Source organism: Loxodonta africana, chromosome 11 (assembly GCF_030014295.1).
Source record: "Loxodonta africana isolate mLoxAfr1 chromosome 11, mLoxAfr1.hap2, whole genome shotgun sequence".
Classification (NCBI taxonomy): Eukaryota; Metazoa; Chordata; class Mammalia; order Proboscidea; family Elephantidae; genus Loxodonta; species Loxodonta africana.
The window spans coordinates 19,279,101-19,345,684 of NC_087352.1; the positions used below are offsets into that span (position 1 = coordinate 19,279,101).

The following is a 66,584-nucleotide window of genomic DNA, read 5'->3' on the forward strand; positions in this document are numbered from 1 at the left end:
AAGAATGAAGAGCAATTGAAATGATTAACATGTAGATAAATACAAAAAGGCTTATTTTATTTAAAAAAAATTATTGTTTAAAATAAAAATATGGAGTTCATAACAATATGTTATGGAGTTGAATTATGGGCTTATCAAACCCACATTAATGTCAGCACACAGGCAAAATACTACATGGAATATAATTCAAATTAATAATAAAAATATAAATTTATATTCCCACTTCCCTTCCCAATCATTCATTTAGAACCATAGTAAAGAGTCCTGGACCAGATGTGAAAGACGAAGAGAGGTTATTTCTGGGTAGGGAGCAGGACCACATCATAGAGTGCCCCCTTTCTCCACAGAGCTATGCAGCGGGGGAAGTGAGTCCAAGGAGATGGTGATCTGAGGGTCCCTCATCCACCTGTCAGGGCTCTGGTGCCCAGATTTCAGCACTGCTGTGAGGAGGAGGCTGAGCCAGACTTTGTATCCCCGTCCCCTTGGGAGCCTCTGAACCTGGTAAAGAAACACAGTTCTAAAATCAGAAACCAATCCTGTGGAGGGTTCTTTCTGAAGAGGAAAAGGTGTGCGAAGCCATCAGAAATTTTAGGTGCTCAAAATGTAGGAATCTTGAGGAGAGTTTCTCACCTCGTACAGTAGACCCAGGTGAGAACATAGGAGAAAAGGAAGCCAGCCCCTGACCACATTCCCTTCCCAGCCCCTGAGGAAGAGGTCCTCTTCCTCCCATGCTGGTTCCCTGGAAAGCACAGATAGTCAAGTTCTCTGGAGCACCTGGAACAAAAGTGAATAATGGACCACCTGCAGTATGGCGGGGTGGTAATAGGCAAGATGGGGTGGAGGGTCTTGGTGTTCTCTTCATCTTGACCCAGCCAAGCCCCAACAACTGTCCCCAAGCATCCTGGATTCTGCACTCCTTCACCCCAGAGTAAGAACTAGAGGCCAGGAGCCTCTCTGTTCCCCAGAGACACAGGGGTAGCAAAAGGAGACAGCTGCTGGAAGAGGAAGGGAGGTGTGAGTTTCTTAAGGCCACAACTCAGCCCTGCTTACAGCCCCATCTCAAACTGCAGGTGTCCTGCCCGTATCACCCTGCACAGCGAGGCTTAGTGTTAGGAGCCAAGCAAGTGATGAGCCTGGCAGGTGAATTTTCCTCCATCCCTGGAAACCACCTGGGGAAGTTCCAGGACCCCTGGATTCAAAGGCTGGGAGGGACTTAGTGTTAGGTTCCCCTGGGACCAGCTCAGCTTGGCAGGAGTGTTGTTGTTAGCATCACAGACCAGGCTTAGGGACTGACCCTCCAGGACTTGAAATGAGATGGCAGTGCCCAAAACCTCTGGGAGTGGGGAAACAGACAGAACCAGAGGGACAGGGCTGAGAGGCCATTCTGTCCCTCTGTCCTCCCACAGACCATTGTTGTAAATTGAATTTTGTTCCTCCAAAAAAATACGTTTAAGTCCTAACTCCCAGTACCTGTGAGTGTGACCTTGTTTGAAAATAGGGTCTTTGTAGATGTAATCAAATTAAGATGATGTCATACTAGAGTTGGGTGCACCCTAAATCCAATGTGTCTTTGTAAGAAGGGAAAAGACACAGATAAACCCAGAGGGAAGAGAGCATTTACAGAGGAAAGCAGAGATTGGAGTGATATATCTACAAGCCAAGAAACACCATGGTTTGACAGCAACCACCAGAAGCTGGAAGAAACCAGAAAGTATCTTCACTTAGAGCCTTCAGAGAAAGCACAGCTCTGTCAACACCTTGATTTCAGACTTCTGGCCTCCAGAACTGTGAAAGAATAAATTTTTGTTGTTTTAAGCCATCTGGTTTGTGGCACTTTATTACAGCAGCCCTAGGAAACTAATACACTCATGAATGGAAAACTGTGTCTCTGAGACAAGTATGGGCAAGTGTGGGTGAATATTCTTGGGGAGATGAAGCTCGCTGATCCTGGGACATGGCAGGCTTCCTGGAAGGACCGCCCTGAGAAGTGGATGGAAATAGGAGGAAGAGTTACGTACATCCAGATGTGGGAGAGAACATTTGAGCAGGATTGAGCTTGATGTGCAAAACCATAGAGAGGTATTAACACAGGTAGGTCTGACCACTTGTAGGGAAAGACATAGAGGGGCCAGGACAGGTGATACTTTTGGGCTTTCTCCTGGGGCCACAGGGAGCCATAGGAGGGTTCTGAATAGAGGAGGAACAGGGTCAGGTCATGGGCCTGTAAGAGAAGGTCGTCCTCCACTTTCTCCTGGATTGGGGTCCCTTTGAGCTATGGGCAACAGAAGGGGGTGAGACTGGAGGCTGGTAGGCCAGGGAGGAGGTTGGAGTGATGGTCCAGGTGAGAAAGGATTGAAGACCAATCTGGACCTGAGGCCATCTGCAGATGGAGGAAGAAGGTGACTTGAGACATTTTCGGGAAGTCAAGTTTGCAAGACTCACTGACTCATGGGGAGGGTTGGGTGAGAGATAGAGATGTCTAAAGTGACATCCAGGATGTTGGCACAAGTGACTCAGGTGGGAGGAGCTCCCCTAAGGAGGAATTGGTTGTGCTTAGGACAATCTGGACTGGACAGAGATTTGTGAGGGTCTTCAAGGCCGAGGTAGGGTTGGCACCACCAGGGCAGATGAGCTGACCCATTGGGTTATGCAGAGAGAGGCCAGAGGCCCAGTGTGGGCTGTAGGCACCCATGTACTTACTGCTGCCTGTGGGAAGTTGAAATGACAGTCAGAGAGGGAGTGAGGAAGCAGGAAAGAGGGCATCATGAGAGAGTGAGAAGACAAAGGTCGAGAAAGAACACAACCAATAGTGACAGTGGGTTGTCAATCAGCAATTCACAGTGACCCCAGAGATAGTCCTGCCTGGCAGGGGGAGGCGGGGTGGGTGGTGGCAGAAGCAAACAAGAGAGGGTCTGAAGAGTGATGGGGCTTTGTTATGTCAGACCTTATCAACAACCTGCTTATATGATCTCTGAGTCCCCAGCTCTGCCCTGGGCTGGCAAAGACCACATTCCCTTCCCAGCCCCTGAGGAAGAGGTCCTCTTCCTCCCATGCTGGTTCCCTGGAAAGCACAGATAGTCAAGTTCTCTGGAGCACCTGGAACAAAAGTGAATAATGGACCACCTGCAGTATGGCGGGGTGGTAATAGGCAAGATGGGGTGGAGGGTCTTGGTGTTCTCTTCATCTTGACCCAGCCAAGCCCCATCAACTGTCCCCAAGCATCCTGGACTCTGCACTCCTTCACCCCAACACCCGCTGCCCTCAGGGACCCGGGCATCTCTGCCCAGCACTCACAGGATACATTGAGCTTGACAGTGCTCTCCACAGTCACACCTGCTCCAGACAGGGTCACTCGACAAGTGAGGTCAGTGCCATGGTGGTGTGGCTCTGGAGTGAGAGTGAGCACCGAGGAATGGGGAGCTTTGAAGTCCAGTGAGGTGAGGGAAACCTCAATCCAAGAGAAGGAGGAGACTTCCCCCTCTTACAAGCACATGACACGGTAAAAGTTATGTTCCTGGGGCAGCCAAGTTTTAGGGTCCCCTGAATGTGCATATTGTATGGCTATGTCAGGACAGGAGAGACTCAGGCCCCAGAGTTGAGGACCCCTGAGTGTGCCTCTAAGAGCAGCCTCTGCCTCAGGAAAGCCAATTCCTCCCCATACAACCCCAGTGTCCTGTTCCCCTTGATCCCTCCCTGGATGAGGAGCAAGGGGTTCCATTCAGCCTTTGTCCTGGGGCCCATGACCTTCCCCTGTGGCCTCTCCTTGACCCAATTCTTTATCTGCCACATGCATAGAGAGCTGGTTACCTATGTAATTACATCTGGCAAAACACCCTCTCTACCCTAAAGAAGTATGTGCCCACACTTCCCTTCTGTGCCTCTCCAATTACCAGGAAGCAGTCATAGATCTGGGATATCCAAGGAGGTGGAATAGGCCCTGAGTCTTTTTCTGCACTTTTCCATCTGGGCTGTTTGTGGCCACCGGGACATCCTGGCTTGCATCAGCCCCGTCCCAGTACCAGTGGCCTTAAGCTGGAATAGTTCCAGCTGTAGTGGGGGTAGAAGACAGCGCAGGGCACTTGGACACACAGACCCTCCTCCACTGTCACTGGCTCTTGCACTTGCAGCCAGAATATGGCATCTTGAGCTAGAGACCCTGTAGAAGGCTAAGGTCAGCCACAGCTCCATCCCCAATCGCCACTGGATCCTCCCCCTTGGCCACTCACTGCTCACAGCAGGAGCAACAGCAGCAGCAGCAGCAGCAGCAGCAGCAGCAATCCCAAGATAAAGGGTTCCTGGGCTTCCTCTGACTGAGGAGAGAAGAGAAAACATAGAGATAAGGGGAAAGAACTGTGGGGACCCACAGAAAGCTGGGGAGGAGCCTGAGACTGCGGTCATTCACGGAACAGGAAATTCAAACTCACATGCGGTCACAACTCATCCCCCCACTGCTCAGAGGAGACAGGAACCTCATGGCCCAGAGAACCCAGAGACCTGGCCAAGGAGGACAGAGGAGAAATGCCAGGTCCCCACATCCTACCTCCCAGTATTGGTCACTTTCTTGGGCATCAGAGTCTGAAGAAGGACCTCTGAGGACACTGGATCCCTGAGAGGTGGGTTAGTGAGTATTCTAAGTGTCCCCAGACTGAGGTGCTTTTCTGGGACCTGTTGTTCACATCAGGGACCTTGTCCACTCTTGGCCTGGTCCCACAGAGTCAGCCTCACTTAGACCCATGGACAGTCAGTCCTGCCAGGTGTCAGATTTTTTAGGGTCTGTGTGAGCATCGGGGCATAAGAAATGAAGAGGAGTACTAGGTGAAGGAAGTGTTCATTCGTTCATCAGACACATAGTGGGCATCCACGTATTTGTGGGGCTGGAGACAAGAGGAGACCTGACTGCCCCTGAGATGTTCCCCATCCTCTAGTGTCACCTCCCTGCCTAACACACAGGAATGTCAGCCTTTAGAACTGTAACCATTCCGGTGATTTTTTTCATGTGCCATTGTAACACACTGGGTATTTTCTAAAAATATGGATGTGCAAATTTTTCCAGCATGCTGATTTGCAAAGTTTCAGAGACGTCTGCAAAATAAGAACCAAGTGACATCTTTTCAGGTAAAGTCAAAGGAGAACACGTGTGTTCTGTGAACCAGTGGAGGAGAAGCATCTTTTCCGTAAGTGCAGTGTGAACTGGCACAACTTTCCTTAGGTCCTCAATTAACATTTCCGTTTATGCAAAAAAAAAAAAAAAAAAAATCTGCTTTTCAGAGTTAAATGTGGCTCAAATTGTATCACATTCCCAGAAAATATGAATGGGATAAAACAAAACAAAACCCACTGCTGTCGACACTGCTGTCGAGTCGATTCCTACTCGTAGTGACCCTATAGGACAGAGCAGAGCTGCTGCCCCATAGGCTTTCCAAGGAGCAGCTGGTGGATTCAAACTGCTGACCTTTTGGTTAGTAACCAAGTTCTTAACCACTGTGCCACCAGGGCTCCTTGAATGGGATATACAGATAAAATTAAAATTTCAGTTTCATCTCCTGTGGTTTCCCACCTTCCTCTGTGTAGTATGCCACTGGCAAGTCCTTGACACATAGGGCATAAAAGTATATGTTAGCATATTTTTGAAAAACCTTCCAATACAGTCTCTACCTAAGTATTCACTCAACCTTACTAATACAGTTTTGTATCCTTGTTTGATATATGAGGAAATTGAACCTCTGATTATTAAGATAATACTTTGTTCTAGATTGTTAATAAAAAAAAGGAAGAATGCCTTTAGTGGCACATAATAGAAAATACATTATAACTGGTTTCAACTATAAAGAAGTTATACCATGTTCACAGACTGGAAGATTAAATATATAAATATATACATTCTCATTGAGTTTTATAAATGAACTTTTTAAGCTGTAATTTACATTAAAATGCACCCACTTGAAGTGCACATTTCTGAGTTTTGGCAAAAGTATTCATTCCTGCTATCACCTTCACAAAGAAGATATAGAACATTTCCACTATCCCAATGTAGTTCCCATCTCTTTGTAGCTAATAAATTCCATCTCGAGCTCCAGTCCCATTGACCTGCTTGCTTTCATGGAGAATTAGTTTTACCTATTTGAGAATATCCTATAAATGTACGCTTTCTCAGAACAAGATTCTTGAAATCAATTCAAGTTATTGTATGTATCTGTAGTTCATAATGTATTATTACTAAGCACTATTTCATTCTATGAGTATATCACCATCTTTTGTCTAATGACTTGCTGGTGTACCTTTGAGGTTTTCCAGTTTGGGGCTGCAATATATAAAGCTGCTCTGAGTATTCAGGTACAAGTCTTTCTATGAACAGGTTTTCATTCCCATGAGTATACCACAAGAAGTGAAACTGTTAGCTCAAAGAGTGACTGTATGTTCAACTTTAGCAGGAGTTTCCAAATCGTTGTCCAAAGTGGTTTTAATCATTACCACTCTCATCATCAATGTGTCAGAATTCCAGTTGTTCCACACCCTCACCAACAATTAGTATTGCCAACCTGTTAAATTTGAACAATTCTAGTGGGAGTTTAGTGGTATTTCATTATGTGCTTTTATTTTTTAATTTCTATTTAAATTTACATACAGTAAAGTTTATTTTTTATGGCATACAGTTCTGGGAGATGGACAAGTGTATAGAATTGTATAACCACAGCCACCATTGAGATATTGAAGAGTTCCATTACCCAAAACATTTCCTCTTTGTGGCCCTTGAGAGTCAAACTCTTTCCCCATCCCTAACACCGGAGAATCACTGATTTTTTTCTCCATCCTTTTTGTATTGCCTTTGAGAGAATGTCATATAAGTGAAATTATACAAAATGAACCCTTTAAAGTCTGGCTTCATTCACTTAGCGTAATGCATTTGGGATTCATCCATGTTATTGTGTGTATCAATAGTTTGCTTCTTCTGACTGCTGACTGGTAATCCATTGTGTGGATATGAAATACCACCATTTTGTATACTTTTTTTTTTTTTTGTATACGTTTACAAGTAGAAGAACATTTGAGTTGTTCCCAGGTTTTGATGACTATGAATAAAGTTGCTATGAATATTTTCACATGTAGTTTTCATGGGAAAATAAGTTTTTATTTCTTTTGGGTAAATACCTAGGAGGCAGATTCCTGAGACTTGTGAGTGTAAGTTTAACTTTACGTGGAATTGGCAAACTCTTCTCCGAAGTGGTTGTGCTATTTTGCATTTCCACCCGAGTAGACGAACGTGCTGTTGCTCAACATCCTCTCTCAGTATCACTGGGGTTTGCTGTTTTGTTTGTTCAGTTTTTGAGCCATTCTAATTAATGTCCAGTGGTTTCTCATTCTGATTTAATTAGCAATTCCTTAAGGAAAAGTGACATCAAGCATGTTTTCATGTACTTATTCGCCGCCTATTTGTCTGCTTTGGTGAAGTGTATGATCAAATCTTTGGCTTATTTGTTTAACTGGGTTTTTTGTTTACTTATTTTTTTTTTTTTTTTGAGAGTCTTTTAATATATTCTGGGTACAAGTCATTCATGGGATATATACTTTGTTTATATTTTCTCTCCATCTGTAACTTTTCTTTTTACATTCTAAAGAATGTCTTTTACAGAACACCAGGTTCTATCCCCCAAAACCTGTGGCACACATGACATTACCTTCTAGTGTATCAGAACATGGGAGAATAGAGCAAGGAAGATAAAGAGGGAGAAAGGCTTGGAGGCCGGATGGGGACATTCTGGGGTTACAAAGCTCACATGGGCAGGAGCTCACTGAGCGCCTTTGGAAAATGCAGAGATGGAACTGAGAAGAATTCTCCATTTTCTGTTCCTCCACCACAGGCCACTGCTTCTTCACTGACCCTGGGAACCCCGGGACAGCTACCCACTCAAAACCGGATGCTGTGGCTTGGAATTTCTTCCTTCTTCACCCCTGAAAGTCCAGGTCATGCCCAGTCTTCTCACCCATCCCAAACCAGCCAGCATAATGAGCAGCCAGCCCAGCCATCTCAGCCTGTGATCCCACCATCATAGCCTCCATCTGTTGTCTGTCTCTCCCTTGGAGCTGCATTCAATACAGGAGCAGGTCAATGTCTGCCCACCTGTCTGGAACTCCTGCTAGTGACCCTGAGTGGAAGGAAGAAAGGGGTCGTACCAGGGCAGTGGATGTACAGTAGGTTCAAGAGGGAACTGAGGTCCAAGGGCGAGCTGGACCCTTATTTCTTTCTACCTTTTCGGGACCCCGTTTATTCCTTCTTTGCTTACTTATGTCCATAAACATTTAACAATGATAATGCTTTGCCCTTATGGGAAAATATAGTAGGCAGAATGCAGACCCCTCAAGATGCCCACATCCTAATTCCCAGAACCTGTGAATATGTTATCTTACATGGCCAAAGGGACTTTACATATGTGGTTAAATTATGTATCTTGCTATGGGGAGATTATCTTGGTGGGCCCAATGTAATCACAAGAGCCTTATAAATGAGAGAAGTGGGTCAAAAGAGTTACTGTCAGAGTCACAGAGAGATTTGATGATGCTACACTCCTGGCTTTGAAGATGGAGAAAGGAGCCCTGAGCCAAGAAATGCAGGCGGCTGCTAGAAGCTGGAAGAGACAAGGAAACAGATTCTCGCCTGAAGCTTTCAGAAGAAGCGCAGCCCTGCCCACAACTTGATTTTAACATAGTAAGATCCGCATCAGACTTCTGGCCTCCAGAACTGTAAGATAACAACTCTGTGTTGTTTTAAGCCACTAAATTTGTGATATTTGTTACAGCAGCAACTGGAAACCAACATAAAAGGAAATAGCTGATGCCAAAATCTTGTTGCCTCCTTCCAATAATCCTGTGATAAAGATGCCATCATCTCAATTTTACAGTAAAGGAAATTAAGGCTGAGACATATAGGTGATTCGTCCATGTAGTAATTATGGATTTAGGACCCAAATAAGGAGAAATAGTATGATGTCTTACTGAGGGTATCCTAAGGGCCAGGCCCTGGGATAGGTGCTGGATACAGAGTGATGCACAAAGCAGACGTGAAGCTTGACCTTGTCCAGCTTATCTCGTGGTACAGGAAGCAGACAGTGAACATTAACAATAAGCAAATAAATATCTAACTCTGAATTATTATATAATGGACAGAAGGGGGAGCTGTGTGAGAGAATAACAAAAGCCCAATCAGAACTACCTCTGTACTCCAGGAGAACTGGGTGATTTGGGGAAATCACTGACCCCCACAGTACAGGAACATCCATGGGATTAAGAGGAGAGAGCTACATTGCCTGGGAGGGAGGTGGCAAAGGTTCTACTGAACTCCTCCAGCGACTGCCCTTGTCTCTATTCCCTTTTAGAGCACAAATACTCAAAGGGTTGCTTGTACTCACTCCCCACTTTCCCCTCTTCAGTTCTCTTCTGAATATGTCCAGTCATGTCTTCACCCCTTTCCCACCACTCCAGGGAAACCACAGTTGTCAAGATCACCAATGACAAAGTGTTTCTGGATTGAAACGGCCATTTCTCAGTCCTCACCGTACTACACCCATCAGCCACACCTGACAAAGTGCTCATTCACTCCTGAAGTGTCTGCCTCACTGGCACCCAGGACAGGACACTTTGCTAATTCTTCCTTATGGGACTGTTCCAGGCTCTGTCCTTGGGCCCTTCCCTTCTCCACCTGTCATCAACACCTTTTTACCTCACCGATCGCCATCACATCACACTAGGTACACATTTTAACACCGCCAGCCTGGATCCCTCTCCTGACCTTCGGACATTTATATACAATGTCTACCTGATGCCCCACTTCGAGGTCATATAGCCCCTCAGAATTAACATCCCCATCAAAATCGTGCCCTTGGAGTCCTTTTTATAAGACACCTCCACCCTTCCAGTTATCCAGGGACAACTTCTTGATGTCATCCTTGCTCTTCTCTTTCCTTCAATCCCCACATCCAATAGAAAATCTTGTTAGCTTGATCTTCAAAACGTATTTGAAACACATATCCTCATGACCAACAGTACCTCATGGTCCAAGCCTCCACCACCTCCTCCCTGGAGCATCCGTTAGCACCTTCCTAATCTCTCTGTTGTTGTCCTGGTCCCAATCTGGTCTATTTTTAACAGAGTAGCCATGGAGATCCTGCTAAAATGAAAGTCCTATCATGTCTCCTCTCTGTTCAAAGGGTTCTGGATTCTCCCATTGGTCTGCAAGACCCCTCATTGTCTGTACCATCCTCCCAGCTGCTCCTCTTTCCTCTGCCTCCCACTGCTTAAACACTGGTCTTCTTGTCATTTTCATTTGCACACCAGGCCTGCTTCTGCCTCAGGGCCATTGCACTCATGGTTCCCTTTATTCTATCTTCCTGGGATCTTTTGCTTTTAGCTGAACAGAGAGCAGGCTTCTTCTCTGCCCTCAGATCTTTGCTCAAACATCACCTTCTCACACTATTCAATGTGGAAATCCACCCCAAAATGTCTCATACTTCTTTCCCTGTATTATTTTCCTCCAAACATAAACCACCATCCACCATGCTTTAATTTTATTTATTATTGGTTTCTCTTTATTTATATCTTTGTTGTCTCTAGGATGACAGCCACTTGAGGACAGAGATTTTCGAGGTCATGTTCACCAAGGCACCCTGTACCTATGACAATGCTGGCATGTAGTAGGTGTTCAGCAGTATTTGGTGAAGGCATCTACGAATAAAGGACTGAATGAAACTCCTCTGCTCAAAACCATACACTGAATGTTAAACACACACACACACATATAAACCACACACACACACACATTCACACACATACACGCACAACACAGATGACATTTCAGACTGGTCTTGAAGAATGAGCAAGACTTGTGTAGGCAGAAATGGGGAAGGAAGGGCATTTCAGAAGTAACTGCATATGCAAAGTTATAGAGTCGCAGAGGGCTTGGCTGGGTTGGGTGTGGTGAGACATTGCGTCATGCAGGGGGAGGGAGGGATCTGGCTGGGAGTTCCAGCAGGGGCAGGTCATGCGAGGCTTTGAAATCCAGGCTATGGCATTTGTACCTATTTTCCAGCCGTGGAAAGGAAACATCAGTGCTCAAACTGTGGAGGAATGTAATGATAAATTGCACCTGGAAGCACTGTCTGGAGGTCTGGGTTGGGAGATAGATGGGAGGCAGGGAGGTGAGGTGGGCTCAGTGATGGAGGGAAGAGCTGAGGCCACAGGAATGACCAGGGTCAGTGTGGAGTAAAGAAGGGCATCAACATGAGCTGTGCTGAGAAGGAAGGATGGACAAGTTTAGTGAGTTATTAGATCTAGGAGAAGGAAGGGAGGACAGAGTGGAGAATGACACCCTGTTTTCAGCTTGAGAGACTGCAGTCAGCTGAGTCATTGGAATGATGACAGCCAACAGGAGAAGTGGGTTGGGAAGGTAGATGGGCAGCTCAATATCAGCCATGCTGAGTGGAACAATCATGAGGGCCATCCTGGGGAAGGTGTCTAGGCGGGATGTTGGGAAGTGAGATGCCCATATCACTCACCTGAGAGACTAACCCATGAATGTGTTTGCATCCTCCATGCCTGTGTCCTCCATGCCCACTGCTGGCCCAGCTGCTGTATTCCTGCAGGATCTCATGCTGAGTGAAGACAGCAGAGAGCCTCTCAGTCTGGCCAGATAGGGGATAGTGGGCAGACGGACTCTCTGTTCCCTCCTAAGGATCTGGAGGGTGACTGAGGTAGGATAGGACAGAGCTACCCCAGAGACCTCCTTGATGAGAGCTGAGATCCAGGCCTGACTATTTTTGGCATATGTGGAATTCTCATCACCAGTGCATTCTCCCACCTGGCTCCAGGCCCCCTTGACCCATTGGAGCCCCTCTGGTACTTGGTTCTTGGGTTCAGTGACCTTCCCTCTGCCCTCCCCATGTGTCCCCTTCCTCCCGGGAGTGGTGCTCACATGAAGTAGGTGAGGCAGAGGCAGGGGGGGCAAGGTCTTGACTGTGAGTGCCCCAACGGCCATCAGAACCACGTCTGCTATGGTCCCAGGCATCCCTGTGGGGGGGTGAGAGGGGGACTGAGTTACCCCACACAAAACTCCTGTGTCCTTCTGCTCCCAATAGGACTGGACATTTGTTCTCCAGGTCCCTCAGGCATCACTGGATGTGGGCCACATGCATCCAGGCCTCACCTGACCCACAGCCTGATGTCCAAGAGGTGGAGAGAGGGCTCTGGGTCCCACAGGTGAGTCTGAGCCCAGAGGTGTGGTCCCTGCTGAGCCACAGGGGTCTGTTCAGTTAGGCTCAGATGAGCTAGGGGTTACAGGTGTGTGGGGTCAGGTGTGAAGCCCTTTGATGATCACTCTGCAGGGAGAGACTCAGGGAGACTTGCTGGGAACCCAGTGGGTTCTGAGCTTGGCAGGTGAATTCTCCTTCATCCCTGATTTGTACTTGAGGCAGCTCCAGGACCCCAGGGTTCGAGGGCTGTGAGGGGTTCGGAGCTAGGCTCTCCTGGAACCAGCTCAGCCTGGCAGGTGGATTGCTGTTGGCAACACAGACAAGGTGTGGGACTGGCCCTCCTGGGCTGGTAGTGATCAGCCATTTCCTAGGACTGTAGATTCTGGCAAGAAAGAGAGGGCAAGAGAGAGAGAGAAACAGACAGACAGACAAAGAGGTTGTTATGGATTGAATTGTATCCCCCGAAAGTGTATCTTCGGTGCATGTGAATGTGACCTTGTTTAGAACTGGATTTTTGCTGATGTTATCAGTTAACACGAGGTCATGCTGGAGTGATAGTAGTAGTTGTTGTGGCTAGTTGCCTGAGTCAATTCTGACTCATGGCAACCCCATGTGTTATAGAGTAGAATGCTCTATAGGATTTTTTTGGCTGTAATATTAATGGAAACAGATTGCCAGGTGTTTTCTTCTGTAGTACTGCTGGGTGGGTTCGAACCACCAATCTTTAGGTTAATTGTTGAGTGCAAACCATTTGCACCACCTAGGGACCTTTACTGGAGTGTGGGTCTTAATCAATGAGTGGTGTCCTTATAAAAAGAGAAGAGACATAGAGACAGACACACAGAGAAGGCAGCCATGTAAAGATAGAGGCAGAGATGAGAATGATGCATCTGTAAGCCAAGGAATGGCAAATATTTCTGGGATTCAACGAAGCTAGGAGAGCGGGAGGGAACAGATTCTTTCTCAGATCCCTAAGAAGGAATCAACACAATCAACACCCTAATTTCATACTTCTAGATTCCAAAACTGTGAGACGGTAAATTTCTGTTGCTGTAAGCTACCCAATTCATGATAATTTGTCATGGCCACCCTAAGAAACTGACACAGAGGTGAGGAGAAAGAAAAGGTACAGAAAGAGACAGGGCAAGGGGGACAGAAACAGACATGTAGATACGGAATGAGAGCAATGAGACTCTGTACAAGGGATCCAGAGAGGGAGTGAGCCCAGAGCCCAGAGCCTGGTGGAGGCCTTGTTTTCTCCACAAACAACAATGTAGATTCATTTCTGCACTGATAGAAAGCACAGCATGGGGCGGTCCTGACATCATAGGATGCCCAGACAAATTGTTTGTCTTTCCTTGGATCCATGTCCTTTTTGCTGTTCTGCCTTCAGAATCCAGATTTATTCCAAGGATTCTAGTCTCTTAAATCAATAACCTAATTTTACAACTTGAGTAACTAGAAAAAGAAGAATAAGCCCAAAGCTACCAGGAAGAAGGAAACGACATAGATCACAGTGGAGATAAGTGAAGTAGAGAATAGAAAAATAATGGATCTTATTTTTAAAGATCAAGAAAATTTAGCTAGACTGACAAAGAAAAAAAGAAAGATGCAAATAACTAAAATCAGAAATAAAACTGGTGACATTACTATGGACCTTACAGAAACAAAAAGGCTTATTAGAGAATACTATGAATAATTGTGTGCCAACAAATCAGATGACCTAGACTACATAGACAATTTCCTAGAAACACAAACTATGCAAATTGACTCAAGAAGAAATAGAAAATATCAACACACTCATAAAAAGTAAAGAGATTAAATGAGCAATTAAAAAAACCCCAGCAAAGAAAAGTCCTGGACCAGATAACTTCACTGCGGAATTCTACCAAACATTAGAGAAGAATTGACATCAACACTTCTTAAATTCTTCCAAAAAATAAAAGAGGAGGGGACACTAACTAATTCTATGAGGACTACCTTACTCTGATTCTAAGGCCAAAGATACCACAAGAAAGAAAACTACAAATCAACATTCCTTATGAATATATATACAAAATTTATCAATAAAAGACTAGCTAATGGTATCAATAGTATATTAAAAGTATTGTACACCATGACCAAGTGGAATTTATCCGAGGAATGCAAAAATGGTTCTACATAAGAAAAGCAACAAGGTAATACACTACACTAATGAAGAAAAAGAACCACTTGATTGTCTCAGTTGATGCAGAAAAGGCATTTGACAAAATTCAATACCCTTTTCTGATAAAAACACTCAATAAATTAGGAGTAGAAGGGAAATTTCTCAACATGATTAAGGGCATTTATGAAAAACCTATAGTTAACATTGTGCTCAATTGTAAAAATCTGAAAGCTTGCCATCTAGGTCAGGAACAAGACAAGGATGCCTGTTTTCCCCATTGCTACTCAATATTGTGCTGGAAGTTCTGGCCAGAGAAATTAGGCAAGAAAAAGAAATAAAAAGTATCCAGACTGGAAAGGAAGAAGTAAAACTATATCTTCACAGATGACATGGACTTACAGAAAAAGAATTCCAAAGAAACCACAAAAAAAGTGTTAGAGCTAATAAATGAAATCAGAAAAGTTGTAGGGTACAGATCAACACGTTAAAATCAGTTGTGTTTAAACGAACAATCTGCAAAGGAAATTAAGAAAACAATTCAATTTTTAACAGCACCTAAAAGAATGAAATACCTAGAAATAAATTTAACCAGGGAGGTAAAACCTTGTTCACTGAAAACTAGAAAACGTTACTGAAAGAAATTAAAGGCCTAAATAAATAGAAGGACGTTCATGTTTATGGATTGGAAGTATTAATACTAAGATATCAATACTACCTAAAGTGATCTATAGATTCAACATAATCCCTATAAAAATTCCAGCAGTTTCTTTCTTTCTTTCTTGCAGAAACGCAAAAGCCAATCCTCAGATTCCTGTGGAATTACAAGCGCCCTCAAATAGCCAAAGCAATCTTGAAAAAGAAGAACAAAGTAGGAGGGCTCACAATTCCCAATTTAAAAACCTACTATAAAGCTACAGTAATCAAAGCAATCTGTTACTGGCATAAGGGTAGACATATAGACCAATGGAATACAACTGAGAGTCCAGAAATAAAACCAAACATCTATGGACAATTGCTTTTCAACAAGCATGCCAAGCCTATCCAATGGAAAAGGGGTAGTCTCTTCAATAAATGGTGCCGGGACAACTGTATCTCCACATGCAAAAGAATGAAGTTGGTCCCACGACTCATACCATATGTGAAAATTAACTCAAAATAGATCAATGCCCTAAATATAAGAACTCAAACCATTAGATTTTTAGAACAAAACATAGGGGTAACTTTCAGACCTAGTTTTCAACACTGAATTTTTTAGATATGACAGCAGAAGCATGAGCAACAAAAGACAAAATAGAGAAATTGACCTTCATCAAAATTAAAAACTTTTGTGTGTCAAAGGACTTTATCACAAAAGTGAAAAGACAGTCTAGGGAGTGGGAGAAAATACTTTGGAGCCATGTATCTACAAAGGTTTAATGTAAAGAATATATAAAGAATTTTTACAACTCAACAACAAAATGACAAAGAATCCAATTGAAAAAATGGGCAAAGGACTTGATTAGACATTTCTCCGAAGGTGATATACAAATGGCCAATAAGCACATGAACAGATGGAAATGTAAATCAAGAACACAGCAAAATACTACTTCACAACCACTAGGATGGCAATTATGAGAAAATAGGAAAATAACAAGTGTTGGAAGGATGTGGAGACTTGGAGTCCATCCACTTCTGATGGAAATGTAAAATGGTGCAGCCATTACGGAAAACCATTTGGCAGTTCCTTAAAAATTTAAACATAGAATTACCATATAACCCAGCACCTGCACACCTACGTAAATTCCCAAAAGATATGAAAGGACGGACTCAGTTGATACTCTGCACCAGTGTTTACTGCAGCATTATTCAAAATAGTTGAAAGGTGGAAAGAACCTAAGTGTCCATGATGAATGGATAAACCAAATGTGGTATATCCAACAGTGGAATATTCCTCAGCCATAAGAAGGAGAGCAGTTCTGATATGTGCTACAACATGGATGAACCTTGAAAACATTATGCTAAGTGAAATAATTCAGATACAAAAAGACAAATATTTTCCTGGCACTTAAATGAAATTTTCTGAAAAGGCCGGTGCATTGAGACAAAAGTTTACCTGTGGTTACTGAGGACGGAGTTGGGGAAATGCGGAGTTATTAAGAAAGGGGTACTGAGTTTCTGTTAAAGGAAATGAAAATCATTTGGAAAGTGATATCGGTGATGTTTGCACAAAATGGTGGACGTAATTAATTTCACTGAATTCTACACTTAAAAATGGCAAGTATTTTGTTATGTACATTTTGGCACAATAAAAACAAAACAAACTACACAGAGCTATCAATATTCGCCTGATAATGGCAAAGATCGAAAGGTTTTGCTTCACACTGGGTTGATAAAGCTGGGTGGGAATGTAAACTTGATCAGCCTCAATACAGAGTAATTCGGCCCCATCTCTCAAAATTAGAAAGAATGTATCATCCAGCCACTTTGCTTAGGGAATTTATCCCACAGACATACACACGCACTTCTAAAAGTAGATACAAGTAGATCAAATATACAAGATCACTCATGGTGTTCATTTCTTTTTTCTTAGTGGAAAAACTTAGTGTCATCGTTTTCCTTTAATAGGAGATGTACACAGAACTAAAGTCCATCCATGCAGAGGGATACTGCAAAGTCAGAGGTAAAAATGAGGACAGTGTTTACTACCGATGTCAAATGACCTCTTGGACACATCAGGTGGACAAACCAAACACAGAGCAGAACTGTTCCCTTCTGGGGAGGGGAGCTGGCCATCTGGGGATAAACTGTATCGGGCATTTTAAATTTTTCCAAGAGAACATGTTACTCTCCAAAATTACTTTAAGACAATTGGAGGAAATAAAAAGATGACGCTAGGGAATTAATCAGGAGAAGGTTGATAAGGGGCATAAAAGGCGGGTTCTGCTGTATGAATTTGGCATATAGCCGAGGGGGTTGTGGAGAAGTCCGAGGGGAGTAAAGGCAAGCAGGAGTCACAGCAGACAAGGTGCTGAGGATGGAGAGGGACCTCTGGGTCCACCTCTGGTCACCAGTGTGAGTCCAGGAAGAGGCAGAGGACCCTGGCCCAGCCTCTGCTCCTGACAACCCCAGGGAGGAGAGGTGCTTCCTATCTGTACCATTTCCTCGGGAGGCAGTTATAGTCAAATTCCACGGAGAGTCTGGGAAAGAAAGACACAGCTGATCCACATCAGTGGCAAGGGCTGGGTAGACACTGGCCCTCGATGCAAAGGAGATACAGAAATATGGAAGAGGTGGAGGCAGGGGTCCCCCTGAACCCTAGCCAGCCCAGATTCCAGAACTCAGCATCCCACCCAATGTCCAGGGCCCTGACCCCCTCCAATCCCTGCTGCCCTTGGGATACCCCATCAGGGACCTGGGCATCCTGGCTCAGAACTCACAGCACACGCTGAGTTGGATGGTCTTCGTCATGATCATGCTAGTTCCTGAGAACTTCACCTGACAAGCGAGGCTGGTGCCATGGTCCTGGGGCCGTGGAGTAAGGGTGAGCAGTGAGGAGCAGAGGATAGTGGGGCCCAGGGAGCTGAGGATATCTCCTATCAGGACAAAGTGGGGGTTGTCCTCTGATCACAGGCCCAGGGCATAGTTCAGGTCGTGTTCCTGTGGTGGCTGGATTCCAGGTACCCTGGATCTGGACAAAGGGGGTCTGGGTCAGAGCTGTTGAGAGATGGGGAGACACAGGATCAAGAGGGAGGCATTCCAAGGTGTGTCCCTGAGAGAAGCCTCAGGCTGTAATCCAGCTCCTCCCCTTGCACCCTGCAGGTGTTACTCCCAGCCTCCTCCCAGCATGAGGAATAGGGGGTTCCATCCCACTCCTGCCCTTGGCCCTGTGACCCTCCCTGTGACTTTTCCTGGAGTCTATTCCTTACCTGTCACATGCACAGACAGCTGGTTAGATGTGTAAGAATGTTTCACAGTATTTCCTCTCTCCACCATAAAGAAGTATGACCCCTTGTCCTTCTTCCAGGCATCTCTGATGCTCAGGGAGCAGTTATTGGTCTTGAGGTCCTCAAAGAGGTGGAATCGACCCTTGGTTTCCTCTTGCACTTTTCGAGCTGGGTTGTTTGTGGCCACTGGAGCATCCTTGTTAACATTGGCCCCTTTCTGGAACCAGTAGCCGTAAGCAGGGGTAGAGTCAGTCCAGCCGTTCCCAGCGGTAGCCTCTTCACTTCCAGCTGGAATCTCGAATCCTGAGACATGGACCCTGTAGGGACACATGGGTGACCCGCAGCTCCAGCCCAAGCCACCACTGCTTCTTCCCCTCTGCCACTCACCTTCCCATAGCATGGGCAGCAGCAGCAGCAGCATGTCTGGGTTGGAGGCGTCAGGTCCCTCCAGGGAAAGCTTATTTCTCAGGGTTCTCTCAGGGAACTAAGATCTGGAAGTGAAAGCAGAAACAGGAACGTGGGGATGGAGTAAGAACAGTGACCAATGACCATCCACAGAGAAGGAACCTCAGACCCAGACACTGTCAGGGCTGATTAGCCCTGGGAAACCAGCCATCACCTCCTCCACTTCCACCTGAGTGTGACCCTAATAGCTCACAACCTGTTTTCTTCTTTTCAAAATGGATGATGTAGAGCTTGACATAAGTAATGCCAGAATGATACTCTAAGTAATCTATACTTTTTTTTTTTTATTATTGCACCAGCTGCATTGGTCTTTTTCCAAAGGGGTGCAGAGCACTCTCAGTTTCTGTGGCCTTGGTCCCTCTCCTCTTCTTTGTTCTCATGAGAAATGGCCTTCAGCCTGTGAGACAGCAGCTAGGAAGACTGCCTGGTGCTTTTGGTCTGCAATTTTTTCTTGCTCCTTATCTCAGTCAGAATGGACTTGGCAGGCCAGTTCCACTAGCCGAGAGATTCTTATGTAAGTTTTTTCAGCCTGTTACAAATATTATACATTAGAGTCCAGATGTCCGAAACACACACCTTCAGTTTAATAGTTTCCTGCAGTTGTTTTGTGATGTATATGACCATCCATGGGCTACATGCTTAAAAACATTAGGTAATCCTTGCCAAAATGATATATAAGCTCTGATGTAAAAATTGCTTTTGGGGGACTCCATAAAGGAGAGTCTGCATTGCTGTCGGCACCTCCCCCCCACCATTGGTATCATCTCCTAATAAAACTTTCTCTCTCTTTCTGACTTGGAGTACGTTTCATTGGCTCGACTGCTCCAAGGCATGCACCCCAATCAGGTTAACATGAGGAACCCTAAGGCCAGAGAAGGTGAGAGACGTACCCAAGTTCACATCCAACGTAGGGCCTGGTCCAAGTCTCCTGTCTCCCTGTCAATGCCTTTCCCTTTGGGTGTCATGCCATTATGCCTGTAATATGAAAATGGGTCCCATCTGGCCCAACCTTACTGAGTCATGGGCTCTAGGGATTTGTAGAGGTCAGTCCTGCTGGGGTGGGGCCTAGGAGAGACTTGGGAGCTGAGATCAGGAACATGAGAGATGGAGAGGCCAAGGTGTGTGAGGGAGGCAGCTTCTCCTCTCTCTCCCTCCCTCCCTCCCTCAGCACCCATGTGGTGGGTGCCCCCTCTCTACACAATAAATTGAACACAACCCACCCAGATGCTGCTTTCTAGGAGTCACTGTCCAGTGGGGAGTTATTATGTCTTCTGGCATCTGGGGCTCCCCCGAAAAGAGCTGTGACGGAGGACCCACAGGCAGGGGTGGGATCATTCCCTCCAAGTTGGAGGCTTCATTCTCAGGAGGACTGGGCAGAGAGTACACTTCGACTCTGGGGCCATGGAGGTAGGGATTCCATGTGCTAATACTCACCAAGGACATAGAGGAGAGTCCAGGTCATAGGAAGCCCCAATGACTGAAACCATATCTGTACAAGGCATGTGGTAGGGAAGAAAGTGGTAAGAGAAGGGGCATATTTGGGAAGGGATGGCTGCGTCTGGGTGCTAGGACTGACCTCTTCCCCACTGTTGACTCACCTGGCCAGGCCACATTTTTCTTTGTTAGTCTAGGACAGGGGGTTGGCAAATACTTTCTATAAAACGTTTGCAGACCATTAGGTGCTGGATTGCAACTATTCAACTCTATTCTTTTAACATGAAAGCAACCATAGAGAATACAGAAATGAATGAGTGTGGCTGCTATCCAATAATAGCTGTATTTTTCAAATCCATCTCTTTACATTTTTATTTTAAAAAAGAAATGAAAAAGGGAACAACGAACCCAAACCAAAAACAAATAAACAAAAAGGCTGCCACTTGTCTCTCTGTCTAGGCAGCTCCGCATAGCAGGTTAATAAGAAGTCAGTTTCTTCATACTGTCTTTGTTGTGGCTGTGCTTTGTTTAAACACATCACTGGGTGTGAAAGGCTCTAATATGCAGCAGAGTAAAAGAAAAACAACAAATGAATGAGAGTTCCAACTTATCCACCTCCTCACAAACACTTGTTATTTTCCATTTTTCTGAAAATAGCCTTCCTAAATGGCGTCAGGAGTCCCTGGGTGGTCCAAACAATTAAGCATTTGACTACTGGCTGGAAGGCTGCCAGTTCAAAGCTACCCAGAGGTACCTTGGAGGACAGGGCAGGTGATCTGCTTCTGAAAGGTCACAGCCTTGAACACCCTGTGAAGCACATTTCTATTCTGCAATACATGGGGTTGCCATGACTCAGAATTGACTCCACAGCAACTAACAAGAGTTGGGTGTGAAGGGATATCTCACTGTGGTGTTGATTTGCATTTCTCTAATGACTAATGGTGTTGAACATTTTTTTCTTGTCCTTTTAGTCATTTGTATATCTTCTTTGGAGAAAAGTCAAGTCTTCTGTCCATTTTTCAATTGGGTTGTTTATCTTTTCTTGTTGAGTTGTAGGAGTTTCTTGTATATTCTGGATATTAAACCCTTATCAGATATATGGTTCTTGAATATTTTCTCCCATTCTGTAGGGTAGGTTGCCGCTTCACTTCTTGATAAAGTCCTTGGGTGCACAAAAGTTTTAATTTTGATGAAGTCCGATTTAACTGTTTTGTCTTTTGTTGCTCTTGCTTTTGGTGTCCTATCAAAGTATCCGTTGTTAAAAATAGATCCAGAAGCATTTGTCCTTTGTTTCTTGCAGCCCTGGCCTCGCTCTGGCCTATTCTTAACAGAGCAGCTATGGGGATCCTACTAAAATGAAAGTGCAATCATGTCTCCCTTCCCCTCAAAGCCTTCCTGATTCTTCCATTGGCCTGCAAGATCCATCAAGGTCTGCACCATCTTCCCAGCAGCTCCATCCTCCTTTGCCTCCCTCTGCTTCAAACACTGGCGTTATTTCCACAGCACCCCAGGCCATCTTTCTGCCTCAAAGCAATTCTACTCACAGATCCCTTTTTTCCCTCTTCCCGGGATCTTTCGCTCTTAGATAAACATGGAGCCTGTTTCTTCATCACCCTCAAGTCTTTACTCAAACGTAACCTCCCCACCATCTCAAATGTGGAAAACCACCCCCGATATGTCTTAGGCTGAATTCTCTGTTTCTTAGGCTGAGTTCTCTAGAGAAGCAAAACCAGTAAGGTGTATAAATATATAATAACCAAAACTAAACCCATTGCCGTCTAGTCGATTCTGATAGCAACCCTATAGGGTTTCCAAGGAGCACCTGGTGGATTCAAACTGCCAACCTTTTGGTTATCAGCTGAACTCTTAACCACTGTGTCACCAGCGTTTCCAAATATGTATATAGAGAGATTTTTATCAAGGAAATGGCTCAAGTAGTTGTAGAGGCCGGAAAGTCCCAAGTCCACGGGTCATGACAGAGGCTTATCCTGACTCACATAGCTGCTGGGGTGGGCAAATCCAAGCTCAGTGATCAGGCTACAGGCCTCTGGCTCACAGTCTGTGGAGAACAATGAATCCCAAGGTCAGCAGGCAAGATGGCAGGTAACCTGCTAGCTCAAGTCCTAAGAACCAGAGGTCATATGAACAGAAGCCAGCCACAGAGTCTAAAGCAAGCAAAAGCCCACGAGCCTTGCCAGAGAGTCCACCTATATTGAATGCAGGCCACACTCCCAAGGAAACTCCCTTTCAAATGATTGGCTACTCACAGCAGATCCCATCATGGAGGTAATCATATTATATCAGATCTCATCATGGAAGTGATTACATCATTATACAACTGCCAGACTACATCATAACTGCCAAACCACTGAGAATCATGGCCCAGCCAAGCTGACAAACAACTGTCCGTAACGATCACATCCTGCATACTATGAGATGCCATAAATCTGAGAAAAAAACATGCTATTTGAGGAAGAACAATTATGGGGAAGATAGAATAAAGGTTAATCTAAACTTACACTAACAAAGCTTTTATTAAAAGCTTTGAATGGGTCAAGATGATTCACAAGTAAATTAGCTGCCGGTAGAAAGCTCAACAATCTTTAAAAGAATACTAGAATATCCAGATAATCAACAATATAACATAACATCCAGCATCCTTCCCAAAATTAGCAAAGAAGCTATAAAATGTGAGCCATGACAAGGAGAAAAGCAGTCAGTAGAAACAGGGCTCAGCTGGGTGAGACATTCAAGACAGACTATGCAAATAAAAATATGCAAATAGGTGGCAGTTAATGCTATCAGCTGAAGTAGAATTTGACCAGAGAGGCTCCACATGGCTTCTCTCTGTGTATCTTGGACTCCTCTCAGCTTAATGGCTGGGTTATGCAAGGGGACACCAAAAGATTGAGCCTTCCAAGACACCCAGACAAAAGCTTCAAAGCTTCTTGTGTCCTATCCTGGGACATTACAGTGTCACTATCTTCATTCTCTAGGTTTTTCTTCCCTTTTATGTCCTGTAATTTGCGTAAAACATTCATTTGTAGGTTCTTTAGAATTTTCTACAACCATAATCATGTCACCTGCAAATAAAGGAAGTTTTAATTTTTTTTCTCTAAACTGACTGCCTTTTATTTCTTTCTGTACTTCACTGTAAATAAGAGAAAACTGTTCAACAGAAGAAGTGAGAACTGATCTTCTTGCCTTGATCCCATCCTTACGGGGACAGTTTTCAACATTTCACCATTAACTATGATGCTAGAAGCAGGTCATAGATGCCCATGATCAGATTGAAGAAGTTCTCTTCTGGTTCTATTTTGCTGAGTTTCTAAAAAATCATAAACGTCTACTAATTTTTTTCAAATGCTTTTTCTGCAGTAATTGACAGGCACATGTGACTTTTCTCTTTTATGATGTTAAGGTGATAAATGATACTGATTTTCGAATGTTAAACCCCACTTGGTCATGATGTATCATATACATTATACATGTTGAATTAAATTTACTAATATTTAAGTAAGAATTTTTCTATGTTCATGAAGAGTATTGGTCTGCAATTTTCTTTTCTTGTAATGTCCTGGTCAGGTTTTTGTATCAGGCTTACACCTGGCTTCATGAAATGAGGCACCCTCCTCCTTTATTTACTAAGAAAGCTTGGGAAAGTTTGGCATTGTTTCTTCCTTAAGTGTTTCATAGAATTCCACATGCAATGACATCCTGATTAATTCAATTATCACCTGTGGAGACTGTGATGAAGAGACTATGAAGCAAATACCTTGAAGGACAAAGTGACTACTGTTATTCATTGCTATGGTGGCAATAATGACTACAAAGACTAAGTGGTGGACTCTCTGATCATAACTGTACTGGAAAAATATACACAAAGCAAATTATAAGTTCACTTCTTATCTCTTATGTCATGTCATAGTCAAAAACTACATAATCTGGATTTTTGAGGAGTTTTTTATATACTATATTTCATCAGGTGCTCTAAATTATTTCCCAAATATGACCTTAAGGCTTCAAGTTTTGTGTTAATTGCAGTGCTAGGGAAAGCTCTGAAACAGGTTGAGATTGTACAACCTGCATACCCTCTCCACCTTGGCTGTCTCCCTCCACCCCACAAGCATACTCACTCTCACCTGAAGATGAGGAAAAGGCAGAGGAGCTAGGGCCATGCTGCTAGCTCCTCCCAGGACTTCTGAACATGACCTGGGTTCTGGTTTTCCTACAGATAATCCAAAAAAAAAAAAAAAAAAACCAGTGCAAGGCTCGATTAAATGCCAATTCCAACACACAGCATCCTCCAAACCAGCCACTCCTCTCTGCCCTCAATTAGTGTGTCTGATGCCCACCCAGGACTCAGTCACTTGGCATTCCTTCGCTCTGTAGACCCTGAGCCAGCCTCTTTGCAACACACCACACAACCCCACCAGCCAAAGGACTGAGGGTCTTATCCCCAGCCACTGTTGTCTTAGCCTTGGGTGCCTCTCCTCCAAGCTCCATCTCTCTGGAGAGGAAGTTCCTTTTCCCTTGAAAACCCTTAACCTGGCAGCAGCAGGACAGTGATTTCTGGGCTCAACAGACATTCTGGGCCTCACAGCAGAGTCTGAGGCCAGGACTGAGCCCAGCACTGAGGCTCAGGTGCTGTTAGCCCAGGGCTGAGAGGAGCTGGAGATGACTACGAAGGAGGTGTTGTTGCTATTTCCCTCCACCAGCCCGTCTCCAACACGCCAGTGCAAGGAGGGGTCCTGCAGGGCTTGGACAGAGCAGCCGCAGCACACACCCTCAGCCTCCCAGGAGCAGAAGGGACTGAGAAGCTGTGGGAGATCTTTGGGGAGGAAGGAGAGGGCTCAGCAGGGGACCTCTTGTGTCTCTAATACCATGGAGTCCTTCCCCAGCTGCCTCCAAACTCACAGTGAACAGAGACATTCAGAAGAACATGCTGGGAGCCCAGCTGGTTTTGAGCTTGGCAGGTGAACACTCCTTCTTCTCCAGTCCCTGCTTGAGGCAGCTCCATGTATCCAGGGTTGGTGATGAGGGTGGTGTTCAGGGTTGGGGACTCTCAGAACCAGCTCAGCTCTACAGGGAAATTGCTATCAGTAACACAGACCAGATGCAGGGACTGGCCCTCCTGGATGGGAAGAGATGACGCATTTCCCAGGATCTTGAGGGCTTTTTTTTTTTTTTTGAGGGCTTTAGGAGACAGAGAAATATATGGAAAGGGAGAAAAAGAAATACAGAGAGAGAGAGAGAGAGAAATATGGTGGGCAAAAGACATGGAGAGAGAGAGATGAAGAAAAAGAGAAATATGGAGAGAGACAGAGAAAGTGAGCATTATGGGACACTGACAGCCCTGTCCTCTTCTCTCTGCCAGAGTCAAGCCTATTGTCCCTTTCCTACCCTGGTGTCCACACTAACCCTGGGGAGGCCTGAAACCCTCAGGAGAGGCTCAGATCATTTTCCTAGAGTTTCCCCAGTGCCGTCGAGTCGATTCCGACTCATAGCTACCCTAGAGGACAGAGTAGAACTGCCCCATAGAATTTCCAAGGAGTGCCTGGCGGATCTGAACTGCCAACCTCTTGGTTAGCAGCCGTAGCACTTAAGCACTACGCCACCAGGCTTTCCTGATGGAGGACAGAGGGCCTCAAACAGGGATACAGTAAACAAAAGCAGTTAATGGGCCAAGAAAGAACTTAAGGAATATCAGGAGAAGGAGAAACACGAATGAAGGTGAAATGAGAGGAATAGGGCACCTTCTGTCCGAATTTGCAAAAGACAGTTGTGGGTGAGCAAAAGACTGACTTTCAGGAGTTGTCGGAAGTGGGGGCTTTCTCCCTCTGCTCACCCCACATCTGGCCTGGTTAGCTGGTGTTAAGGATTGACTTGTGTCCCCCCAAAACATGTGTTGTAAATCTAACCTCTGCCTGTGGTTATAATCCCATTTATGAATGAGCTATGTTTGTTATCTTAATGAGGCAGGAATAGGTTTTGTTCAAGAGGATTAGGTTATATTTGTTATGTTAATGAGGCTGGATTAGCGTATATCCTGAGTCAATCTCTTCTGACATACAAAAGAGAGTAAACAAGCAAGCTAAATAGCAGAGATGGGGAACAGAGATACCAAGTCACATGAAGATTGCCCAGGACAGAAGCTCAAAGAGAAAAGGACAAGAGCAGAGCCACGCCAGGAGAGAGAGAAAGACTTCCCCTAGGGTCGGCATCCTCAATTTGGACTTCTAGCCTCCTAAACCAAGAGAAAATAAACTTCTGTTTATTAAAGCCACCCACTTGTGGTGTTTCTGGAATAGAAGCACTAGATAACTAAGACAGCAGCTTTCTCGTACTCCATGCAGTCCTTGGTTATTTGGAGCTCTGAGACATAATGTCTGTGCTGAGTTGGCAGAAAATCCACTTCCATCCAGCCCTGGAGAGGAGCAGTTCTTTCCTACCTGTGCTGTTTCCTTGGAAAACTCTGATAACCCCGTTCTGTGGAGCATCTGGGACAGAAAATGTGGCAGCCTCGTCATCTGTGATGGGAAATGAGAGGCCATTGGGCCTTTCCCTTAGAAGCCATGGAAACAGGTAAGGAAGCTCCTTCCTGCTTGCCTCCCAGGTTCCAGTCGTCAAGCCGTGGCCCAGCCCCACCAAGGCCCCACACCCTCAGTGACCCAGTTGACCCCACTCAACACCCACAGGAGACATTGAGCTGGACGGTCCTCTTAACAGTCACACCAACTGCAGGGAAGGTCACCTGACGTGTGAGGCTGGTGCCATGGTCCTGGGGTCTTGGGGAGAGGGTGAGCACCGAGGAGAGGTGGGTCCTGGGGTTCAAGTAGGTGAGGGCAGCTGAGTTCCAGGAGAAGATGGGGGGCGTCCCCTGCTCACAGGCCCAGGGCACAGTGCAAGTCAGATTCCTGGGGCGGTCAGACTCCAGAATTCCTGAGAACTGGATATTGGGTGATTGAGTCAGGGCTGGGGAGGAGAAAGGGGAGATGAGAGCCCCTCAGCATGTTGTCAGCCAGCCCCAGGGTCTTGTCCTGACTCTCTCCACCCCCATGAGGAACAGAACCATCTATTTTCTACTTCTGATGCACCACACCCTAGGACCTTTTTTCTGGGCCCCTACCATACCTATCACCTTCAGAGAGATCATCTTATTTTTAAATGAGTATCTCTGAAAAAAGTTCTCCATTCGAAGGAAGTACATGCCATTGTCTGCCATGCTGGCATCTCTGATGCTCAGGGAGCAGTTATTGACCCGAGGATCCCCAAGGAGGAATTGGCCCTGGGTCCTTTCTGCACCTTCTGTCCTGGTTGGTTTGTGGCCACTGGAAGATCACAGCATATATCCCCCTCTGCCCGAAACCAAGACGTGTAGAGATATCCATAGGGAAATTTACAGGGCACAAGGACACACAGGCCCTCCTGCACTATCGTGGATTCGTTTAGTTCCAGCTCGATTCTCCAACTCTGAGTAGGGGAACCTGGGGGAGGGAGAAACTCAGCTTCAAGCTCCAGAACCTTCCCTGAGTGGAATCCCTCACCCCGTCAGCCCACTCACCTGCCCACAACAGGGACAGCAGTTAATTGCAGTGCAAGGGAATTAATTGCAGTGCAAGGTAAAACTCTGAAAAAAATCGAGACTGTAGAGAAAGAAACTTTACAACTTGAGGTTTATGAGTCAGAATATCAAATCATACTTGCAGTGCCTGTGACAATTAAGAATCCTATATGCAGTCTTTGGGGAACTTTGTTCAAAAGTTACGTTCTGTTTTGTTTGTTTTTAGAAAACTGTGGTCCTTTTGAAAAAAGCTCCTGACTCTGGTAGAGAATGAATGCCCGGCCTTAGGATATCAAATGAACATATGATCTGAACTGCCCATCGTGAATTAGGTGTTACATGACTCACTGAACTAAAAGGTTGGGCATCTACAGGAGAAATCCATTATCAAGTGAAATATGTATACGACACTAGGCTTCAGCAGTTCTGAAAGCACAAATAAGTCACCCGAGTAGGTGGCACAGATTCCTATACCACCTGCTCCTGGTGTACTGTCCTATCTATGTGAAATAACACCTACAATCTCATGGACAGTTCTTTATGACCACTGTCTGAGGAAGAAAACATTCCATCTTGGTTTGCAAATGGCTCCTCACAATATGCTGGCACAGCTGGAAGTGGACTGTTACAAACTCAAGTATAGTAAAACTGTAAGACAGTGCTGAAGGGAAGTCTTCCTGGTGGCAGAATTTCATTACTACATTTGGTTGTTCTTTCCATCTGAACTCAGAGATGGCCAGAAATACAGATCGACACTGAATCATGGGTACAGATGTGGGTAACACATTTTTCTGCTTTGTAAAAACATCACATTTATGGAAGTGAAGTGTAAAATGGTGTGGCAGCAGTGTCTGACTTCCTCTAACTTCACAAAGGGGAAAGAGAATCAAGATCAACAATCCAAGACCAATTTCTATGAGGCAGAGGTCAGATACGCTTCCTCTCTCCACCATCTTTACCAATTCTGACACCAACCATCCCTCCCATGGCACTCTCTACTTCTCTAATGAATTGAATAACTCATTGCAATGGCTACACTGAACTCACAGGCAATACCTAGGATTATGGGGTTTATTCGGCATAAGGATCCAGTTCTTCTATCAGGACAGCCTCATCTCAGCTGTGCCCACAGTCATGCCTCTCTCTGGCCCTTTGGATTATGCATACTCAGAAAAGTGTTACAAAGCTATTTTATCTCTGCTGATAGGTGCCCTGAGGCACCCCAGTAAGCCTCAGCCAGAAGCTCTGTGGGTAGGTAAATGTAGCTCAATCAAGTGTCCTGAGGCACCCTACCTCTCCGGCAAGCCTCTCTCACCCTGTGGACCGGGAAGAGCCCACGTCATCTCCTGCGGGTCTCCTTCCAGTCTCCTGGTTCTGCTGCTTCTGCTGCTGCCATTTCTCTGCCACTGCTTTTCACTGTCTTGCTGTCTTCAGTTTTACAGCTTTTTCTCTCTCTGTCTCTTGGTTCCAGGAGCGTCCCGGCACAGGGATCCCAGGTCCAAAGGACACACTCCATTCCTAGTTGTTCTTCACTGGTGGTGGTGAGATCTTCTATTTCCTGCCTCTGGGGTGGCTCATTTCAAGCCTAGCAAGATGGCAAAACTGACCTATCCTTTTGTTAGGGTTCTGTAGACCTTATTGGCATGGTCCTGCCCAATCACTTGGCTGGAAGATACAACAAGACCATGATGATAAACACCATACAAAAAGAAATCCATTGCACCACATGAATAGTTTTTATATATTTTTTTAAATATCTTTATTTCACCTTGAGTCTTAAAACATTTGCATTGAGTATTATGTAAACTAACATTTATTTCTCTCAGGACATTAAGGATAACTTTCTATTGTATTCAGACTTTCAATATTGCTACTCATAAATTAGCTGTCCATCTAACTGTGGTCTTTTCAACATAATCTGCCCCTCCCCCCAGCTAATCTTAAGAATTTCCCTTAGTCATTGTTTTTCATTGGTGCTCTTCAGTTTTTCTGAAAGAACAGAAGCTAGGAGATCTAAAAGGAAACTGCTGCAATTAACATGAAATATAGGTGACTGGTGAGAAATGAGGTTGGAAAGGTCTGCATGGACAAGATAATGTAGTCTTGAATAGAAAGTTGAAGGACAGGAACTTAATTTGGGTGAGTCATGGAAGAGTTTTGAGATGGAAGTGACACAGACAGCTCGTGCTATGGTCTCTGGGATTTACCCCTCCAAGGCTTAGGAAAAATTGTCAGCATAAATTTTTCATTCAGGGAATAAACAGCTAGCATTCACTGACCACATGCTCTGTATCAGGACTTTCATGAGCTGTTTCATATGTACTCTTTCATGGTAATCTGGTTACCTGTTGCCATCAAGCCAATCCCAACTCATGGTGATACCAAGTGTGCAGAATAGAACTCCACCCCATAGGGTTTTCAAGGCTGTGAACTTTTGGAAGTGGATTGCCAGAGCTTTCTTCCAAGGTGCCTCTGGGTGGATTTGAATCACCTATCTTTTGGTTAGTAATCAAACACTTAATCATTTGCTCCATCCAGGGACTCCAAATAACCTGGTTATATAAAGCTTATTTTCCTGCTTTACAGGGAAGTAAAGTGAGGCACAGAGATACATTGTGACTTGCTCAATAAGTGACATAGATGGATTTGAACTCAGGTCTCTTGGACAGAAATCCACACATGCCAGAGCGTTCATATAATCCATCACCAAGAAGCCCATTCAGTTTTAAAGAATCAAAACCTGAGAGAGACCATGTACTTTCCACTCAAGGCTGTGGCTTTGAGCACTTTCTCATTTGTGTATCTTTATCTCTGCATATTCAGTGTCGATATCCTCCTGTTCCTGCAGCCTCAGCTTCTTAAAGTCCAGAAACGCATAGTGGAGCTCTTGTTTCTCTCTTGAGACAGGGCCAGCCCCAGCAGGGTCTCTCTGGTCTGAAGGGATGCCTACCTGGAACTGGTGCTGGTGTCCCTGAGGGTAAGGAAGAGAATGGATTCAGATGAAGGCAGTGGGGTCTAGGATAAAGTAGCCAAGGACTAGAAAGAAATTGGGACTGATGAAACTTTTGTCATTTATCTATTCACTTATTCAAAAATACCTAATAATTCAGATTGGCCAGCTCTTAGTGAGTTCTCATACTAATCACATTATATTCTCAAAAAATGCTGTAGAGAGGATAGTCTTATTGTGGTCATCTTACAAATAAAAAAAACTGAGGCTAAGAGAGTTTATACACATTGCTTCAAGACACACACATATATGAATGCACCATGGAGTCCAGAGTCAAAACCAGTTTTTTCCAACTTCAGAGCCTGCCATCTTATAAATTGCCTGGTAGTGTGCTCAGTGTTGGATGTAAAGTGATGATGAAAGTAGACATAGTTGCTGATATTGTGCAGCTGATGGCTTTTTAGGAGAGGCAGTTATTAAATACATAGAAAATAAATGCATTTCAAGTTGTAAGTTTGTGATGGGAGATATTTGAAACATAAATCAGGGGTAGGGGTGGCATAACTGGTTCCTGGACAGGTACAAGAAGACAGAGACCAAGCCCTGCAGTGAAGGTGACAATCAGACACCCTCATCTATATTTGTCCATCCCTCAGTACCTTACAGAAGAATTGATAGAAACTCTGGTGAAAGAGCTTCAAAAAAATCTATACAGTGATTTCCTTGAGTGAATATTTAGCTCTGCATGCATACTATGAGATGCCATAAATCAGTAGGAAAAAACATGCTATTTGAGAAAGAACAATTATGGGGAAAATAGAGTAAAGGTTAATATAAACTCACCTAACAAAGCTTTTTCTAAAAGCTTTGAACGGGTCAAGATGATCCACAAATAAATTAACTGCCTGCCAGTGGAAAGCTCAACACTCATTAAAGGAATACTAGAATATCCAGATAATCAACAATATAACAAAATGTCCAGCATTCTTCCAAAAATTACTAAATATGCAAAGAAGCTACAAAATGTAAGCCATGACAAGGGGAGAAGCAGTCAATAGAAACAGGCCCCAGCATTTCAGAAATGGTGGAATTTGAAGGCAAAATTTTTAAAACAGCTATTAATAAATATGTTCAAGGAATAAACAGCAGCAGAAGCTCCATATCTAAAACAAAACAAAAGAGCTCCATATAGAAATCATGAAATTAGACACCCACTTCATGCAATCAATACAGACAAATCAACCCTAGAATAACTAAGACCTAAATTATCTAAATGTCAAAAGCAAAAAATTTTAAGTTTCTGTATACAATATAGGTGAATATGTTTCTAATCTTAGAGCAGGAAATATTCTCTTCAAAAAGGCACAAAAATCACTCAATAGAAAAGGTTTAATTAATATTACTGAATCAAAATTGAAGGCTTAGGTTCAGCAATTCACCTTAAGAAAAGCAAAATGATGAGCTACACACTGGAAAAATTTACTTATAATACACATAAAATAAGCTGGTATTAAAACTATATAATGACTTCCTACAGATTAGTAAGGAAAGGACAATCTACCAACAGAAAAAACGGGCAATAGCAGTAAACAGGCATTCCGCAGAAGAGGTAGATATTTATGTATTCCTGACTCCATAAAAATTCATAAATAAAAGCAAAACATTTAGTAATTAGAAAAGTGTAAATGAAGACCTCAATGTGCTATCCCAGTTTTATTAGCAACAATTAGAGGGCCGGGGAATCAAGCGTTGAAAAGGATGTGAATCAACAAAATCCTTAGAAATAGTTGGTGGGAATGTATATTGATTGGTCCACCACTTTGGAAAACCACTGGGCATTACCTTGTTAAGACGGACATTTTTTTACTGTGATCTAGCATTTCGATTCTTAGGTATATGACCAAGAAACTCCTGCTTATGATTGCACTGAGATATGAAATAATGTTCATAACAGCCACACCTGGAAATAATCTAAATGATCATCAACATGTGCCTAAATACATAAATTGAGTTGTACTAACATGATATATTTATTATATGGCAATAAGAATTAATGAACTACATCTACATATAACAATGTGGATGGATCTTAATAATGTAACCTGGTCCCAAAAGACTACATTGAGCATAATGCCTTTTTAGAAAGTGTGCAATAAGCAAATTTGATCAAAATATTCCCTTTTGCCGTCGAGTTGATTCCAAATCATAGTGACCCTGTAACACCGAGTAGAACTGCCCCATATAGCTTCCAAGGAGCACCTGGTGGATTTGAACTGCTGTCCTTTTGGTTAGAAGCTGGAGCTTTTAGCCACTATGCCACCAGGATTTCCAATCAATATATTGCTTAGGTGTAAATCCATGAGTTGGGGTAGAAGAGGAGAGGTAACAGCTATGGAATGAGAAACAGAATTCAGGATAGAGGCCACTCAATATGGAGGTAGCCAGAGGGTTGGGAAGAGAAGAAACACACAGGTAAATGTAAGCTATCATCAGCATTCTTATTCTTGGATTGAGTAAAGGGCTAATGGCTTATATTATAAAAGAAAAATGAAAGAAAGAAAACAGAAGAGGTCCATGAGTAGATGAATCATAACAGAATATCATGAACCAAGCATCACTGCTGATTTTAATGACTGATGTAATTGACCTGGAAACCCTGGTGGCATAGCGGTTAAGTGCTATGGCTGCTAACCAAAAGTTGGAAGTTTGAATCCACCAGGAGCTCCTCGGAAACCCTATGGGGCAGTTCTACTCTGCCGTATAGGGTAGCTATGAGTCAGAATTGATGGCAACGGGCAAGGTAAGGTAAGGTAATTGACATGAGATGAATTAAATATACACATGTAACTATGAGAAGGGGCCCTAGTGGCACAGTGGTTAAGAGTTTGGCTGCTAACCAAAAGGTCAGCAGTTCAAATTCACTAGCCGTTCTTGGAAACCCTATGGTGAAGTTCTACTCTGTCCTATAGGGTTCCTATGAGTCAAAATAGAGTCAATGACACTGGGTGTTTCCTCACCTACGAGGAGGAGCCCTGGTGGCAAAATGGTTAAGTACTCAGTTGCTAACCAAAAGGCTGGAGGCTCCAATCCACCCAGCGGGTCTGCAGGACAAACACCTGGCGGTCAGCTCCCATAAAGATTATAGCCTAGAAAACCCTATGGGGAAGTTCTACTGTCACATTGGGTTGCTACGAGTTGAAATTAACTTGATGGCATCCTACAACAACAACACATATAATAGGTGATGGGAACAGGGTGCATTGAGGGAGACCGACAGAAGCCTGTATCAGACCTAGCCCTTGCTCTCGGGGAGACCCTACCATGCTGGGGTCAGGCCTGTGTTTGCAATTATGACATGGTGAACCTCACAAAACAGGGATGGACCCTGGGACGTAAGGTCACAGAGGAGAGGTAACAGCATCTTGCTGGGAGGAGGTTGGTCATGGTTTTCACAGGGAAAGGATAATATGTCATTTGTATCTTGAATAACGAGCATGATTTTTGCCAGTAGAAGTAGTGACCTAGTTAGTGGCAAATCCCGAGGAGGGGACATTGTCACTGCAATGAAGAACAGTGAGGTTGAGCACAACACAAAGGCATGGAGGGAAGGAAACAGATTGGAAAGGGCATGATACCATACCAAAGGATTTTGCATCTTCTCCAACCGCAAGGAGCTAGCAGAGACACCTAAACCATCCAAATGATGGAGGGACTAAACAATAATTATTTCTGAAAGATTTTTCCAGTGGCCTGTGTTGTGAAGAGATGGGGGCAATAACGTGAGGTGGGCTGAGGGATCCAGGAGAGAGTTGATGAAACTTCAGTGAGAATAGGAGTAAGATAAGGTGAAGGAGATCAGTCTGACTTCTATCTGGAAAGAAGGATAGACAGAATTTGATGATTTATAGGCTCCAAGGAATGAGACTAAAATGAAAACAACTCCCCGGTCTCCAGATGTGGGACTCTTTGGTGGAGAATGCTAAGTGTTGAATGCTAGTAAGGAAGGGCCTAAGGGTGGTGTCCAAATGGGATAATGCTGAATGGGGAGGTTTCCCTATCACTCACCCAAGATCCTGAACCCAAGACCAGGTTCATATCATTCATGGCTTCCACTGTCTTAGCTGCTTTCTTCCTCTGAGTCTTCACTCTGAGGGAAAAGCCCAGGGCTTTTCAGCCTTGCTATTTGGGACCTGGAGTAGGTAGACCAACCCCCCATTCCCTATGAAGAACATGGAAATGGTGACTGGGTTAGATGAAGGAGGGTCTAGTCTCCAGGTGCTCCTCCTAGCCCAAAAGCTGGACTAGAAGTTGGGAAGAGACCCCACATTGGTCCATCTGATTACAGGTGGAAGTCTCCTGACTTCCCAATGACTCCAGGTTGCTCCAGCTCAGGCTTTCCGAGATTATACAACCTGCATAACCTCTCCAGCCAAGGTGGCTTCTTCCACCCCAGGAGCCCACTCACTCTCACCTGAAGATAAGGAAAAGACAGAGACAAAGCAAGGCCATGCCACCAGCTCCTCCAGCAGCTCCCAGGGCTTCTGAACATGACCTGGGTTCTGGTTTCCCTACAGATAATTCGAAGTTCAATTAAATGCCAATCCCAACGCATGGCATCCTCCCAGCCAGCAATTAGTGTTTCTGATGCCCACCCAGGACTCAGTAACTTGGCATCCCTTTGCTCTTTATATCCTGAGCAGCCTCTTCATAACATACCACACATCCCCACCAGCCAAAGGACTAAGGGTCTTATCCCCAGACACTCCTGTCTTGGCCTTGGGTGCCTCTCCTCCAAGCTCCATGTCTCTAGGGATGAGACTCCTTTTCCTTTGAAGACCCTTAATCTGGCAGCGGCAGGACAGTGATGCTCTGGGGTCCATGGATATTCTGAGCCTCACGGCAGAGTCTGAGGCCAAGGCTGAGCCCAGCACTGAGGCTCAGGTGCTGTTGGCCTAGGGCCCAGAGGAGCTCAAGGTGACTGTGAAGGAGGTGTTGTTGCTATTCTTCTTCACCATCCCGTCCCCAACCCTCCAGTGCAAGGAGGGGGCCAGCTAGGTGTGGACAGAGCAGCTATAGCACAGACCCTCGGCCTCCCCGGAGCAGAAGGGACCGAGAAGCTGTGGGGGATCTGTGGGGAGGAAGGAGAGGGCTCAGCAGGGGACCTCTTGTGTCTCTAATACCATGGAGTCCTTCCTCAGCTGCCTCCAAACTCACAGTGAACAGAGACATTCAGAAGAACATGCTGGGAGCCCAGCTGGTTTTGAGCTTGGCAGGTGAACACTCCTTCTTCTCCAGTCCCTGCTTGAGGCAGCTCCATGTATCCAGTGTTGGAGATGAGGGAGGTGTTCAGGGTTGGGGACTCTCGGAACCATCTCAGCTCTGCAGGGGGATTGCTGTCAGCAACACAGACCAGATGCAGGGACTGGCCCTCCAGGATGGGAAGAGATGAGGCATTTCCAAGGATTTTGAGGGCTTTGAGAGAGAGAGAGAAATACGGAAAGAGAGAAAAAGAAACATGGAGAGAGAAAAAAATATGGAGAGAGAGAGAGACATGAAGAGAGATGAAGACAGAGAGATATATGGAGAGAGAGGTAGAGAGAGATATGGGGAAAGATAGAGAAAGAGTGAGCGCTATGGGACACTGACAGCCCTGTCCTCTTCTCTCTGCCAGGGTCAACCCTGGTGTCCCTCTCTTCCTGTGGTGTCCACACTAACCCATGGGGAGGCCTCAGGCCTTCAGGAGAGGCCCAGATAATTTTCCTAGGGTTTTCCCAGCTGTCTGAGTGATGGAAGACAAAGGGCCTCAAACAGGGATACAGTAAACAAATGCAGTTATTGGGCCAAGCAAGAACTTAAGGAACATCAGGAGAAGGAAAAACATCAGAGAAGAGGGTGAAGTAAGAGGAATAGGACAGCTTCCATTGGAATTGGCGAAACAGAGTTGTGGGTGAGCAAAAGGTGACTTCCAGGAGTTGACAGGAATGGGGGCTTTCTCCCTCTGCTCTCCTTACATCTGGCCTGGTTAGCTGGTGTTAAGGATTGAATTGTGTCCCCCCAAAATATGTGTTGTAAATTCTAACCTGCGCCTGTGGTTATAATTCCATTTATGAACAAGTTATGTTTGTTATAATGAGGCAGGAATAGGTTATAATAACGAGGATTAGGTTATATTTGTTATGTTAATGAGGCTGGATTAGCATATATCTTGGGTCAAACTCTTTTGAGATATAAAAGAGATTAAACAAGCAAGCTAAGTAGCAGAGATGGGCAAGAGAGATGCCAAGTCACATGAAGATCACCCAGGAGCATTAAGTTCAAAGAGAAAAAGGCATAAGCAGAACCAAGCAGAGAGAGAAAGACTTCCCCCAGAGCCAGCATCCTGAATTTGGATTTCTAGCCTCAAACTGGTAGAAAATAAATTTTTGTTTGTTAAAGCCACCCACTTGCAGTGTTTCTGTTATAGCATCACTAGGTAACTAAGACAGCTGGTTTCTCATACCCCACACAGTCCTTGGTTATTTGGAGCTCTGAGACCTAAGGTCTGTCCTGAGCTGACAGAGGCTCATCTTCCACCCCAGCTCTGGAGAGGAATGGTTCTTTCCTACCTGTGCTGTTTCCTTGGAAGACTGTGATGACCATGTTCTGTGGAGCATCTGGGACAGAAGATGTGGCAGCCGTGGTGAGAAGTGCGTGGGCATTGGGCTTTTCCCTCAGAAGCCATGGAAACAGGTAAGGAGGTTCTTTCCTGCTTGGCTACCTGGTCCCAGTTGCCAAGCCCTGGCGCAGCCCCACCATGGCCCCACACCCTCAGCAACCCAGGCGTCCCCACCCAGTGCTCACAGGAGACATTGAGGTGGATGGTCCTCTTCACAGTCACACCAACTGCAGGGAGGGTCACCTGACAGGTTAGGCTGGCTCCATGGTCCTGGGGTCTTGGGGAGAGGGTGAGTACTGAGGAGAGGTGGGTCTTGGGGCCCAAGGAAGTTAGGGCGGCTGAGTTCCAGGAGAAGATGGGGGGCGTCCCCTGCTCACAGGCCCAGGGTACACTGCAAGTCAGATTCCTGGGGCAGCCAGACTCCAGAATTCCTGGGATCTGGATGCTTGGTAACTGAGTCAGGGCTGGGGAGGAGAGAGGGGAGATGAGAGCCCCTCAGCATGTTGTCAGTCAGCCCCAGGGTCTTGTTCTGACTCTCTCCACCCCCACGAGGAGCAGAGCCATCTCTTTTCTACTTCTGGTGTACTACACCTTTTCTTTCGCCCCTACCATACCTGTCACCTTCAGTAAGAATGTTTTATCTTCATATCTCTGAAAGAAACTTTCCACTCGAAGGAAGTACATCCCATTGTCCGCCATGTTGGCATCTCTGATGCTCAGGGAGCAGTTGTTGACCCCGGAATCCCTGAGGAGGAGGAACCGGCCCTGGGTCCTTTCCTGCACCTTCTGTCCTGGTTGGTTTGTGGCCACTGGAAGATCACGGTGTATATTCGCCCCTGACTGGAACCAAGACATAGGGAGGTATCCAAAGGAACCCCTAGAGTAGAGAAATTTACAGGGCACAAAGACACACAGACCCTCCTGCACTGTAACAGATATCTGTGGTTTCATCTTGGTTCTCCAACTCTGTGTCAGGGACCCTGGGAGAGGGAAAAACTCAGCTTCAAGCTCTAGAACCAGCCCTGGGTGGAATCCCTCACCCCCTCAGTGTACTCACCTCTCCATAGCAGGGGCAGCAGTAGGAGCAGTGGCAGCATCTCTGGCCCCTGCCTAAGACAGTCCGCCTTCCAGTCCTTCTGAAAGTGAAAGGAAAGCTGTAGATAAAGGAAGGCAGAGGAAGTCTGGGGAGGAAGACAGTGGTGATAACAAAACAAAACAAAACAAAAATGCAGAAGGGAAACTTTAGACTCAGCAGAGATTGGTTGTTGAGATTATGCAATTCCATTTCTACACTTTACAGATGAAACCCTGAGGGTCATAGGAGGCAAGAGGCTTGCCCTTGGTAAGTAAGGCAGCAAGGAAAGACAACAGCCCCCATGTCATGCTTCCTGGTCTTGAGCATGGTGGTCTCTTCTGAAGAAGCAGATATCACCTGGCCAGACTCCTGGGAGTCACAGCCTGCCAGGGGTGGGACTCCCGAGGCCTGTCTGAGCATCAGAGGGATAGGGAAGGATTTAGATGTAGTAAGGGAAGCAATGCTTCAATCATTTCATTCATTCATTAACAAATTAGGGGCTTATTATCACCTGAATTGTTTTCCCCAAAAAGATATCTTGAACCCCTAACCCCTGTTCCCTGAGAAGGTGATCTTGTTTGGAAATAGGGTCTTTGAAGATGTTATCAGTTAAATTCGCATGAGTTCATACTGGAGTAGGGTGGGTCCTAATCCAGTCTGAGTGGTGTCCATATGAAAAAGCAGAAGAGACATGGAGAGACACAGAGGGAAGATGACCATGTGAAGATGGAGGCAGAAACTGAAGTGATATATCTACGAGCCAAGAAACGCCAAAGATAGCCAGCCATCACCAGAATCTAGGAGACGGGCATGGAACAGATTCTCTCTCAGGGCCTCAGAAGGAATCAAAATGGCTGACGCCTTGATTATGGACACCCATCATCCACAACTGTGAGACATCACATTCCTGTTGTTTTAATCCACCTGTTTGTTGAGCTTTGTTATGGCAGCCCTAGGAAACTAATACCTCCTCTCTCTAGGGCTTTTTCTTGGGGCTCCTCACTACTCGTCATATTCAGAGACAGTGTCATATATTTGAAACTATATTTCACAAAATGTCTCTCCATCTTAAAGGAATATGCCCCACTTTCCCACATTGTAGAAAATCTGACATTCAGAGAGAATAATTGTGGGTCTTTGTGTTGCTAAGTGGGCTTCATGTGCTCCAGATACTCTCTTCCATAATTGTTTGATGTTTAAGTCAAAATTGTGTTAAAGAAACCTAATGAAGGTGATAACTGAATACAATGTGTGGTCCTGGATTCCTTATTGGTTTGGACAAATGCTATAAAGGATATTTGGAGGTCCATTGGATAAATCTGAGTATGTGTGAATATGGACAGAGGATTAGATGTTTACTAAGATGGAAAGTTCAAAGTCATTAACTGAAAAAAAAAAAAAACAGGTTACAAAACCATATGTGCTAGGTGATCACATTTTTTAAAAAGTCTATTGGGTTTCTGAAAAACAAAGAAAACATCTAAAGGGATATGCACTAGGGTATTAACAGTAGTGATCTTTGAGTGTCGAGAATATGTTTTGTTGTTGTTGCTGGCACACAGCTTCTATTTTTATACACTGCATGTCTCTGTAATAAAAATAACCCGTTACCATCATGTCAATTCTGACTCACGGTGATCCCACGGATTATAGAGTAGGAAGACTGTTCCATAGGGTTTTCCTGGCTGTAATATTTTTGGAAGTAGATTTCCAGGCATTTCTTCTGTGCTGCAGCTGGGTGGGTTTAATCCTCCAACCTTTAGGTTATTAGTCAAAACCAAACTGCACCATCCAGGGACCTTCGTAATAAGCTATTGCCAATAAAGTAACTGATCACCATCGTTTACATTTCAAGCAATTCCACTCTTCCAGGTTTTGACATGATCTGTTTGTGGTCACAGGGGATTATGGTGTCTCTTGGCCACCTCCACAACCTGAAGGTGTAGAATGGGTTAAAGTCAGTGTAGAAAACCCAAGGATGGAGCTGGAGAATGGGCAGGTAGAGGATGTGCAGACCCTCTTTTGCCATCACTGACTGAAGGAGGCACAGATTGTATCTGCACAGTCCTCCAGGGACCACTGAGGAAGACAGAAGCTCTGACTGCAGCCCCGCCAGCCCCTTTTCCTCAGACCTCTGTCGCCTTCATGGTGGGGCAACAGGCAGCAACAGCATCTCTGGGCTGAGGGAAATAGTCTAGAGTCCCCCGGCACCATCTGATTAGCCTGTCCCATCTTGGACATCGGGGACAACTGTGGAGTGCTAAGACAGCTGGGGACTCTTTCTGGATTAAAATTTATGGCTTCTGTTCCAAATTTATCCTTCAACAGGAATGGTCGCCTTAGTTTTCTAGGGCTGCCATAACAAAGTTCAACAAACAGATGGCTAGGGGAAGAGATACAGAACCCCTGTGCATGCCCCTGGGAGCTACATCTTCTCCAGCCCTTGAGGTGGCTCCTCCCTTTGTCCTGAGGAGAATACTTATATAATTTGAATATTACAGTATATACACTTGTGTCTGCTTCTGATGGTCGAGATTTTATTTCTAAGATTCATCTGTGCTGCTGTGTGTACCTGTAAGTTGCTAATTCTTAATGCTCTGAAGTATTCCTAATAATTATGTATGTATGTATATGATAGACAAGCTAGAATAGGTAGATAGATACATAGACAGACAGATATAGATAGATAGATACTGATCTTTTTTTAAAAAAATTTTATTGTGCTTTAAGGAAAGTTTACAAATCAAGTCAGTCTGTCACACAAAAACTTATATACACCATGCTACATACCCCAGTTGCTCTCCCCCTAGTGCAACAGCCCACTCCCTCCCTCCACTCTCTCTTTTCGTGTCCATTTTGCCAGCTTCTAACCACCTCTACCCTTTCATCTCCCCTCCAGGCAGGAGATGCCAACATAGTCTCAAGTGTCCACCTGATGCAAGAAGCTCACTCCTCACCAACATCCCACTCCAAGCCATTGTCTAGTCCAATGCCTGTGTGAAGAGTTGACTTTGGGAATGGTTCCTGTCTGGGGCCAACAGAAGGTCTGGGGGCCATGACCACTGGGGTCCTTCTAGTCTCAGTCAGACCATTAAGCCTGGTCTTTTCATGAGAATTTGGGGTCTGCATCCCATTGCTCTCCTGCTCTCTCAGGGGTTCTCTGTTGTGTTCCCTGTCAGGGCAGTCATTGGTTGTAGCTGGGGACTATCTAGCTCTTCTGGTCTCAGGCTGATGTAGTCTCTGGTTTATGTGGCCCTTTCTGTCTCTTGGGCTCATAATTACCTTGTGTCCTTGGTGTTCATTCTCCTTTGATCCAGGTAGGTTGAGACCAGGTGATGCATCTTAGATGGCCGCTTGCTAGCATTTAAGTCCCCAGACGCCTCTCTCCAAGATGGGAGGCAGAATGTTTTCTTAATAGATTTTATTACGCTAATTAACTTAGATGTTCCCTGAAACCATGGTCCCCAAACCCCTGCCCCTGCTACGCTGGCCTTCGAAGCATTCAGTTTATTCAGGAAACTTCTTTGCTTTTGGTTTAGTCCAATTGTGCTGACCTCCCCTGTATTGTGTGTTGTCTTTCCCTTCACGTAAAGTAGTTCTTATCTACTATCTAATTAGTGAGTACCCCTCTCTCACCCTCCCTCCCCACTCTCGTAACCATCAAAGAATATTTTATTCTCTGTTTAAACTATTTCTCAAGTTCTTATAATAGTGGTCTCATACAATATTTGTCCTTTTGCAAATGACTAATTTCGCTCAGCATAATGCCTTCCAGGTTCCTCCATGTTATGAAATGTTTCACAGATTCATCACTGTTCTTTATTGATGCATAGTATTCCATTGTGTGACTATACCATAATTTATTTATCCATTCATCCATTGATGGGCATTTTGGTTGCTTCCATATTTTTGCTATCGTAAACAGTGCTGCAGTGAACATGTGTGTACATATATCTGTTTGTGTAGAAGCTCTTATTTCTCTAGGATATATTCCAAGGAGTGGGATTGCTGAATCATATGATACCTCTGTTTCTAGCTTTTTAAAAAAAAAAAAAATTTTTTTTTTTTTAAGGAAGCGCTTAATCGATTTCCAAAGTGGTTGTACCATTTTACCTTCCCACCAGCATTGTATAAGTGTTCCAATCTCTCCACAGCCTCTCCAACATTTATTGTTTTGTGTTTTTTGGATTAATGCCAGCCTTGTTGGAGTGAGATGAAATCTCATTGTAGTTTTGATTTGCATTTCTCTAATGGCTAATGATAGTGAGCATTTCCTCATGTATCTGTTAGCTACCTGGATGTCTTCTTTAGTGAACTGTCTGTTCATCTTTTGCCCATTTTTAATTGGGTTATTTGTCTTTTTTGTAGTTGAGATTTTGCAGTATCATGTAGGTTTTAGAGATGAGTTGCTGATCGAAAATGTCATAGCTAAAAACTTTTTCCCAATCTGTACGTAATCTTTTTACTCTTTTGGTGAAGTCTTTGGATGAGCATAGGTGTTTGATTTTTAGGAGCTCCCAGTTATCTTGTTTTTCTTCTGCATTGTTAGTAATGTTTTGTATACTGTTTATGCCATGTATTAGGGCTCCTAACGTTGTACCTATTTTTTCTTCCATGATCTTTATCATTTTAGATTTTATATTTAGGTCTTTGATCTATTTTGTACTCATTTTTGTGCATGAAGTGAGATATGGGTCTTGTTTCATTTTTTTGCAGATGGATATCCAGTTATGCCAGCACCATTTGTTAAAAAGACTGTCTTTCCCCATTTAACTGTTTTGGGGCCTTTGTCAAATGTCAACTGCTCATATGTGGATGGATTTATGTCTGGATTCTCAATTCTGTTCCATTGGTCTATGTCTCTGTTGTTGTACCAGTACCTGGCTGTTTTCGCTACTGTGGTGGTATAATAGGTTCTAAAATCAGGTAGAGTAAGGCCTCCCACTTTGTTCTTCTTTTTCAGTAATGCCTTATTTATCCGGGGCCTCTTTCCCTCCCTTATGAAGTTGGTGATTTGTTTCTCCATCTCTTTAAAGAATGTCATTGGAATTTGGATAGGAATTGCATTGAATGTATACACGGCTTTTGGTAGAATAGACATGTTTATAATGTCAAGTCTTCCTATCCATGAGCAAGGTTTGTTTTTCCACTTATGTAGGTCTCTGTTGCTTTCTTGCAGAAGTGTATTATAGTTTTCTTTGTATAAGTCTTTTACATGTCAGGTAAGATTTATTGCTAAGTATTTTATCTTCCTGGGGGCTACTGTAAATGGTATTGATTTGGTGATTTCCTCTATAATGTTCTTTTTGTTGGTGTAGAGTAATGCAACTGGTTTTTTTATGTTTATCTTGTATCTTGATACTCTGCTGAACTCTTCTATTAGTTTCAGTAGTTTTCTTGAGGATTCCTTAGGGTTTTCTGTGTATAAGATCATGTCATCTGCAAATAGAGGTACTTTTACTTCTTCCTTGCCAATCTGGATGCCTTTTATTTCTCTAGCCTAATTGCTCTGGCTAGGATCTCCAGCACAAAGTTGAATAAGAATGGTGATAAAGGGCATCTTTGTCTGGTTCCCAATCTCAAGCGGAACGCTTTCAGGTTCTCTCCACTTAGGATGATGTTGGCTGTTGGCTTTGTATAAAAGCCCTTTGTTATGTTGAGGAATTTTCCTTCTATTGCTATTTTGCTGAGAGTTTTTATCATGAATGGGTGTTGAACTTTGTCAAATGGCTTTTCTGCATCAATTGATAAAATCGTGTGATTCTTGTCTTTTGTTTTATTTATGTGATGGATTACATTAATTGTTTTTCTAATGTTGAACCATCCCTACATACCTGGAATGAATCGCACTTGGTCATGGTGAATTTTTTTTTTAATATGTTGTTCAATTCTATTGGCTAGAATTTTGTTGAGGATTTTTACATCTAAGTTCATGGGGATATAGGTCTGTAATTTTCTTTTTTTGTGGTGTCTTTACCTGGTTTTGGTATCAGGGATATGGTAGGTTCATAGAATGAGTTCGGTTGTATTCCATCTTTTGTATGCTCTGAAATATCTTTAGTAGTAGTGGTGTTAACTCTTCTCTGAAGGTTTGGTAGAACTCTGCAGTGAAGCTGTCCAGGCCAGGGCTTTTTTTGGTTGGGAGTTTTTTGATTACCTTTTCAATCTCTCTCTTTTTTTTTTTTATGGGTCTACTTGGTTGTTCTATCTCTGTTTCTGTTAGTTTAGGTAGGTATTGCGTTTCTAGGAATTCATCCATTTCTTCTAGATTTTCAAATTTGTTAGAATACAATTTTTCATAGTAATCTCATATGATTCTTTTAATTGTAGTGGGTTCTGTTGTAATATCACCCATCTCACTTCTTATTTGGGTTATTTGCTTCCTCTCCTGTTTTTCTTTTGTCAGTTTGGCCAATGGTTTATCAATTTTGTTGAGTTTTTCAAGAACCAGCTTTTGATCTTGTTAATTCTTTCAACAGTTTTCTGTTTCTTTTAGTTCAGCTCTAATTTTTATTATTTGTTTTCTTCTGGTGCCTATGGGTTTCTTTTGTTGCTGTCTTTCTATTTGTTCAAGTTGTAGAGATAATTCTTTGATTTTGGCCCTTTCTTCTTTTTGGATGTGTGCATTTATTGATATAAATTGACCTCTGAGCACTGCTTTTGCTGTGTTCCAAAGGTTCTGATAGGAAGTGTTTTCATTCTCATTGGATTCTCTGAATTTCTTTATTCCATCCTTAATGTCTTCCATAATCCAGTCTTTTTTGAGCAGAGGATTGTTCACTTTCCAAGTGTTTGATTTCTTTTTCCTGCTTTTTCTGTTATTGATTTCCACTTTTATGGCCTTATGGTCAGAGAAGATGCTTTGTAATATTTCAATGTTTTGGGTTCTGCTAAGGCTTGCTTTATGACCTAATATGTGGCCTGTTCTAGAGAATGTTCCATGTGCACTAGAAAAGAAAGTATAGTTGGTTGCTGTTGCGTGGAGTGTTCTGTATATGTCTATGAGATCAAGTTGGTTGATTGTGACATTTAGATCTTCCGTGTCTTTACTGAGCTTCTTTCTGGATGTCCTGTCCTTCACGGAAAGTGGTGTGTTGAAGTCTCCTACTATTATTGTGGAGCTGTCTATCTCACTTTTCAGTGCTGATAGAGTTTGTTTTATGTATCTTCCGGTCCTGTCATTGGGTGCTTAAATATTAGTATGGTTATATCCTTCTGGTATATTGTGCCTTTAATCACTATATAGTGTCCTTCCTTATCTTTCATGATGGATTTAACTTTAAAGTTTATTTTGTCAGAAATTAAAATTGCCACTCCTGCTTTTTTGATTGTTGTTTGCTTGATATATTTTTTTCCATCCTTTGAGTTTTAGTTTGTTTATGTCTCTAAGTCTAAGGTGTGTCTCTTGTAGGCAGCATATAGATGGATCATGTTTTTTTAATCCATTCTGCCATGCTCTGTCTCTTTATTGGTGCATTTAGTCAATTTACATTCAGCATAATTATGGATAGGTATGAATTTAGTGCTATCATTTTGCTGTCTTTTTTTGTGTGTTGTTGACAGTTTCTTTTTCCCACTTAAATTTATGTGCTGAGTAGATTATCTGTTGTTCTTTCCTCATATTCCTTGTCATTGATTTTGTTTCTGCTGAGTCTCTATTTTTTTTCTTGTATTTTATTTTGATGAGTAGGATAGTTTATCTCCTTTGTGGTTACCTTATTATTTACCCCTATTTTTCTAAATTTAAACCTAACTTTTATTTCTTTGTAACGCCTTTTCTTCCTCTCCATTTGAAATATCTATGACTACACTTCTTAGTCCCTCTTTATTGTTTTAATGTTGTTTTTTTTATGTAATAACATTGCTGTTCCCCTGTTTTAAGCTTTTTTTTTTTTTTAATCTTGCTTTGTTTTTTTTATTTCCCTGTCTGGGTTGACTTCTGATTGCTCTGCCCAGTGTTCTAATCTTGGGTTAATACCTGATATTACTGATTTTCTGACAAAAGGACTCCCTTTAGTATTTCTTGTAGTTTTGGTTTGGTTTTTACATATTCCCTAAATTTCTGTTTATCTGGAAATGTCCTGATTTCACCTTCATATTCAAGAGACAGTTTTGCTGGATATATGATTATTGGTTGGCAATTTTTTTCCTTCAATTTTTTAAATAAGTCTTCCCATTGCCTTCTTGCCTGCATGGTTTCTGCTGAATAAAAAAGAATAGTCTGAGTTTATTATTATTGGCTCTTCTTTGTAGGTGACTTTTCATTTATCCCTAGCTGCTCTTAAAATTCTCCCTTTATCTTTGGCTTTGGCAGGTTTGATTATAATACGTCTTGGGGACTTTCTTTTAATATCTACCTCATGTGGAGTTCGATGAGCATCTTGGATAGATATCTTCTAATCTTTCACAATATCAGGGAAGTTTTCTGCCAACAAATCTTCAACAATTTTCTCTGTATTTTCTGTTATCCCTCCCTGTTCTGGTACTTCAATCACTCGTAGGTTATTAGTTTTGATAGAGTCCCACACGATTCTTAAGGTTTCTTCATTTTTAAAAAATTCTTTTATCTGATTTTTTTTTCAAGTATATTAGTGCCAAGTGATTTATCTTCAAGTTCAAAAATTCTGGCTTCTACTTGCTCAGTTCTGCTCCTCTGACTTTCTACTGAGTTGTCTACTTCTGTAATTTTATTGTTAATCTTCTGAATTTCTGATTGCTATCTGTCTATGGATTTTTCCAGCTTATTTAATTTTTCATTATGTTCCTGAATAATCTTTCTAATATCTTCAATTACTTTATCTGTGGTTTCCTTGGCTTATTCTGCATATTACCTCTTTTCTTTCCTGATGTCTTGAAGTGTTCTGTATATTAAACTTTTATATTTTGCCTCTGGTAATTCCAGTAATGCACTTTCGTCTAGAAGATTACTGGGTTCTTTGTTTTGAGAGCTTGTTGAGGTGGTCATGGTCTGTTTCTTTATGTGACTTGATATTGACTGTTGTCTCTGAGCCATCTATAAGTTATTGTATTAGTTTATGCTTGCTTACTGTGGCGTAGTTTCTTACTTTGTTTTGTTTTGATGTGCCCCAATGGGTTGCTTGAGTAGCTAGCTTGATTATTTTCTCCTTTGGAGCTCTGACATCCTGTCCCCAGCTGGTTAGAGCTGTTATCAGGTATATCAGTCTAGGAGTCCATTCATTTTTCTTCTATGAAATCAGCTCAGGTGTCCAGGTAACTGCTTATCAAGTGTGTGGTACAGGCTCTGTCCTACAGTCTTAGAGGGGCAGGGGTGATTGGTGTATGAACTGGTATCTGGTTGCAGCTGGGGGTCATCCTCTGAACAAGGCAGGGGGCTGAGAACCAACCCGTGAGTGTCTCTGAGGGAAATAAGTCCCTGTTCCCTAGTTCGTGCAGGTGGGTGGGTTCTGCAGATGGACCATGGGTGCCGAATGCTTTTGATGTAAGGACTGGGAGGTACCAGTTATCCTTGGACCCCTGTCACGGGTGACTGGGTGACCTGAGTGGAGCTAGCAGTCCTTAAGCCCCTGATGTGGGTAAGTGAGGACCCTATTTAATAGGCAAAGCAATGTCAAACATCAAACACACACCTCTCCACCACACAGCTGAAATGGTTGGAATCTGCCAATGAGGGCCTATTCTCCTGAAATAGACCCACACAAGTCCATGCAGAGGGGAAAGGTGCACAAAGTCCATGGATCATTTATGCTTGGACAGGAGCCACTTCTGTCCTGAGCTCCCCCAGTTAGTGGAGCTGGCAAATTATCTTTTCCCACAATTGCAAATTTTTCCCTTCTCCAAGGCTGGGAGGATGGCTCTAGGTGCTCAACAGGGCCTATCTTAGGCCCAGGGAATTCAGCCGCTGACGTCAGTTTGGGGGTGGGGGGGGCACAGTAAAATATACTCAAGTACTTATGTTTTACCAAAAGCGCCATTTTTCTCTGGTTCCAGAGGTATGAGTAGGCTGTGTGGTTGGCTGCTTCTCCCTGAGGAAACTGCATCCAAACGCTAGTACGAGCCCGCCACTCCTGCTCCAGAAATGATGCCTGAGGGCTCCCCGAAATTCGGGTCCGGTAACTCCTCTCCACCTGTGAACCATCTCTTCCTCCCCCGTCCCTCTCTTCATTTCCTAAGCTTGCCTTTGATGCTCAGAGCTCCTAGCTTGTCATAAATATACTCATTTCACTTGTTTTTTTCAGGTCTTTGTTCTAAAGAGGGCTCTCCAGAAGTATCTGTCTATTCTGCCATATTGGCTCTGCCTCCACCTGACCTACTTTTGATGGACATTTGGATCTTTTCTAGTTTTGGGCTCTTATAAAGAGAACTGTATAAAGACTCTTGTATTTGATTTCTGATGCCCATGTATATGCATTTCTATTACAAAATATGTAGGCACCAGATCACTTAGTAAAGTTTTCCAAACAGATTTCCAACTTGGTTGTGAAAAGTTACATTACTATCATCAGGATATGGTTGTTTTAGTCATCTATTGTTACATAACAAACCACTCCAAAATGTAAAACAGGAGTATGCTATCATATTTCATAGTTCTTTGAGATGACGGGGCTTAGCTGGGTGGTTGTCACTCGGGGTCTCAGGATGGCAGCTGGGGATAAGTCAGCTGGGTGAGACATTCAAGACTGCCTATTCAAATAGTTGGCAGTTAATGTTCACTATCAGTTGGGAGCTCAGCTACCACTGGACCACAGAGGCTGCACATGGCCTTTTTGTGTATCTTGGACTCCTCTCAGCATAGTGGCTGGGTTATGAGAGGGGGGATGAAAAGATTCAGCACTCCAAGACACCCAGACAAAAGCTTCAAATCTTCTTGTGTCCTATCCTTGGATATTACACTTGTCACTGTCCTCACTCTCTGGGTTTATCTTCCTTTTTATGTCCTTTAATTTGCATAAAACATTCTTTTGTAAATTCTTTAGAATTTTCTACAGCCATTATAATCATGTCACCTGCAAATAAAGGAAGTTTTAATTTTTTTTCTAAACTGACTGCCTTTTACTTCTTTCCTTCTGTACTTCACTGTAAATAAGAGAAAAATGTTCAACAGAAGCTGTGAGAACAGATATTCTTGCCTTGATCCCATCCTTATGGGGAGAGTTTTCAATATGTTACCATTAATTATGATGCTAGAAGCAGGTTTTTCATATATGCCCTTGATCAGATTGAAGAAGTTCTCTTCTAGTTGTAAGTTCTTGAGTTTTTAAAAAATCGTAAATGTCCACTAATTTTTTCAAATGCTTTTTCTGCGTAATTGACAGACATATACGACTTTTTCCTTTTATGATTTTAAGGGGGTGAATGATGCTGATTTTTGAATGTTAAGCTTCACTTGGTCATGATGTATCATGTACATTATACATGTTGAGTTAAATTTGCTAATATTTAAGAATTTTTCTATGTTCGTGAAGAGTATTGGTCTGCAATTGTCTTTTCTTGTAATCTCCTGGTCAAGTTTTTGTATCAGCCTTACACTTTCCCTCCTGATATGAGGTTTTCTCCTCCTTTATTTAGTAAGAAAGCTTGGGGAAATTTGGCATTACTTCTTCCTTATGTGTTTCATATAATTCCACATGCAATGACATCATGATTAATTAAATTATCACCTGTGGTTGATTGCGATGAAGTGACTATGAACCAAGTACCTTGAAGGACAAAGTGACTACTGTTATTCATTGCTATAGTGGCGATAATGTCTACAAAGACTAAGTGGTGGACTGTCTGACTCTGCCTGTACTGTAAAAATAGAAACAAAGCAAATTATAAGCTCAGGTCTAATCTATTAGGTCACATCATAGTCAAAAACTACATAATTTGGATTTTTGAGGAAATATATACTATGTTTTATCAATTGCTCTAAACTATTTACCGAATACACTCTTAAGGCTTCAAGTTTTGAGGTAATTGCAGTGCAAGGGAAAGCTCTGAAACAAATCAAGACTGTAGAGTAAGAAACTTTAGAGCTTGGGGTTCATAAGTCAGAATATCAAATTATACTTGTATTGCCTGTGACAACTGAGAATGCTATAGGCAGTCTCTAGTTAGCCCTGTGGTGCAGAACTCTAGGATCTTGTTTAAAACCTACTTTCTGTTTTTGTTCGTTTGTTTGTTTGTTTTAGAACACATTGGTCCTTTTGAAAAAAGCTCCTGACCCTGGTAGAGACTGAATGCCTGGCCGTAGGATATCAAATGAATATACGATCTGAACTGCCTGTCATGAACTAGGTGTTACATGACACACCAAGCCAAAAGGTTGGGCATCTACAGCAGAAATCCATTTTCAAGTGAAATGTGTATATGACACTAGGCTTCAGCAGTTCCAAAAACACAAATAAGTCACCTGAGTAAAAAAAAAATTCCTACACCACCTGCTCCTGGTATACTGTCCTATCTATGTGAAATAGGATCTACAATCTGAAGGACAGTTCCTTAGGACCACTGTCTGAGGAGGAAAACGTTCCATCTTGTTTTGCGAATGGTTCCTCACAATATGCTGGCACAGCTGGAAGTGGGCTATTATAAACTCAAATACCGTAAACCTGAGAGACAGTGCTGAAGGGAAATTACCCTAGAGATGAAATTTCATTAGTGCATTTGGTTGTTCTTTTCATCTGAACTCAGAGATGGCCAGAAATACAGATCCACACTGAATCATGGCTGAAGATTTGGGTAACATATTTTTCCATTTTGTAAAAATATCTCATTTAAGGAAGTGAGTGTAAAAATGGCATGGCAGCTGTGTCTGACTTCCTCTAACTTCACAAGGGGGAAGGAGAATCAAGATCAACAAACCAAGACCAATTTCGGTGAGGCAGAGGTCAGATATGCCTGCTTTTTCCACCATCTTTACCAATTCTGACACCAACCATCCCTCCCATGGCACTCTCTACTTCTCTACTGAAATCAATAGCTCATTGTAATGGCCACACAGAACTCAGAGAGAATACTTGATCCAGTTCTTCCACCAGGACATCTTCTTCTCAGCTGTGCCCACAGCATGCCTCTCTGTGGCCCCTTGGCTTCAGCCCTGCTCAGACAAGTGTTACAAAGCTCTTTTAGCTCTGCTGATAGCTTCGCTGAGGCCCCCCACTCCACCAGTAAGTTTTGGCCTAAAGGTGCTCAGCTCTAGCTCTGTGGACTAGCAAACCTTGTGGAACCAAGTGTCCTGAGGCCCCCTACCCCTCCAGTAAGTCTCCTGCCTGAAGGCACTCAGCTTTCTCACCCTGTGGACCAGAAAGCCCACCACACCATCTCCTACTGGTCTCCTGCCAGTCTCCTAGCTCTGCTACCTCTGCTGTTGCCATTTCTCTGCTGCTGCTTTTCACCGTCTTGCCATCTTCAGTGTTACACCTCTCTCTCCATCTGTCTCCTGGTTCCAGGAGCTTCTTAGCACAAGGATCCCAGGTCCAAAGGACCCACTCCATTCCTGGTTGTTCTTTCTTGGTGGTGGTGAGGTCCTCTCTTTCTTGCTTCTGAGGTGGCTTATTTCAAACCTAGCAAGATGGCAAAACTGACCAATCCCTGTTTTAGGGTTCCAGAGACATTATCGGCATGGTCCCACCCAGTCACTTGCATGGGAGATACAAGACCACGGCGAGAAACGCCGTACAAAATGCAATCCATTGTAGCACATGAATAGTTTTAATATATTTCACCTTGAGTCTTAAAACATTTTCGTTGAGTATTACATAAACAACATTTATTTCTTCCATGACATAAAAGATAACTTTCTATTGTATTCAGACTTTCAATATTTCTACTGATAAATCAACTCTCAGACTAACTGTGGTTTTTTCAGTATAATCTGCCTCTTCCTCCTGCCCCTGCAGCTAATCTTAAGAATTTCTCTTAGTCATTGTTTTTTATTGGTGTTCTGCAGTTCCACTGAAATAACAGAAGCTTGGAGATCTAAAAGGTAAGTGCTAGAATTGACATGGAATATGGGTAACCAGTGAGAAATGAGGTTGGAGAGGTTTGCATGGACAAGGTCATGGAGTCTTGAATAGAAAGATGAAGGATAGGAACTTTATTTGGGTGAGTCACGGAGGAGTTTTGAGATGGGGTGACACAGAAAGCGGGTGCTGTGGCCTCTGGGATTTACCCCTCCGAGACTTAGGAAAAATTGCCACCATAAACTTTCTGTTCAGGAAAGAAAAAGCTAGCACTTACTGACCACATACTTTGTGTCAGGACTTTTGTGAGCTGTTTTATATGTGCTCTTTCATTGACCTTTCACAGTAACCTGGTTACCTGTTGCTATCAAGCCGATTCCAACTCATAGTGACATCGTGTGTGCAGAGTAAAACTCCACTCCACTGGGTTTTCAAGGCTGTGGACTATCGGAAGCAGATAGGCAGAGCTTTCTTGAGAGGTGCCTCTGGGTGGGTTTGAATCACCAATCTTTTAGTTAGTAGTCAAACAATCATTTGAGCCATCCAGCGACTGACTCCAAATAACCTGGTTACATAGAACTTACTTGCCTGCTTTACAGAGCTGTAAAGTGAGGCATACAGGTACAATGTGACTTGCTCATTAAGTGACATAATGGATCTGAACTCACGTCTCTTGGACAGAATCCACATATGCCAGAACATTCATGTAGTCCATCACCAAGAAGTCCATTCAGTTTTAAAGATTCAAAACCTGAGAGAGGCCATGTACTTTCCACTCAAGGCTATGGCTTTGAGCATTTCCTCATTTGTGTGTCATTATCTCTGCATATTCAATGTCAGTGTCCTTCTGTTCCTGCAGCCTCAGCTTCTTAAAGTTGAGGGATGCATAGTGGAGCTCTTGTTTCTCTCTTGAGATAGGTCCAGCCCCAGCAGGGCCTCGGTGGTCTGAAGGAATGCCTATCAGGAACTGGTGCTGGAGTCCCTGAGGGTAAAGAAGAGAATGGATTGAGATCAAGGCAGTGGGGTTTAGGATAAAGCAGCGAAGGACCAGAAAGAAACTGGGAGTGATGAACGCTTTGTCATTTATCCATTCATTTATTCAAAAATACCTAATAATTCAGATTGGCCAGCCCTTACTGAGTGCTTATACTAATCACATTATGTTCTCAGAAAAATGCTGTGGAGAGGATAGTCTTATCATTGTCATCTTAAAATTTAAAAAACAAAAAACCGAAGCTAGGAGAGTTTATATACATTGCTTGAAGACACATTCATATATAAATGCACCATTGAGTCAAGAGTCAAAACCAGTACTTTCCAACTACAGAGCCTGCCATCTTATTAATTGCCTGGTAGTGTGCTCAGTGCTCGACGTAGAGTGATGATGAATGTAGACACAGTTCCTGATATTGTGCAGCGGATGGCTTTCTAGCAGAGGCTCTTATTAAATAAATAGAAAACTAATGCATTTCAAGTCATAAGTTTGAGATGGTAGATATTTTGAAACATAAATCAGGGGTAGGGGTGGCATAACTCATTCCTGGACAGGTACTAGAAGACAGACAGAGACCAAGCCCTGAAGTAAAGGTGATAACCAGAGACCCTCTCCTATATTTGCCCATCCCTTGATACCTTCTAGAAGAATGGATAGAAGCTCTGGAGAAAGAGCTTCAGAAAATCTGTATAGTGATTTCCTTGAGTCTTTGGCTGAATATTCAGCTGCACATGCATACTATGAGATGCCATAAATCTGATTTAAAAAACATGCTATTTGAGAAAGAACAATTATGGGGAAAATAGAGTAAAGATTAATCTAAACTCACCCTAACAAAGCTTGTATTAAAAGCTTTGAATGGGTCAAGATGATCCAGAAGTAAATTAACTGACTGCCAGTGGAAAGCTTAACAATCTTTAAAGGAATCCTAGAATATCCAGATAATCAACTATATAACATAACATCCAGCATCCTTCCCCAAATTACTGAATATTCAAAGAAGCTACAAAATATGAGCTATGACAAGTATAGAAGCAGTCACTAGAAACAGTTTCCAACATTTCAGAAATGAAGAAATTTTAAGACAGGTATTAATAAATATGTTCAAGGAATAAACAGAAGCAGAAGCTCCATGCAGAAATCATGAAATCAGACATCCACTTCATACAATACAGACAACTCAACTCTGGAATAATTAAGACCTAAATTATCTAAATGCCAAAAGCAAAAAAACTTTAAATTTTTGTGTAAAATATAGGTGAATATGTTTCTGATCTTAGGGCAGGAAATATTTTCTTTAAAAAGACACCAAATCACTCAACATATAAGGTTTAATTAATACGACCGTATCAAAAATAAAGGCTTAGGTTCAGCAAGTCACCTTAAGAAAAGCAAAATGACAAGCTACACACTGGAAAAAGTTATTTGTAATACACGTAAATTACATAAGCTGGTATTAAAACTATGTAATGACTTCCTACAGATTAGTAAGGAAAGGACAAACTACCAACACTAAAAATGGGCAATAGCCATGAGCAGGGGAGAGGTAGACATTTATGTGTTCTTGACACCATAAAAACACATAAATAAACGCAAAATATTTAGTAATCAGGAAAGTGTAAATGAAGAGCTCAATGTGCTATGCCAGTTTTATTAGCAAAAATGAGAAGTCTGAGAAATCAAGTGTTGGAAAGAATGTGAATGAATAAACCACCTTAGATGTAGTTGGTGGGAATGTATATTGGTCCACCATGTTGAAAAACCATTGGCATTACCTTGTTAAGATGGACATTTTTTTACCGTGATCTAGCAATTTAGTTCTTAGATACGTGACCAAGAAACTGCGCATGAACACACCGAGACGTGAAATAATAATGTTTGTAACAGCCACACCTGGAAATAGTCTAAATAATCATCAACACGAGACCAGATAAATAAATTGTGTTGTAATAGCACGATATATTTATTATATGGCAATAAAAACTAATGAACTACATCTACATATAACAATGTGGATGGATCTTAATAATGTTAACTGGTGCCAAAAGACTACATTGAGCATAATGCACTTTTTACAAAGTCTGAAATAAACAAATATAATCAATATATTATGCATTGCCATTGACTCAATTCCAACTCATAGCAACCCTCTAGGACAGAGTAGACCTGCCCCACATGGTTTCTAAGGAACATTCGTGGACTCAAACTGCTGATCTTTTGGTTAGCAGCTGCAGCTCTTAACCACTACGTCACCAGTGTTTCCAATCAATATATTGCTATTGTGTAATTCCATGAGCGGGAGAGGCGGGAGAGGTAACAGCTATGGAATAATAAACAGAATTCAGGATAGAGGCTACTCAAGAAGGAGGTAGCTAGAGGGTTGGGAAGAGAAGAAACACACAGGTAGATGCAACCTATTATCAGCAGTCTCATTCTTGGATTGAGTAAGGGGTTAATGGTTTATATTATAAAGGAAAAAAAAGATAGGAGAGGTCCATGAGTAGATGAATCATAACAGAATATCATGAACCAAGCATTGCTGCTGATTTAATGACTGATGTAATTGACCTGCTATGAATTAAATATACACATGTACATGTGAGAAGGGGCTCTAGTGCTGCAGTGGTTAAGAGTTTGGCTGCTAGCCAAAAGGCTGCACTTCAATTTCACCAGCCACTCCTTGGAAACATTAAAGGACCGTTCTACTTTGTAGTATATGGTTCCTATGACTCAGAATCAACTCAAAGGCAACGAATGTTTTTTCACCTATGAGGAGGAGCCCTGGTGGCGAAATGGTTAAGTACTCAGCTGCTAACCAAAAAGCTGGAGGTGGAAACCCCCCAGTGGCTCTGCAGGAGAAAGACCTGCAGTCTGCTCACATGAAGATTACAACCTAGAAAACCCTATGGGGAAGATCTACTCTGTCACATTGGGTTGAGATGGGTTGAAATCTACTCGATGGTGTCCTACAACAACAACACATGTGAGAGGTGTTGGGAACAGGGTGCGTAGAGTTGGCCAACAGGACCCTGTAATGGACCCATCCCTTTTTCTTGGGGAGGCCCTAGCATGGAAGGGGACAGGCCTGTGTTTGCAATTATGACACAGTGAGCCTCACAAAACAGGGATGTACTCTGGGATGCTGGTACACAGAGGAGAGGGTATTGGCCTCTTGCTCAGAAGGGGTTGGCCGCAGTTTCCACAGGGAAAGGATAATATTTCATTTGCATTTTGAATAATACACATGATTTTGCCAGTAGAACTAGTGACCTAGTTAGTGGCAAGTCTAGAGGAGGGGACATTGTTACTGCAGAGCCAGGTCTGATCAGGAAAATTGAGAACAGTGAGGTGGAGCACAATGCAAAGGCATGGAGGGGAGGAAACGGATTGAAGAGGGCATGATACTATGCCAAAGAATTTGGCGTCTTCTCCAAGCTATAGGGAGCTGACAGAGACATCTAAACCATAGAAACTATGGAGGGACTAGACAATAATTATTTCTGAAAGATTTTCCCAGTGGCCTGTATTGAGAACAGATGGGGGCAAGAACATTCAGTGGGCTCCGGGATCCAGGAGGGAGATGATGAAACCTCAGTGAGCATAGGAGTAAAAGGTGAAGGAGACCAGTCTGACTTCTATCTGGAAAGAAGGATAGAACTTGATAATTTATAGTCTCTATGGAATGAGACTAAAATGAAAAGAACCCCCTGGTCTCCAGATGAGGGACTCTTGGGTGGAAAATGCTAAGTGTTGAATGCTAATAGGGAAGGGCCTAAGGGTGGTGTCCAAAAGGGGTAATGCTGAATAAGAGGTGTCCCTATCACTCACCCATGATCCTGAACCCAAGACCGGGTTCACATCATTCATGTCTTCCACTGTCTTAGCTGCTTTCTTCTTCTGAGTCTTCAATCTGAGGGAAAAGCCCAGAGCTTTTCAGCCTTATTATTTGGGACCTGGAGTAGGTAGATCATTCCCCTACTCCCTATGAAGAACATGGAAATGGAGACTGGGACAGATGAAGAAGGGTCTAGTCTCCAGGTTCTCCTCTTAACCCAAGAGCTGGACTAGAAGTTTGAAGGAGATCCCAGATTGGTCCAACTGATCATAGGTGGAAGCCTCCAGTCCTTCCTAATTATTCCAGGTTCCTCCAGCTCAGATTTTCTCAGACTGTACAACCTGCATAACCACTGCACCCCAGGTGTCTCCCTCCATCCCAGGAGCCTGCTCACTCTCACCTGAAGATGAGGAAAAGACAGAGACAAATCAGGGCCATGCCACCAGCTCCTCCAGCAACTCCAAGGACTTCTGAACCTGACCTGGGTTCTGGTTTCCCTACAGATAATTCGAGGCTCGATTAAATACCAATCCCAACACATGGCATCCTTCCAACCATCCACTCCTCTCTGCCCTCAATTAGTGTGTCTGACGCCCACCCAGGGCTCAGTTACTTGGCATCCCATTGTTCTGTAGACCCTGAGCCAGCCTCTTCACAACACACTGCACATCCCCACCAGCCAAAGGACTGAGGGTCTTATCCCCAGCCACTCCTGTCTTGGCCTTGGGTCCTCTCCTCCAATGTCCACCTCTCTAGGGATGGGGCTCCTCTTCCACTGAAGACCCTTAACCTGGCAGCAGCAGAACAGTGATGCTCTAGGCTCCATGGACATTCTGAGCCTCACAGCAGAGTCTGAGGCCAAGACTGAGTCCAGCACTGAGGCTCAGGTGCTGTTGGCCCAGGGCTCTGAGGAGCTCGAAGTGACTATGAAGGACGTGTTGCTGCTATTCCCCTCCACCAGCTCATTCCCAACCAGCCTGTGCAAGGAGAAGGCCGATTAGGCTCAGGCAGAGCAGCTGCAGCACAGACCCTCAGCTTCCCAGAGCAGAAGGGACTGAGAAGCTGTGGGGGATCTGTGAGGAGGAAGGAGAGGGTTTAGCATGGGACTGTTTTGTCTCTAATACCATGGAGTCCTTCTCCAGGTGCCTCCAAACTCACAGTGAACAGAGACATTCAGAAAAACATGCTGGGAGCCCAGGTGGTTTTGAGCTCGGCAGGTGAACACTCCTTCTCCAGTCCCTGCTTGAGGCAGCTCCATGTATCCAGTGTTAGAGACGACAGAAGCATTCAGGCTTGAGGACTCCCAGAACCAGCTCAGCTCTGCAGGGGGATTGCTATCAGCAACACAGACCAGATGCAGGGGCTGGCCCTCCAGGGAGAGAAAAGATGAGGCATTTCCCAGGATGTTGAGGGCTTTGGGAGAAAGAGAAATATATGGAAAGAGAGAAAAAGAAATACAGAGAGAGAGAGGAATACGGAGAGAGAGATGAAGAAAGACAGAAATACACAGATAGATGGAGAGAGGGAGAGAGATGACGAAAGAGAGAAATATGGAGAGAGAGAGGTAGAGAGAGATACAGGGAAAGAGAGAGAGAGAGAGAGAGCACTATGGGATGCTAACAGCCCTGTCCTCCTCTCTGCCAGGGTCAAGCCTAGTGTCTCTCTCCTTCCGTGGTATCCACACTAGCCCTGGGGATGCGGGTAGAGTCCAGGCCTCAGGCCTTCAGAAGAGGCCCAGATCATTTTCCTAGAGTTATCCCAGCTGCCTGACTGATGGAGGACAGAGGACCTCAAACAGGCATACAGTAGACAAATGCAGTTAATGGGCTAAGGAAAAACTCAAGGAACACCAGGAAGAGGAAAAACATCAGAGAAGAGGGTGAAGTGAGAGAGTAGGACGGGTTCTGTTTGAACTGGCAAAAGAGAATTGTGGGTGAGCAAAAGACTGACTTCCAGAAGTTGACAAGAGTGGGGGGCTTTGTCCCTCTGCTCTCCCTCGTCAGCTGGTGTTATGGTATTGAATTGCGTCTCCCAAAAATATGTCTTGTAAATCCTAACCTCTGCTTCTGGTTATAATCCCATTTGTGAGTGGGCTATGTTTGTTATCTTAATGAGGCAGAATTACGTTATGTTAATGACGATTAGATTTTGTTTTTTACATTAATGAGGCTAGATTAGAGTGTGTCTTGTGTCAATCCGTTTTGAAGTATAAAAGGTATTAAACAAGCAAGCTATGTAGCCGAGATGGAGGAAGAGAGATGCCAAGTCACATGAAGATCACCCAGGAGCAGAAGCTCAAAGAGAAAAGGCCATGAACAGAGCCAAGCCAAAAGAGACAGAAAGTTTTCCCCTAGAGCTGAAATCTGGCTTTGGACTTCTAGCCTCCTAAATTATAAGAAATAAATTTTTGTTTGTTAAAACCACCCACCTGTGGGTATTTCTGTTATAGCAGCACTAGATAACTAAGACAACTGGTTTCTTCTACACCATGCAGTCCTTGGTTAGTTGGAGCTCTGAGACCTAAGGTCTGTCCTGAGCTGGCAAAGACTCTGCTTCTATCCCAGCCCCGGAGATGAGAAGTTCTTTCCTACCTGTGCTGTTTCCTTGGGAGACTGTGAGGACCATGTTCTGTGGAGCATCTGGGACAGAAGATGTGGCAACCTCATCATCCATGGTGAGAAATGAGTGGTCATTGGGCCTTTCCCTCAGAAGCCATAGAAACAGGTAAGGAGGTTCCTTCCTGCTTGGCTACCAGGTTCCAGTCATCAAGCCCTGCCAGCCCCACCATGGCCCCACACACTCAGTTACCCAGGCATCCCCACCCAGCACTCACAGGAAATATTGAGCTGGATGGTCCTCTTTACAGTCACTCCAACTGCAGGGAAGGTCACCTGACATGTGAGGCTGGTGCCATGATCCTGGGGTCTTGGGGAAAGGGTGAGCACTGAGGAGAGGTGGGTCCGGGGGCCCAAGGAGGTGAGGGCTGCTGAGTTCCAGGAGAAGATGGGGGGCGTCCCCTGCTCACAGGCCCAGGGCACAGTGCAAGTCAGATTCCTGGGGTGGCCAGACTCCAGGATTCCTGGGATCTGGATGTTGGGTGATTGAGTCAGGGCTGGGGAGGAAACAGGGGAGATGACAGCTCCTCAGCATGTTGTCTGCCAGACCCAGGGTCTTGTCATAATGGTCTCCATCCCCATGGGGAACAGAACCATGTATTTTCTACTTCTCATATACCACACCCTTTTCCTCGGCCCCTCTGGTACCTGTCACCTTCAGAGAGAACATCTTATCTCCATATGCGTATCCGTGAAAATGATTATCAGTTCGGAAGGAGTATGTCCCACTGTCCTCCATTTTGACATCTCTGATGCTCAGGGAGCAGTTGTTGACCCAGGGATCCCCAAGAAGGAAGAATCGGCCCTTGGTCCTTTCCTGCACCTTCTGTCCTTGTTTGTTTGTGGCCACTAGAAGACCTTGGTTTTTACTCTTTCCTTCCTGGAACCAAAACATGTGGTGGTATCCATAGGAATAACTAAGGTAGGAAAATTTACAGGGCACAAGGACACACAGGCCCTCCTGCACTGTCACAGATTCCTGCAGTTCCAGCTCGATTTTCCAACTCCGAGTAAGGGATCCTAGGAGAGAGAGAGACTCAGCTTCAAGCTCAAGAAATCCCCTTAGCGGAACCCCTCACCCCCTCAGCCCACTCACCTCCCCACAGCAGGGGCAGCAGCAGCAGTGGCAGCATCTCTGGCCCCTGCCTAAGGGAGTCTGCCTTCCAGAGTCCCTCTGAAAGGGAAAAGGAAAGCCACAGATATTGAAGGGCAGAGGAAGCCTGGGCAGGAAGACAGTGGTGACAACAAAATGTAAAAGAGAAAAACCTCAGAAGAGGAACTTTAGACTCAGTTGAGATTGGTTATTCGAGATTATCCAATTCCATTTCTGCACGTCACGGATTAACTCTGAGGCTCATAGGAGGCAAGAGGCTTGTCCTGCTTAAGGCAGCAATGAAAGACAGGAGCCCCCAAGTCCTGCCTCCTGGTCTTGTGCACAATGGTCTGTTCTGGGGAAGTAGGGACCACCTGGCCAGACCCCTCGGAGTTGTAGACTCTGGACCCTAGTGAAGGTCAGCCTGCCAGTGGTGGGACTTGGGATGTCCTGAGTATCAGAGGTATAGGAGAAGGATTTAGATGCTTCACTCATTTCATTCATTCATTTCACTCATTTATTCACAAACTAGGGGCTTGTTATAGATTGAATTGTTTTCCCCAAAAAGATATCTTGAACTCCTAACCCCTATTCCCTGAGAATGTGACATTGTTTGAATATAGGGTCTTTGAAGATGTTATCAGTTAAGTTCACATGAGGTCATACTGGCATAGGATGGATCCTAATCCACTCTGAGTGGTGTCCATATGAAAAAGCAGAAGAGACATGGAGAGACACAGAGGGAAGATGACCATGTGAAGATGGAGGCAGAAATTGAAGTGATATGTGTACGAGCCAAGAAACACCAAAGATAGCCAGCCACCACCAGAATCTAGGAGACAGGCATGGAACAGATTCTCCCTCACAGCCTCAGAAGGAATCAAAATGGCTGATGCCCTGATTTTGGACTCCCAGCATCCAGAACTATGACACAACACTTTTCTGCTGTTTCAAGACACCTGTTTGTTGAGCTTTGTTATGGCAGCCCTGGGGAACTAATACCTCTTCTCTCTAGGGCTTTTTCTTGTGGCCCATCATTACTTGTCATATTCAGAGACAGTGTGATATACTTGAAACTATGTTTCACAAAACATTTCTTCATCCAAAAGGAGTATGTCCCACTTTCCCACATCATGGAAAATCTGATGCTCAGAGACAATAATTATGGGTCCTTGAGTTGCTAAGGAAACCCTGGTGGCATAGTGGTTATGTGCTATGCCTGCTAACCAAATGGTGGGCAGTACAAATCCACCAGGTGCTCCTTGGAAACTCTATGGGGTAGTTCTTCTCTGTCCTGTAGGGTCGCTATGAGTCAGAATCGAGTCCACGGCAATGGGCCTGGTTTGGGTTTTGAGTTGCTAAGGGCGCTGAATGATCCCCAGATTCTCTCTTCCAGGTCTGTTTGATTTTTAATCAAAAATGTGTTAGAGACTTAATAAAGACAGTAACTGAACACAACGTGTGGTCCTGGATTCCTCACTGGTTTGGATAAACGCTGTGAAGGACATTTGGAGGTCAGCTGGAAAAATTTGATTATGTGGAATATGGACAGAGGATTAGATGAGAGGGAAGTTTACTAGGATGGAAAGTTCAAGATCAAAAACTAAAAAAAGCAGGTTACAAAACCATATGTGCTAGATGATCACATTTTTTAAAAAATCTATTAGGTTTCTGAAAAAAAAAAGGAAGATCTAAAGGGATATGCACTACGGTATTAACAGTAGTGATTTTTGAGTTTCGAGAATATGTTTTGTTGTTGCTGTCGTACATTTTCTATTTTTATACACTGCATATCTCTATAATAAAAATAGCTCTTTACTATCACGTCAGTTCTGACTCATGGTGATTCCACCTGTCACAGAGTGAAACCACTGCTCTGTAGGGTTTTCCTGGCTGTAATCTTTTTGGAAGTAGACTGCTGTGGTGCTGTGGTGCTGTGGTGCTGCTGGCCGGGGCGGGGTGGTGGGGGGGGGGTGTTAATCCTCCAACCTTTAGGTTATTAGTCAAGCCTAAACTGTTTGCACCATCCAGGGACCTTCTTAACAAGCTATTACCAATAAATAACTGATCGTCAAGATTACAATTAAGGAAATTCCACTTTTCCAGGTTTTGACACGATCTGTTTGTGGTCACAGGGGATTATGGTGTCTCTTGGCCACCTCCACAATCTGAAGGTGTAGAGTGGGTTAAAGTCAGTGTAGAAAATCCAAGGATGGAGCTGGAGAAGAATGGGCAGGTAGAGGATGCACAGACCCTCTTTTGCCATCACTGACTGAAGGAGGCACAGATTGTATCTGCACAGTCCTCCAGGGACCACTGAGAGAGACAGAAGCTCTGACTGCAGCCCCACCAGCCCCCTCTTCCTTAAACCTATGACGCCTTCACCATGGGACAACAGGTAGCAACAACATCTCTGGGCTGATGGGAATAGTCTAGAGTCCCCCGGCACCATCCGATTAGCCTGTCCTATCTTGCAAGTTGGGGACAACTGTGGAGTGCTAAGACAGCTGGGGACTCTTTCTGGATTAAAATTTATGGCTTCTGTTCCAAATTTATCCTTCAACAGGAATGGTTGCCTTAGTTTTCTAGGGCTACCATAACAAAGTTCAACAAACAGATGGCTAGGGGAAGAGATACAGAACCCCTGTGCATACCCTGGGAGCTACATCTTCTCCAGCCCTTGAGGTGGCTCCTCCCTTTGTCCTGAGGAGAATACTTTATATAATTTGAATATTACAGTATATACACTTGTGTCTGGCTTCTGGTAATCAATATTTTATTTCTAAGATACATCTATACTGCTGTGTGTACCAGTATTTTGCTAATTCTTAATGCTGTGAAGTATTCTTAATAATTATGTATGTATGTACACGATGGACAAGATAGATACAGAGACAGGCAGAGAGATGGATAGACAGGCAGGCAGGCAGGCAGCAGGCAGGCAGACAGACAGACAGACAGACAGACAGATAGATTAGATAGATACTGGCCTACTTTTGATGGATATTTTTGTTGTTTCTCCATCAGGCCCTTATAAAGAAAACTGCTATGAAGATTCTTGTATTTGATTTCTGATGCCCATATATATGCATTTCTGTTACAAAATATGTAGGAACAGAATCACTTAGTAAAGTTTTCCAAATAACTTTCCAATGTGGTTGTGAAACGTTACATTGCTGTCATCAGGATGTGGTTGTTTTAGTCATCTATTGTTACATAACAAACCACTCCAAAATTTAGAAGCTTAAAAGAGAAGCATGCTATCATCTTTCACAGTTCTTTGAATTGACTGGGCTTAGCTGGGTGGTTGTCACTCGGGGCCTCGAGATGGCAGCTGGGGATAAATCAGATGGGTGAGACATTCAAGACTGCCTATTCAAGTAGCTGGCAGTTAATGCTCCTATCAGCTGGGAGCTCAGCTAGAATTGGACCAGAGAGGTTACACATGGGCTCTTTGTGTGTCCTGGACTCCTCTCAGCATGGTGGCTGGGCTGTGAGAGGGGGCATCAAGAGACTGAGCATTCCAAGACACCCCGGCAAAAGCTTCAAAGCTTCTTGTGACCTGTCCTTGGATGTTACAGTGTCACTGTTCTTACCCTCTGGGTTTTTCTTCTCTGATGTCTAATTTGCATACAAATTACTTTTGTAGATTCTTCAGAATTTTCTACAACCATAATCATGTCACCTGCAAAATAAAGGAAGTTTTAATTTTTTTTCTAAACTGCCTTTTATTTCTTTCTGTACGTCACTGTAAATAAGAGAAAACTGTTCAGCAGAAGAAGTGAGAACTGATCCTCTTGCCCTGATCCCACCCTTACGGGGACAGTTTTCAACATTTCACCATTAACTATGATGCTAGAAGCAGGTTTTTCACAGATGCCCTTGATCACATTGAAGAAGTTATCTTCTGGTTCTAATTTGCTGAGTTTTTTAAAAAATCATAAATGTCTACTCATTTTTTTTCAAATGCTTTTTCTTCAGTAATTGACAGGCACATACAGCTTTTTCTTCTATGATGTTAAGGTGGTGAATGGTTTTGATTTTTGAATGTTAAACCTCACTCGGCCATGATGTACCACATACATTATACATGTTGAATTAAATTTACTAATATTTAAGTAAGAATTTTTCTATGTTCATGAAGAGTATTGGTCTGCAATTTTCTTTTCTTGTAATGTCCTGGTCAGGTTTTGGTATCAGGCTTATAGTTTACCTCATGAAATGAGGTACTCACCTCCTTTATTTACTACGAGAGTTTGGGAAAGTTTGGCATTATTTCTTCCTTAAGTGTTTCATAATATTCTACATGCAATGACATCATGATTAGTTAAATTATCACCTGTGGTTGATTGTGATGAAGAGACTATGAAGCAAATACCTTGAAGGACAAAGTGACTACTGTTATTCATTGCTATGGTGGCAATAATGACTACAAAGACTAAGTGGTGGACTCTCTGATCCTAACGGTACTGGAAACATAGACACAAAGCAAATTATAGGTTCAGCTCTTATCTTTTAGGTCATGTCATAGTCAAAAACTACATAACTTGGATTTTTGCAGAGATATATACTATATTGCACCAGATACTCTAAACTATTTAACAAATACACCCTTAAGGCTTCAAGTTTTGAGTTAATTGCAGTGCAAGGGAAATCTCTGAAACAAGTCGAGACTGTACAGTAAGAAACTTTTCAACTTGGGGTTTATAAGTCAGAATATCAAATTACACTTGCAGTGCCTGTGACAATTAAGAATGCTCTATGCAGTCTCTGGGATCTTTATTTAAAATTTACGTTCTGTTTTGTTTGTTTTTAGAACACAGAAGTCCTTTTGAAAAAAGCTCCTGACTCTGATAGAGACTGAATGCCTGGCCATAGGATATCAAATGAATTTATGATCTGGACTCCCATAATGAATCAGGTGTTACAGGACTCACCAAGCCAAAAGCTTGGGCATCTACATCAGAAATACATTACCGAGTGAAATGTGTAGATGACACTAGGCTTCAGCAGTTCTGAAAGGACAAATAAGTCACATGAGTAGGTGGCACAGATTCCTACACCACCTGTTCCTGGTATACTGTCCTATCTATGTGAAATAACACCTACAATCTGAAGGACAGTTCTTTATGACCACTGTATGAGGAGGAAAACATCCCATCTTGGTTTGCAAATGGTTCCTCACTATATGTTGGCACAGCTGGAAGTGGACTGTTACAAACTCAAGTGCAGTAAACCTGAAAGACAGTGCTGAAGGCAAGTCATCCTAGTGGCGGAATTTCATTAATGCATTTGGTTGTTCCTTTCATCTGAACTCAGAGATGGCCAGAAATACAGACCCACACTGAATCATGGATAAAGATTTGGGTAACATATTTTTTCATTTTGTAAAAATATCACATTTATGGAAGTGAAGTGTAAAAATGGCATAGGAGCAGTGTCTGACTTCCTCTAACTTCACAAAAGGGAATGAGAATCAAGATCAACACCCAAGACCAATTTCTATGAGGCAGAGGTCAGATATGCCTCCTCTCTCCACCATCTTTACCAGTTCTGACACCAACCCAACCATCTCTCTGATGGCACTCTCTACTTCTCTACTGAATTCAATGGCTCATTGCAATGGCCACACAGAACTCACAGACAATACTAACGATTATGGGGTTTATTA

At 43.5% G+C, this 66,584-nt stretch overlaps 2 protein-coding genes and 1 pseudogene across 18 annotated transcripts; all 3 read right to left on the bottom strand.

The window, feature by feature from the left end:
- Positions 1–11,315: 11,315 nt before the first annotated feature.
- On the bottom strand, positions 11,316–29,371 carry LOC100664062 (sialic acid-binding Ig-like lectin 12; annotated as a pseudogene).
- A 131-nt stretch (positions 29,372–29,502) lies between these two features.
- On the bottom strand, positions 29,503–38,676 carry LOC100664629 (sialic acid-binding Ig-like lectin 6). Of its 5 annotated transcripts, none has more exons than XM_010586985.3 (8): positions 38,434–38,676; positions 37,991–38,216; positions 37,562–37,840; positions 37,327–37,374; positions 35,936–36,193; positions 35,193–35,289; positions 34,787–34,868; positions 29,503–30,742 (listed from the first exon to the last, which is right to left on the bottom strand). In XM_010586985.3, the coding sequence occupies exons 1-8, from the start codon at positions 38,659–38,661 to the stop codon at positions 30,563–30,565; spliced, it is 1,398 nt and encodes a 465-aa protein (XP_010585287.2). In that variant the 5' UTR covers positions 38,662–38,676; the 3' UTR covers positions 29,503–30,562. The 5 variants fall into 5 exon arrangements, 3 of the variants coding, with proteins under 3 accessions (XP_010585287.2, XP_023399118.1, XP_064150191.1); XM_023543350.2 differs by having other exon boundaries at positions 37,991–38,356; positions 38,434–38,565; XR_010323381.1 differs by lacking the exons at positions 29,503–30,742; positions 35,193–35,289 and adding an exon at positions 35,438–35,849.
- Positions 38,677–52,465: 13,789 nt separating this feature from the next.
- LOC100664912 (sialic acid-binding Ig-like lectin 6) lies at positions 52,466–61,060 on the bottom strand. Of its 13 annotated transcripts, none has more exons than XM_023543357.2 (8): positions 60,917–61,058; positions 60,469–60,840; positions 60,039–60,317; positions 59,797–59,903; positions 58,364–58,574; positions 57,606–57,702; positions 57,199–57,280; positions 52,466–53,358 (listed from the first exon to the last, which is right to left on the bottom strand). In XM_023543357.2, the coding sequence occupies exons 1-8, from the start codon at positions 60,951–60,953 to the stop codon at positions 53,179–53,181; spliced, it is 1,365 nt and encodes a 454-aa protein (XP_023399125.1). In that variant the 5' UTR covers positions 60,954–61,058; the 3' UTR covers positions 52,466–53,178. The 13 variants fall into 13 exon arrangements, 10 of the variants coding, with proteins under 10 accessions (XP_023399125.1, XP_023399124.1, XP_023399128.1 ...); XM_023543356.2 differs by having other exon boundaries at positions 59,797–59,909; XM_023543360.2 differs by having other exon boundaries at positions 58,364–58,525; positions 59,797–59,844; positions 60,917–61,057.
- Positions 61,061–66,584: the final 5,524 nt, after the last annotated feature.

Bases quoted from the DNA above. Each gene is read 5' to 3' on its own strand.
- LOC100664912 (XM_023543356.2), bottom strand. From the start codon at position 60,953: ATGCTGCCACTGCTGCTGCTGCCCCTGCTGTGGGGAG. The intron at 60,841-60,916 runs GTGAGTGGGCTG...TCTCTCTCCTAG, and splicing joins GCTGCCCCTGCTGTGGGGAG to GATCCCTTACTCGGAGTTGG. The intron at 60,318-60,468 runs GTACCAGAGGGG...TTTCCTCCCCAG, and splicing joins GTTCTCTCTGAAGGTGACAG to CCCTGACTCAATCACCCAAC.
- LOC100664629 (XM_010586985.3), bottom strand. From the start codon at position 38,661: ATGGAATTGCATAATCTCAACAACCAATCTCTGCTGAGTCTAAAGTTT. The intron at 36,194-37,326 runs GTAGGAAAGAAC...TCTCTCTCAAAG, and splicing joins CTTCCAAGGAAACAGCACAG to CCCTCAAAATCCTTGGAAAT. The intron at 35,290-35,935 runs GTGAGTTTGGAG...AATTATCTGTAG, and splicing joins TCTGAATGTCTCTGTTCACT to GGAAACCAGAACCCAGGTCA.